Genomic DNA, 72,089 nt, shown 5'->3' on the forward strand with positions numbered 1-72,089 from the left:
AATAAAAATGAGACATTTAGATACACATACACATACACAGCTGTAAGCTTCTTGTCCCATAAATATCATCCACACCTCTACATATGCTTTTACTTATATTACGTATGTGACATGGTTGATGTAAATGTTATGAGAAAATATAAATTTGTATCTAATATATTTAATATATTTATATATTTAACTCCGATCCAACAGGTCCCAGACGCGCTCAATGGGATTGAGATCCGGGCTCTTCGCTCTTCGCTCTTCTGGGCTCTTCGCACTGACATTCCTGTCTTGCAGGAAATCACATCCAGCGAAGGTGGGTTTGTGCCCATAGGCGACGTTGTTGCCGGTGATGTCTGGTAAGGACCTGCCTTACAACAGGCCTACAAGCCCTCAGTCCAGCCTCTCTCAGCCTATTGCGGACAGTCTGAGCACTGATGGAGGGATTGTGCATTCCTGGTGTCACTTGGGCAGTTGTTGTTACCATCCTGTGCCTGGTCCGCAGGTGTGATATTCATATGTACCGATCCTGTGCAGGTGTTGTTACACGTGGTCTGCCACTGCGAGGATGATCAGCTGTCCCTTCCTGTCTCCCTGTAGCGCTGCATCTCACAGTATGGACATTACAATTTATTGCCCTGGCCACATCTGCAGTCCTCATGCCTCCCTGGAGCATGCCTAAGGCACGTTAACGCAGATGAGCAGGGAGCCTGGGCATCTTTCTTTTGGTGTGTCAGAGTCAGTAGAAAGGTCTCTTTAGTGTTTTAATAACTGTGTCCTTAATTGCCTACCGTCTGTAAGCTGTTAGTGTCTTAACGACCGTTCTACAGGTGCATGTTCATGAATTGTTTATGGTTCATTGAACAAGCATGTTAAAACCCTTTACAATAAAGATCTGTAAAGTTATTTGGATTTTAACAAAATTATCTTTAAAAAAAAACGTCCTGAAAAAGGGACTTTTCTTTTTTTGCTGAGAGTATATACAGTGAGGGAAAAAAATACTTGATCCCCTGCTGATTTTGTACGTTTGCCCACTGACAAAAAAATTATCAGTCTATAATTTTATTGGTAGGTGTATTTTAACAGTGAGAGAGAGAATAACAACAAAAAAATACAGAAAAACACATTTCAAAAAAGTTATAAATTGATTTGCATGTTAATGAGTGAAATAAGTATTTAAACCCCTATCAATCAGCAAGATTTCTGGCTCCCAGGTGTCTTTTATACAGGTAACGAGCTGAGATTAGGAGCACTCTCTTAAAGGGAGTGCTCCTAATCTCAGCTCGTTACCTGTATGAAAGACACCTGGGAGCCAGAAGCAATCAATCAATCAGATTCCAAACTCTCCACCATGGCCAAGACCAAAGAGCTGTCCAAGGATGTCAGGGACAAGACTGTAGACCTACACAAGGCTGGAATGGGCTACAAGACCATCGCCAAGCAACTTGGTGAGAAGGAGACAACAGTTGGTGTGATTATTCGCAAATGGAAGAAACACACAATAACTGTCAGTCTCCCTCGGTCTGGGGCTCCATGCAAGATTTCACCTCGTGGAGTTTCAATGATCATGAGAACGGTGAGGAATCATCCCAGAACTACACGGGAGGATCTTGTTAATGATCTCAAGGCAGCTGGGACCATAGTCACCAAGAAAACAATTAGTAAAACACTACGCTGTGAAGGACTGAAATCCTGCAGCGCCTGCAAGGTCCCCCTGCTCAAGAAAGCACATGTACAGGCCTGTCTGAAGTTTGCCAATGAACATCTGAATGATTCAGAGGAGAACTGGGTGAAAGTGTTGTGGTCAGATGAGACCAAAATCGAGCTCTTTGGCATCAACTCAACTCACGTGTTTGGAGGAGGAGGAATGACCCCAAGAACACCATCCCCACCATCAAACGTGGAGGTGGAAACCTTATGCTTTGGGGGTGTTTTTCTGCTAAGGGGACAGGACAACTGCACAACTGCACCGCATCAAAGGGACGATGGATGGGGCCATGTACCGTCAAATCTTGGGTGAGAACCTCCTTCCCTCAGCCAGGGCATTGAAAATGGTCGTGGATGGGTATTCCAGCATGACAATGACACAAAACACACAGCCAAGGCAACAAAGGAGTGGCTCAAGTAGAAGCACATTAAGGTCCTGAAGTGGTCTAGCCAGTCTCCAGACCTTAATCCCATAGAAAATCTGTGGAGGGAGCTGAAGGTTCGAGTTGCCAAATGTCAGCCTCGAAACCTTAATGACTTGGAGAGGATCTGCAAAGAGGAGTGGGACAAAATCCCTCCTGAGATGTGTGCAAACCTGGTGGCCAACTACAAGAAACGTCTGACCTCTGTGATTGCCAACAAGGGTTTTGCCACCAAGTACTAAGTCGAAGGGGTCAAATACTTATTTCACTCATTAACATGCAAATAAATTTGTTTAAGTTTTTCTGGATTTTTATGTTGTTATTCTGTCTCTCACTGTTAAAATACACCTACCATTAAAATTATAGACTGATCATTTCTTTGTCAGTGGGCAAACATACAAAATCAGCAGGGGATCAAATATTTTCCCTCACTGTATATATATATATATATATATATATATATATACACATGTATATTTACACCGATTAGCCATAACATTATGACCACCTGCCTAATATTGTGTAGGTCCCCCTTTTGCCGCCAAACAGCCCTGACCCGTCGAGGCATGGACTCCACTAGACCTCTGAAGGTGTGCTGTGGTATCTAGCACCAAGACGTTGGCAGCAGATCCTTTAAGTCCTGTAAGTTGAGAGGTGGGGCCTCCATGGATCGGACTTGTTTGTCCAGCACATCCCACAGATCCTCGATTGGATTGAGATCTGGGGAATTTGGAGGCCAAGTCAACACCTTGAACTCGTGATTCATCAGACCAGGCCACCTTGGTCCAGTTCTGATGCTCACATGCCCATTGTAGGCACTTTCGGCAGTGGACAGGGGTCAGAATCTGCATGGGCACCCTGACTGGTCTGCAGCTATGCGGACCCATACGCAACAAACTGCGACACACTGTGTGTTCTGACACCTTTCTATCAGAACCAGCATTAACTTTATCAGCAATTTGAGCTACAATAGCTCATCTGTTGGATCGGACCACACGGGCCAGCCTTCGCTCCCCACGTGCATCAGTGAGCCTTGGCCGCCCATGACCTTGTCGCCGGTTCACCACTTTTCATTCCTTGGACCACTTTTGATAGGTACTGACCACTGCAGACCGGGAACACCCCACAAGAGCTGAAGTTTTGGAGATGCTCTGACCCAGTCGTCTAGCCATCACAATTTGGCCCTTGTCAAAGTCACTCAGATCCTTACGCTTGCCCATTTTTCCTGCTTCTAACACATCAACTTTGAGGACAAAATGTTCACTTGCTGCCTAATATATCCCACCCACTGACAGGTGCCATGATAATGAGATTATCAGTGTTATTCACTTCACCTGTCAGTGGTCATAATGTTATGGCTGATCGGTGTATATAGTCACAGTCACAGACCAGCACTCTTCTCTCTGTCCTAGCACTTTCACTTTTCACCACTAGATGTCTCCAGCACACTTCCTTACCAGTCACTTCTCCAAGCTCCCTTCATTCAATCAAATCAATCAATCAACATTCCTGATTAGTATGTGCACTTGTTCAATCACCCTCTGTCCCCATTCGCCATGCACCTCCCAAACCTGGTTCCTTGCTTTCCTCTAGTCCCCTTATAAACCCCTCACTGTCTGTCACTAGTCATGAAGTTTTGTCAGTTTATCTACAATCCCGAGCAGTTTCCCCCATGCCTCAGTATAGCCTTAAATCTTTGACCTCTTGTTTGACTTCCCAACTACGACTTTGATCTTCCCGTTTGCCTGATCGTCCGACCCTCGCATGCGCCCACGACCACGTCTTTGCCTAACCTTTGATTGCCCTGTCCTGCCGATATCTGACCCACACCTGTCTTGACCATCCCACCAGCACCGCAACTGGGTTCCCCTGTTCCCATGCCTGCCGTATGTTACATATATAGGTTGGAAAAAGAGGTGTAGCTGCATTTAAAGAGCTGGCATGTGTGTGTGTGGGGGGTTTCAAAACCAGTCAGATAATCTCACTCCCAACCCTGCAGTAATGAGATTCTCATTCTCACTTTCACTGGCAGCTATAGATCAGAGAGATCCATCTATGTTGTTGTTGCTGTGCTGTTGATAGCAGTTACACAAAAAATCATAATGCATATTTTAATTTCCTCTTGCATCTCCTGCAAGAAAGACAAGCTACACTACATTGAACATTGTCTGTGATTGTGACAGCATGTGCCAGTTTCCAGTTAAGCAGTTCAGCTGCTGCACTCATGTAAAATGCTGAGAAATTCTTCAAAAAATCTGTTCTGGAAAATGTATCAAGTTTTACAGGAGGAAACTGCCAATAAAAAGTAGTACTGTGATTAACATGATATATAATATCTCTAAGATGTTTAGCTTCCTCGTTTTTAATGCATGTTTTTTCCATCACTTGTAAAAGTCAAGTTATTAAAATGGAAAACTTAATATCAGATGTTTATTCACACTCTCATTACTATTCATCATGACATAAGTAGGGTGAATTGAAATACATTTCAAAATATCAACTGGAAACTGCTTAGAGATTATTTTATACACCATATCTAGCCCTATTTATATTAAGGTAAAGCAGTTGGTGAAAGATTCTGGTAATGTATTTAATAAAATGAAATTGTACAGTAATGACATTCTTCACTTGTGGTTTTTGATACCATAAATGATTGAAGTCTTCACCCATTTATTCTTTAAATAGTGCAACTAAAATTGCATGAATTGTTAACCTTTGAATATTATCATGAATATAGATTACTAAGATCCCATGAATATAAATTAGTCTCTTTTTTATAAATGGAAAACTTTTTTTTTCCTGGTATTGTACTTATTCACTTATGTGTTTTAGCTTTTCCACACCAACTTTCTCATTACCTTCCCTTTATTTCTACAATATCGTGAGTTGATGAAAATTAATAGAAATAGGGCAAATCTATGGAAATGGAAATCTTGAGAAATCTACATATCCAAGTTTATTTATAGTGCTTGTCCATTTTGTGTGGTGCAGTCACAGAATAATAAAGAATACAATTTAGTTTTTGCAAACTGTGTAACTGACATATCCAAAAGTATTTAGTTTTATGTTTGCTTATTAATATATAGGCTATGTACTGTATATCTCTTTTCAGTAATATCAAACACACCTGTTTGTGTGTTCAGTGCTGCAAGGAGCACAGGCAATGAACTCCTGAGCAGTGGAGGTGTGTGATATGTTCTGATGAGTTGTCCTTCACCATGTTTTTAACCAATGGTGTGCATGTGTGGCCCAAAAAGCTTTACACCCCAGAGTGCCTACATCCAACAGTAAAAGGCAGTTCCATAATGCTGTTGGGCGTGTTTTCCTGGCATGGGTCATCTCATTCTATTAGAAGGCCGAGTTGATGCAGCATGATAAGTTACCATCCGGATTCATTATCTCCAGCATTTGTCCCCTGCTGGGAGGGGTATCTTCCAGGATGACCCTGCTCCAGTCAACAGGGCCCATGTTGTCAATGGGTGGTTTGAGGAGCACAAGTGTCACCAGCTAGTGGGTATTAGGGGTGACACGCTGCGCGACTACGCCACCTCTTTTGATTACGAGAGAGGACTTTGTTACACCCATTCATTCTCTCCTCAGGCTCGACGGGACCCCAAGACAGCACCACATGAACAGGTAAGATTCCACAATAATATGTATTTATAATGAAGTACCAAGACAGGGCACGGAGACTGTTCTTTGGCAGGGGACACAATGCACAGAGTAGGAGGAAAACTATTATAAAACCTATAGTAAAACTGTCTTTAATAAAATGGGCATATAAAATACTAAAATCCCTACCGAAATGCAACCTAAGAAAAATATAGTATAGATGGTATATCCTCGTGTAATCTGTATCCCCAATTTAAGTTTAGCTTTGTCAAATTTGATCATTCTATTATTTTTCATAATAAAAGTTTATTTATTTATTAGCCTAATACCAAAATAGTATTCATAATCTTGATTCTGAACTGTGATACAGGATTGTACCATTACATTAGCAGGTAACCTGCCTCTAGTAAAAATATACCTCATGATTTACTCATTTCGATAATAAAATATTAAAATACCCAAACCACACATTTAGTCATGCATGATTGTCTTTTCTTGATTTCTGCTTTGGAAAGCAATATATTTGTATTCGTATCATAGAGGACTACATAAGTATAATAGAATCAATACAATTCATTTTAATCTCCAATCTACAAAGCAAACTTTTGCACAGAACGAATAAATGGATTTATATGCAATTCATATGGCAAGAGTTGCTTTTTAAATAATTTAATTTAAAATGTATTTTATTGTAAGCCTGAAAGGCCTTTAGACTATAGAAAAATAATCATGTTTAATTTAGATTTTGAGGAACTTCAACCTGTTGGTAATTTGTGGAATAGGGGAATATAAATTAGCTTTGCTTCAAATCTAATGCAATCCTTGAGTTTCAAATAAAACATGCAAATCAGATTATTCAGTATATTCATATTGCATGATACAGATTTTCTTTAAATACCAGATTGCCCTCAATCATAGCACATTTCTGAGCAATTGATGATGAACAGCGTCTACTTCTGTTATCAAAAGCATGTTCAAATAATGCGTTAGGAGGAATTTCACAGATTATTAAAAACCAGAATGGTAAATCCTCAGTAATCAAAGGAGAGGGACAAAACATTTATTCCAACATATATGCTATAATCATTGGTCTACTGTCTTCACACATGAAGAATTAATATTGGATGGTTGTCCTTAATTTAATGTGCAGAAAATAAATTGCTCTTATTTAATTTCCCATTTTTAATTAAATGCATGGGATGATGATCTCAGTCTTACTTGTATTCCTATTTGGTTTCTTTATGATTTTTGTTTTACACTGGACAAAACATTTTCTTTGAACATTTATTCTGTTAAATGGGAGGTTGTTGATATTGCAGGACTTACAACTTACAGAAAGTTTTTCAAAAATAGTTTGATAAAACTAATTAAAGCCAATGAACGGTTGCTTTTTCTAACACTAAATGTGTCAAATAGTATTTAAATGCACACCAAACAATTATCATGACAAAACTCACTGGATCCCTTAAAGATTCTTACTGATACAAAACAAAAGCAAACCTAATTCACCATAACTGTTGTACAGCTACAGTCTTTAAATACTTTTAACACTAATGTATCAAAAAAGCTATTACATTACAAGCTATTACAGATGTTTACAGTTTGAGTGAATAATATAACGCCTCTTTCAAGAAGGTAAATAGAAATCTCAAAACTAAAATCTGGCATAAGCAGAACTGTACAAAACCAGTTTAGACATTAAGACCGTTTTATTCACCCTGTCTGACTAAGAACTAAGAACCCACCTGGAATTGGTGGCACATTGCTACACCAACTTTAATGCAACTAGACAAATAAAAAATGATAGAATAACACTCAAATCAAAATAAAAATAAATAATCACACTGTTGCCAAATTCAGTCTATATCCTCTAGTGCTACAAAAACTGGAATCAAAAAGTCCAATCAAATTATATTGGCCTCTTGTTGATGAGAGGCACTACAAACCGTGCATAGATGGTATCTCTGCTGAAAGGTGTTCACACAGACCCAGCTCCTGGACCAGCCAGGGCAGGTGTACAAATAGAATGAAGCAGGGGACAGTCAAGATGACAAGCAGCCTACTTGTTCAGTTAAGTAATCACTTTCTGGAATGGAACTCAAGTGAATATAAACACAATAAATCATCATAAAAGAAACATGAATAATAATAATAATAATAATAATAATAATAATAATAATAATATTATTATTATTATTATTATTATTATTATTATTAATATTATTATTATTATTAAGTGCACACAATAAGAACAAGAAGTTAATTAGTCAATAGTGATGAATTCATAAAAAATAAACTCTTAATAGTCCTCCATGACACTGGTACCAATTACCCAGACTAATAAGGAGAAACACATGTCACATGCTATGAAAGGAGATACATTTGTCAATTTGATAACTAAAACACTGAAACAAGTGATGGTAAAGGCTGAGAAATTGTCACCCAGGTGGGTTCACTTTTGACAACATCCGTTCAACACTGAGTAAGTCAGTGGGTTCTGGAGAATATAAGGCATTTCTGTTATGAGATTTCTGGGATGAATTTGAAGCCAAATCTTACTCCTGTCTTATAAAAGCAATAGGCTAGCCTTTTGTTATTATAAAGTACCAGTGCATGTAAACAAGGTGAAAGTCTGTCCTGAGCATACAAAGAAGACCAGGGCCTGTATGCATAAAACATCTCAGAATTAGTCCTATATGGCAAGCCGTTGTGACATTTAATCCATAATTGCTGATATCAATGATACAATTGCTGATATCAGCAATTCATGGTACGCCGTTGTGACATTTAATCCTTAACCGGATGTCAATTAATATGCAATTTTAATATCAGAAATACAATTCTTGATATCAGAAATACAATTCTTGATATCAGAAATACAATTGCTGATATCAAGAATGAACTGCCAATTGTTGATATCAACAATTGTATTTTTGATATCAGAAATTGTATTTTGGATATCAGCAATTGAATTCTGATTTCTAATTAGTATGCATTTTTGATATCAAAAATAAAACCGGATGCTAATTAGCTATATATCTTTAAATACCCAAATGTTAGCTGGGTAGTTAAAGAAATGTATTCTAAAAGAAACCTGTAATGGAAAGTAGAAGAGAGCCTCATGTTAGCCGAGTTGGTGTACGAAAAAAGGGAGATAATAAAAGGCAAATATGGTCCTTCTCTCACAAGCCAGGATAAAAGGCAATTTCCGAAGGTATCAATGCAACATTTCACTATGCTGTGAGAACACCTGAGGAAAGTGAAAAGCATTGGTACCTTATTTTGGTGAGGAGCAGGACTGAAATAGGTGCTTAAAAAATCTACCGAAAGTACTGGTAAGTAGCATATTTCCCTGAAGATGTAAGTGTATCATGGTTTATGTGGTTGGCCCATTGGAATTTATTTTTCCAGGTGGAGGTCCTGTGCCAAAGCCCATTAATGCACTGTCAGAGATGGTGCAGAGATACTGACTCCCCTAATGCCTCTATTTCTGGCATGGAGGGAGCTCAAGAGCCTGCACTGCTTAAACTCATGGAGATGCCAAAAATGTAATGTAAATGTTTTTCTTAGCCTGTGGTTATGCAATACCAAAGGTTTGCTTCCAAAATAATAGAACACAATGGCTAATAATAATAATACAAACATAGAACTAATTTTGAATTATCATTTCTCCAGACAGCCTGATCAAGAGGGAGGTGTTGTGGGCACGTCATCGGCACAGGAAAGCCCCTTGCCATGTGTGGCAGTGGCACAGGTGGAGGACGAAGATGCAGCCATACAGCGTGAAAAGACAAAACTTAAAATCAAAGTTTTATGTCTACAAGCAGAATATCACACATTGAAAATAGAAAAAATAAACAATGAACACGTCTCCTTATTCTTTATATGATATAAACCGTGTTTTGTAATTAAATATATTTAAACAGTGATTTTACCCAAAGTGAAGATTTGCAAAGTATTTTCGAAAGATTGAACATTGACTTGACGAGGGATCATCATAGTCCAGTTCACCGTCATTGTCATCATCAGTGCCTTCGTCTGGGGGCAGAGGAATATTGTGCTGCTTGCAGATATTGTGGAGAATGGCGCAAGCCATTATGATAGGACTGGCTCTGTTGTGACTGTGACTGATTTTTCCATAGAGAATGTGGAACTGTCTTTTTGACTGGCCAATGCTTCTCTCCACGATGCTCTGGGTGGTTTTGTGTGCCTTGTGTATGATTATTGTAGGTGAATACAGTAGCCTGTTTACATAGCTTATTGTGACTGTCAACATACCTTGATATCTATATCATTGTTATTTGGCGCCTCACCTATTGTAGGTCAGCTGTGCGTCCCCAAGGGGATCATTAGCAATCATTTCTGGGTGTATCCCTTATCGATGAGGAGATGACATCCAGGTGGGACAATACTTCTGTCGAATAAGAGTTTGAGACCACTCTCATTCAACACTCTTGCATCATTTATGGACCCTGGCCAGTTTTGGACAACATCAAGGATCATGTAGTCTGCGTCAAAAAACACCTGTCTATTGATGCTGTTGACATAGACTTCCTCGTTGACATTTGGAGCAATGATCCTTATGTGTGTGCTATCAATTACCCCGACAACACCCGTAAAATCTGCATTCATGCAGGTTGTCTTTGTGATATATGCCGCGCAATCAATAAACTGTCAGACAATCTCGTGTGCTGTTAATCCCATTATGTTTTCATGGAAAATACGTCTTATTGGAGGCTGTGATGGTCCCAAATCATCACTGCTACATTGCTGCATTTTCCCTGTGGCCAGACACTGCAACATTGTCACCACCTTTATCTCGGCAGACAAAGCTGCATTTCACAGAAGGTGCATTGACGCAATGTTCTCATTGCTGCCATCTCCCAACTTGTGAGGTCTCCTAAATATTGATTGAGTTAGGAGTACTTTTAATTCTGAAGAATCTTTATGAATAGCTTTTACTCCTAAGAATAAAAGTAGGAGCAAATTGACACCACTCTCAGATATTTCAGGCACTTAGGATTGATTTATCACTCTCAGATGCTTTATGAATACAGGCACAGGACTCAACATCTCAACATGCAGGTGTCCGAGAAAAAGCCAGAACCCCCTCATACACCCAACAGAGACAGATGCAGATACAGGATAGACAGCCAATCAACAATGGAACAGAGGGATTTCCATGGTAAACTACATTTTAGTTTTTTGTAAATGTATTTGCTTTAGTATTTTTTGTGCATTAAGTTAATAACAGGAATTAAGCCCCTAATACATTCACAAATTGGACAGTAGTCTGACTAACTTTGAACACATCATCTACTGGCAATAAAATACCCCTGGATGTGAGGAAATTATGACTATATTCTACAACTGATGTATTAAAAGATATAGCTTATCTATAATAGGTACTGTCTACTTATTTTACTCTTCACTTCCCCCATTTCTAAGAACTCGTGTGGACAGGGCTCTAGATTGAATAATTTGCTTACATAACAGACACATGCGTCAGCATTTAATATATGAATTAGAATAAATAAATTAATGAATAATCTCCTCTCTTCACAATTTAACATTGAAAGTATATAAAACTGTGTGTGGGGAATACTGATATTTAATGTATTTATATTTGAATATACTTGTGTGTGATTTATACATATACATATATACTGACATGCACAAGTCCACAAAGTCTTAATTTAATGTATTTATACATTAAATTATATAACAATGTTATTCTGCAAAGTTGTTTTTGTTTGTTTCTTGCAAATAATGTTGCAGTGCTGTTATGTTATGTATGTATTTTACTTCTTCAACCTCTAACAGCAGTGACTATCAAGTGACAGGGTGGTTCTCATTTTCAGTCAAAACATAGTCTTCTGGTTCACAGTAGCTGCTTAAGTGAATCTTCTGCAAATGGATCTATTTTAGTCCTAGTGATTTTGATTTTCTTGTTCATTATTCATTAGTCCACAGGAAGTGGATAAGACCACTACTGGGCTGCAGTTGACCTAATAATATTGAAGCTGAATCAGGAGATAAATTCACAGAAATTGAAAAAGCTCCCTTATCTAATCTATGCACTGTGAAAGGACAGATTGGTTGCCAGTTGTGGGTAATGGGAGAAATGCCATAAAGCTTGACACAGTTAAGTGATGTCAGAATGTCTATTTATATATATATATATATATATATATATATATATATATATATATATATATATTTTTTTTTTTTTTTTATAGTCCTGGGTGATGACGTCTATTTAAACTAACATCCTACTAGACCAATACACACATTTCAAGTGAATCCTTTTCTTGTTGTTGTGCTTCAACCAAGGGCTGGTTACACACACAGTATGCAAAGCCAGAGTGTCACTGTTCTCTGCTGATGAACATTAATGAAAACAAACGTATAATCTGCTACAGCATGCATTCCTCGAGGAACACAGGGCCCAACAGCAGCTTGTTGTTCAGCTAGTTTGATGTCCACATGGGCTTATTCTTTTCTGTTTCTTAACTAGCACTGGAACAATGCCTTTCTTTCCAGAGGTTGTTTTGAATCTCAATTGACCTTGAGACGTGTAGTTGTAGTGTTGTTGATCGCAGCTGTAGCATATGTGGCATAAATATTTCACTTTTCCGTAGCATAAATATTGCAGTTGCTTATGCTTTCCTTCCTGAAGAAACCATTCTCCTCCCTTATGTAATTAAGTTAATTTGGAGATCAATTTGACAAACATAACATATTCATACATTTGAATTTTTTTATAGAGCAGAAAAAGAACTTACAATGTTGTGTTCTTAAAACAAATAAGCCGTTATGTGATTCTTGGATTGACAGCTGCCACCAACTTTCACAATCAACTGTGATCCAGACCAGATGATACAAGCAAATATCAGGGGGAACTGGTTTTACATCTAAACCATGAGGCACTTCTTTACACAGAGGGTTGTGGGAGTCTGGAACACGTTAGCCAACCATGTAATTGAAGCAGATACTGTACGATACGGTTCCACTGTAATGTCCTGATTCAGTTTAAACCACCCCCCAGCAACCTCATTCCCTCAGCCAATCCTCCAACCCCCAGTATCAGACTGGCTTTTGGCATAATAGGTTTGGTACTCTAGGGCTGCATAAGGTGCTTGGAGGTGTGCTTGAGACAGCTGTTCAATCTTGAGTGGGGGTCTGAATGCCCACACAACATTAACATGTATCCACATAAGGTAGATGGAGAGAGAGAGAGAATTTAGAATTTAGTTATAATTGTTTATCAGATTCACAGGATAGTTTTTAAGACTGTTTGCAGTTCAGAATGTTAAATGTTACTGAAAATTCCCCATTGCAGGTCCCTTATTCATAACTTACAATTCATCCAAGACAAAACATAGATGGTAGGCAAAGACATTTGGTATAGTCCCTGGATTGCAATGTTTGGATTTACAGGATCAGTATTTCTCTCTATTCCAGAGGTTACCAGATTAATTAATAAATGTTACAACATGAATCAGTGTATTATTATTATATAGTAATAGTATCTTTTTACAGAAAAGATTAAAAAAACATCAGCATGCTTAAGCAATTGTCACCTTATTATTGCAAAACAACTTCAAATGAAGAAACACACAAACAAACACATAAATAAATAAACACCTTACGGTTAATTTTCTTTAAAATATGAAATCATCTGTAGGCTGGAGATATGTTTTTTTACTTACAAAATAAATTAAGCTTCTTCAATTTTTTGTAACATTAATTTGCATGGTGATACGATAATACCAGTATCTCAGGAACACCAGCTCACTAATCACACTCTGTAATTGCCTTTTATTACCTTGAATATTGTTTCATTGTCCCTGCATTTTAATCACATATTTTGTTACTGAGAGGTTGTGTCTTCATGCTTTGGGAAGTGGTATTTGTAAGAAAGCTCTTGACTTAATACTATTTCATATTCATGTCGGTTACTTGTGCTCATTGTTTTGCTTTGCTCAGTCATGCATTAGAGATTAAAATGGAAATATTGTCTTTTGTTGTCTGTTCCTATTAGGGATTTTGTGATGCTCCTTTCTCTGAATATCAGGTAGTAACAGAATGTAGCAAATGACTTATCATAATTCACACTTCGGGATGCACTGTATTATCAGTAGAGAATGTATTAATGTGTATTGAGCAGAAGTTGCTCAATTGCATGGTACACAAAGAGATTGCAGAGATAAAGTTGAAGATTTCTTCCCTGGTGAGATCCAGGGCTCTGTTAAGGATCATCTTTGTGATATGTTCATCTTTAGAGTTCATTCTCTATCTTGTTCAATAATGGAAGAGAGAGGGGAAAAATCACAACACGTAGCCTCAGAGGGAAATAAATAAAAAGAATATGCTTTTCTTAAGCCCTGATCTAAGTGAGTATGTGCTATAAAAAAGAATGGTCAATGAAGTGTAAATCAAAAAGTAAATCTCCTTCAACCTTCTGACAATTGCATCCAGAGAGATTTTAAGGGACTGGACAGTGGTCTGGGAGAAACTGATTGAACCCTTTAATATTTGAGTTCCCTACTTAAAGCTGCTTCCCAAGGCCACCAGACAAGTAGGTAATTGAATGTCACAAGGAAACATCTTTTAATGCAGACTTCAGTTTTACAAGCATCACACAAGTGAATGTATTTTCTCTGGGTCTACTTTTACTTTACATAAATTAACACATTTCAAGGATATTGTATTTCTTTCAGACTGAAATTCATTTATTGTAAGAACCTCTCATATATTTGTAAAGGACTACATCCTTATGGAATCTTATTAGTACCTCAGAGAAACGATAGGTTGCGTATGCAACCCCGGTTATCTGAAAAAGGAAGCACTGCCTAAGGGGGAGGGATTTCTGCACACTTCCGTAGGAACCCGATCGAAACGTCACTCTATCAAAGCTGCAATTGGCCCCTGTGCTCGTCACTCAGAACATGTCCCTTCCCATTTCCTGTTCTATAAAACATGATGTCAACGCAGGTTCGTCATCTTTTGCCTCTTCGCTGGACTCAAGAACGTAAGCTCTCTGTCCCTTCCCACTAACCTATCGTTATCTTTCAAGTCGGAAGCACTGCCCAAGGGGGAGGGGTTACTGTATAACAAAACCATCGCAAGGGAGGAGGCAGCGAGCTGATAAGGGAGTCTGCCCCTAGGTGCACCGCTAGGGGGCCTCGGCAACACAAGCCCAGACAGTAACCTCAGGGGCCCCGTAGGGCCACATCTGAGCCGTCCAGGAGCGAGGACCGTAGTCATGTTCCACCCAGAACTGTCTGCAATAAGCATATACAAAGCGGGGCTACAGAGGTTAACGCCTACTCCCTCCGCTTACAAGGGCAAGGCCAACTGATCTACTAGTGCAGCTAGGAGCGAGGCCATAATCTACTTGCACAATGTCTGGTGCCGGCAATCAAGCACTTGTGCGGCCTCCGCGCAATATCATGGCAGTGGACCCCTGACCCAATAGGAGCGGGGCCACAGACCCAATGATAAAAATACAATATAATACATAGCTGGACAGAGTAGCCGAGCTGAACAATATACAATATAAACATATCGTGTGACAGCAAGACCTTCATGCTCTCACCGCGCAGCACAAGAGCATCCAACTCAACTAAACAGTACAGAGTGGAAGAGCTCCATTGTGCTGCAATTTAGATTTTGTACAAACATAACACATAATACATATATACACATATATACATCATGGGGTGCAGGAGCTGGCTCATAGGACGCCCATGGAACACAGGAGCAGTTGACACGTGTCAAATAGCGCAGCTAACGCAGGACAACTACAGCTCTACCGTGCGAATAAATGAACTATGTACACAGCGGGGCACTGGAGAACTCAAGTGCCCTCCGCTGGAGGACAACAGCAGCGGTCCCCTGCTCTATGGCGTAATACAGACAGAGCGGGCCACAGACCTGCTGACCAATATACAGAGCGGGATACAGGCCAAATGCATGCACCACCACAACACAAGTATGATTAACGAACTATATACAGGGCGGCCTCATAAGGCAACATGCCTGTAGGCCGCATGACAAGCCCTGGGAACACATCCACAGGGCTGTCTGTACATCCAGGAGCAGCTCGCGTGGGTGCTCGACTGGAAGGCATAGTCCGGTGGAAGGGAAAGACACGGTTCGCTAGCTCCCTCAGGATGCACCTACAGGGGCAGACTGGGAGAGGAAAGGCAGGAGCCAGAGCCCGTAGGCTACTGGGGCTCGACTGCAGCCAACACCGTGTTCCCAATGGAACCGGTCCCGTCACATCCAACCTGTAGAACCGGGCAAATGTAAGCGGCGAGGCCCAAGCTGCAGCCGCGCAAATGTCTGCCAAGGAGGCACCTTGAAAAAGTGCCCATGATGTGGAAATGCCTCGATTCGAGTGGGCCACCAGGTGATCAGGCACCGGGGTCCCGGTGGACTCGTAGACCATGGTAATGGTGTCCACAATCCAATGCTAGAGGCACTGCTTTGAAAGCGCCTGGCCCTGTGTCCGCACTCCATAAGACACAAACAGTTGGTCTGAGTGCCGAATGTCCTTAGTGCGTTCCAAATAGCACCTGAGGGCCCGCACAGGGCAGAGCAGGTGAAGCCGACTCTCTTGCTTTGAAGTGAAGGGAGGAGGATGAAAAGCCATCAACTCAATATGCCTGTTTACATGGAATGGAGACAGCACTTTTGGGAGGAATGCAGGGTTAGGCCATAGCGTGACCCTGGAGCCATCTCCCGCAAAACGGACACACGATGGGTGTACGGACAGGGCGTGTAACTCACTTACGCATTTTGCAGAGGTGATAGCCAGCAAAAACAGCCTTAAGTGACACCAGCTTCAGCTCAGCTGACTTCAGTGGCTCAAATGGGGCTTGGGAAAGCGTGTCCAGCACTTTGAGGAGGGTTCGAGGAGGCTGTAGTCGTCGAGTTCCCTTTAGAAACTGCACAACCAGAAAATGAGAAGCAGGAGGCTCGCCATCAATCCGGACATGAGATGCGGAGATGGCTGCTAGATACACTTTGAGCGTGGACGGGGACTTGCCTTGGTCCAACAGCTCTTGTAGAGATTGCAATATGACCCCGATGGGGCAATTAATTGGGTCTTGACCGCCGTCTTGGCACCAGGTGCTAAACGTCCGCCAGCGGTAGGAATACTGCGACCTCGTAGAGGGAGCTCTCGCCGACTGAATAGTGGCAACTACCGCGTCCGACAGACCCCAGGCAATCAATCACTCCTGCTCAGCGGCCAGGCCCAGAGCTGCAGGAGGCCCGGATTGGGGTGCCAAAGCGCGCCCTGCACCTGGGACAACAAGTCTGCTCTCACTGGGAGCTGCCAAGGCTCTGCTAGGGTTCCTGAGCGGTCTCGGACGGAGAACCATAGTGGGCAGTGTGACGACTCTGCCAAGGCAAAGAGATCCACGTCCGCCCTGCCGAACCGGCTCCACAGTTGTTGTACCACAAGCGGGTGGAGGCGCCATTCCGAGACTGGGGGGCCTCCCTGAGAGAGGAGGTCCACCGCCGTGTTGGACAGGCCTGGGAGGTGAACTGCTCTGATGGAGCGGAACCGTGGTTGCGCCCACAGAAGCAGACGGCGTGCTAGACAGTACAGTCTGCGCAACCGGAGACCTCCTTGCCTGTTGATATAGGCAACCACCACTGTGTTGTCCATCTGAACCAGCATGTTTGTCCCGCAGGACTGGCTGGACATGAGACAGTCCAAAGAGTACTGCTTGTAACTCCAGGATGTTGATATGGAGGGCCCACACTGGCTTCGTCCACCTGCCTCGGACTCCACGTCCGTCACAGACTGTTTCCCAACCCTGCTTGGAGGCGTCTGTCGTCATGACTGCTCGGTGGTAGCCCGGCTCCAGGGGCACACCGAGGGTCAAATTGTGGGGGCTCCGCCACCAACGGAGTGCCTTCCAGCACGCCGGAGTGACTGTGACTCGGCGTGCTTGATCGCGGTGAGGGTGCATCCTGAGAGACCTGAAACACCACTGCAACGGCCTCAACTGGAGGAGGCCGAGGGGGAGGGTCTGTAATGCAGCCACTAGGACGCCCAGCAGCCTCTGGCAAAGGGACACCCTGACACGAGCTCTCAGTCGGAAGAGGGAGAGACACGTGTGTATTGAGGCAACTCTCTCTGGCGCCAGCATGGCGAGCATGGCAACTGAATCAAGGTGCAGTCCATGTGTATCCGAACCTGCTCCCTCGAGTGAGAACAAACCAGCCAGTCGTCTAGATAATTGAGGATGCGGATCCCCTGGCAATGCAAGGGTGCTAGCACGACGTCCATGCACTTGGAAAAAGTGCGTGGCGCTAGCGACAGGCCGAAGGGGAGAACAGCAAAATTGAATGCTCAGCCCTCGAAGGCGAAGCAGAGAAACTTCCTGTGCGCCTGTGCAATGGGGATGTGAAAGTAAGCATCTTTCAGATCCACCGTGGTGAACCAGTCGCCGGGCTTGATGGCCTGGGACATGGTGCGCAGGTTGAGCATCTTGAAGCGCAGCATCTTGAGGTGGCAGTTCAGGCGCCTCAGATCCAAGATGGGGCAAAAACCGTCATCTTTCTTGGGCACAAGGAAGTATGGGGAATAAAATGGTGTCGCCTGCCAGCCAGTGAGATGCTGGCAGAGATTGGCAGGTGGGCGGGGCTGTGACCTGAGCTGTGGTCCGGCCTATGACCTAGGCTGTGGCCTGGGAGCTGCGGTCGGGGGGCCTCCCTGCCGGCGAGCTGCTGCAGACGGCCTGCGTTGCTGGACCTGAGGTGCCACTGGGTACACTCAGGCCAGCTGCAGGGACTGTTCCCTCTCCTGAAGAGTGCGCGATAGCATCTCCTCCACAGAGGGGCCAAAAGTAAAGCCTGGCGAGATAGGGGCATCCATGAGGTGAGTCCTGTCTGTGCCTGGGACAGCCAAAGCTGGTGGAGCGCCACCACAATGGCTGCCAAGGATCGCCCTGTCGCCCTAGCCCCCTGGCGCATCACCATGACCAGCTGATCCGCCGCTACCACTTTCTCCAAGATAGGAGGTGGAGTGGGTGATGTGCCATGTTGCTCTGAGGGCTCCCCCAGCTGAGCCAAGTACAAAGCCAAGCGCCACGTAGGCCCGTAGGCTTAACCACACCGTGTGTGCCAGGGTTTCCAGGGACACCGGGTGACGCGGAGTCCGGGGTCCGCAGGGGCTGAGGGTAGTAGACCACCAGCCATAGCGGGATCTAAAACCAAGGCACGCACGCTCGCATGCACGGACCAGGAGGGCTAGCAGTGCTTGTTCTCAGTGAACCGAGAGAGCGAGATCTCCTACAGCCGCAGCCGCGGGCTGTAGGTCGGGTGCAAGCCGTTGGAGGAGCACCTCACGCGGGCGAGATCTCTTACGACACACTTTTTTACTGCCGCTGCTAGTGCTCCTGCTGTGGAGGAAAAAGCCCTGTGGACAAAAAACCAACACAGCAAGCAGTCGGAATATATAAGACACTATATAAACACGACTATTATCTTTAAAAGGCTCTTCTTGTGAACGAAACTGAAACTGAAAGCGCAGCCGGACCTCCGGTGCGCAGACGGGACAGAATCGGGATTAGCTATCAATAATAACTAAACACACACAAGACAGAGATGATGTGTAGCGAAAACGGTGGTGAACAACACTATGAAGTGAGCCAGCCAGCCGAAATACGCGGTTTGAAACACAGACACAGAGAGCTTACATTCCTGAGTCCAGCGAAGAGGCAAAAGAGGACAAACCTGCGCTGACATCACATTTTATAGAACAGGAAGTGGGAAGGGACCTGTGCTGAGTGACGAGTGCAGGGGCCAATGGCAGCTTTGATAGAGTGATGTTTCAATCGGGTTCCTACGGAAGTGCGCAGAAACCCCTACCCCTTGGGCAGTGCCTCTGACTTGAAAGATAACAATATTTACATTTCGTTAATACGAGATAATATTGCGTTATTTTGCAATAATACATTAAGATGAGATAATGTTGCATTATTTCTCAGTAAGTATTGCATTAATATATTATGACATTACATCATCAGCATCGCTAAATCGTATTTTTTTTTTACCCAAACTGGTTTATACTGTGCTGTGTCTTATGCATTACCATTACAGCTGAACTGCTTTTTATCTCAATTAAAGACTAGGGTCAATTGTTTGCAAACTTATATACAGCATTAATTAATCAAAATGTTGACTATTGTCCTTACAGTGAACTGTATATTTTTATTCAAACACTATTTCACTTGCAAAGCCCTGATATTTGGTTCAGCATAATAGAGTGATGGAAAGTAATAAGATATGACTGAATGTATTGGTTATGGTCTAGGCTTTTGAGGGAGCAAAAATATAAAAACTTTGCAATTTTATGCATTTTCATTATTTTAACAAATGGTATGGTATACTGCAGTGTAAGAGCTTTCGTGTAGTTTGCAAACATTTAATTTAAGGGTTTATTTACTCTTTTGGCAGTTATGCTGTCACTGAAACAAATATCGTAATTTTCATAGCAATACTGAAGGGGTAATGTACAAATAAATGCAGTGCTGGTGTTGTGTTCACTGGGAAGTTGAATATTGAATATCAAACCATTTTCAGCAGGGTTACTTACAAACATATATAGCTACATTTGTAAGTGGTACACATTTAGATTTAATCTTAAATGGATCAATACAAATATCAGGATTTGTACATTATTAATAATAATAATGATTAAACTATTAATATTATGAGAAGCTATGGGGAGAATCCATATGTGTTGCAAGTTCCCACCCCCATCAATACTTGCTCCTTGACCTACACAAAATCTTAGTGGAAACAAGCTGTTTCCTATAGATACATAAACAGATATGTTGAGTTGCAATTTGAGTGTTTAATCTGAACACCTGGATTATTTCCTTGTTATTAACATTGTATTATTGTTTATTGAACTTAAACAATACTATTTGCCATTTAATGAAAGATAGACAACCATCTTGCAATTGGATCGCAATAATTATTCAGAAATAACACAATGTTACCTCATATGAATGTGATGATTATTGTGAAATAACAGAATATTATCTCACATTAACCAGCGTTATTGTCAAGACCACCCTATCTGAGTACGAGCCAAGACAAAGTCCCTGCAGGCCCAAGTCAAGACCGAGTTGAGATAGAAACCAGCTAAAATATTACTGGAAAATGTGTGCATAGTATCATTAATAAAACAGAACTTATTATTACTTTAATTATTTATATTAATCATAGTAATGAAAAATAATGGGGTACGTACACCAAATGAACAGAGTAAGGATTTTATTACTTTAAATCCCACAAATGGAATAACCCAAGGCAAATTAACTGATTAAACTACAGAGAATCTAGATAAAATAAATGTTTAGAACAACATTCCAAACACTTTTATTTTACAGATCAGTGACCTACAAAACCACATATACAGGGAAGAAGTGCATATTATTATTATCAATATGATTACATTTCTCAGTAGATGTGCTTATCCAGGGCAACAAGCACTTGTTACAATATATCATTATCTTTACATACCAATGACCCATTTATACAGCTGGGTTTTTTATTGGAGCAATCTAGGTAAAGTACCTTGCTCAAGGATACATCAGCAGTGTCCACCAGCTGGGATTGAGCCCACAAACCTCTCACATGTCCAGAGCCCTAAACACTACTGCACACTGCTGATAATGTTTATACATTGTTGCTAATGTAGTAGGGGGAGTTCTGGGATTTTTTGGTTTGGGGTGACAGCATGGTGGCAAGAGATATTGTGGGGTAGTGGGGTGACAGAAATGGTGCATCAGAAGGACGTGATTCACTGTGTGAATGCTCTCTACCTCTTTTTCCTGCTTATTTCACTTTGTTTATTTCTATTTGGCACCAAAAACCTCTTTGAGTTGTACAGTTTTATTTGTCATCTTTCCCTCCTGCCCTCTCTCCCTCTCTCAGCTGTATCCTCTCTCTGTCTGCTCTCACTGATGGCTTGCTCATACATTGACCCTACAAAAATACCACTATATTATAACTATGGTCAACTCATAACCTGCATGCACATGCACTTCTCATTCTGAAGGTGGCTTCTGTATGGATGGTCTTGATTTAGCTCATACAATTATTTTATTTCTCTGCAAACACAAGCAGTTCCCCCACACTGACCTTATCAGCCATTTAAAATTAAATTCAGTGACTCCTTAATGAGTATTCAAATAGAACCTATTTTGAAGCATGCAAGTGGAGGCTGCATTTTTTTATCCATGCATCAATCATGATTAAAATAATACTTAAGGCAATTCAAGTGGAAGACCATTAATCTTGTGTAAATTAACGTACCTGACACGGAACACATTAAAAAACAGTTAAATGTAGAAATCCGGGGACTGAACTAATTATACATATTTTGAGAGCAACAGTATATTAATCATATACGTTACCCCAATAGATTTTCTCGAGTAAGAAGAAGGCAAAGAAAGGAGTTTCCACAATACTGCCAAATATGTCAATATTGGAATTATTTTATTTCCTGCCCTCGTTCACTTCACAGCAGTCAGTAAAGCCCCAAGGTATGCATCAGCATTAGGATGTTCAGTCTCACATGATTTCCCCCTTTAAGTACTGAACGTTTCATCATTCAAATGTAGAAGAGAATGCCTTGAAATGTCCTGCTCCAGAGAAGTCATTAAGTCTGCCTGTTTCACTGTTGCTCCAGCTGAAACTATACAGAAGATGTCAGTTTGATAGGCTTTACATCTGTCACCAATATGGCCAGGAGTACATCCATTTCACTGAGCTCATTCAGTTAATCCTCACTCCCACCTGCCTTGCCTAGTGGAAAACTAGCACACTCCTCTCTTGGAGATCTCCCCACCCTTGCCTCTACTAAGAAATCCTGCTGGCGGGACTCTTTATCCAGTCAGTTCATCATGACAATCCGTTCCCGATGCTTTGGGTCTATTTTGAGGAATTAATGATTCATAACCTAATTAATTAATCTCTGTCACCCTAACCTACTGCTGCCCTTTGCATGCTATCTCGAGTTTTGAGTGTGTATCGTTTTCTTCAATCTTGACCTTGAGATTCGTATCAGTCAGTAGGATTGTGACCTGAATTGTAATAACTTCCTGTCAGATCCTGTACTGCGTACTGCATTGTGAACTTCCCTTGCTTAGCTGGGGAATACAAGAAATATATGACAAATATGGGTGTTATGCTGGGTCACTGACACAAGATTAATTACAGTGAATTAAAACACATTATAAGTCAAGCTTCTTGGATAGTTTAACAGGACGAAACTTGAGCCTTTTCAGCCAGGACAAAAAAATTGAGATACTATGAGTTTTCCAACAGAATTTCAAATGTTGAAATCACTGAGTTTTCTGTTTTGTTCTACCCCCCCCCCCCCCCAAAGATAATAGGAAATAAGAACTCTACTTGAGCCCTGAACAAGCTAAACTAGCAGGATAGTGTGCAGATTAAAAAACACTATGGGAACAAATCATGGAAACTGGTTCACCTGTAGAGACTAAGATATACCCTTAAAATGTGGTTAGGTGAATCCGTTTCCCTCATTTCTCCCCACAGTGTTGTTTAATCAGCACAAAGGCTTTCAGCTGTTTTTCCAATTCTAAGTGTCAATCACCTCAGCATTATTCTATACTCCTGTGTGATGGAATCGCCTTTGTGTGTCATTATATTGAGCTTATAACACTTACCTGATTCACAATACAGACAGGGAAAAGGTTCAGCAGACAGGCCAAAGGAAGAGGAGTCTTTGGTAAAAGCTGCATACATGGTTTTCAAAATATTGCTGATTGTGCAGTGATTTACCCTTGCAGGTTGGTGCCACATTTGTCTTTCTGTTTGTCTGTTTGATGTGAGTTGATGCGAGAGCAGAAGGCATCCTGGTAATTTATAGGAGTGACTTTGACCCTGGGCTAGGTCATTGGGTGGGGCTTAAACTTTAATTGGAGACATAGAGAACCACTGTATACTTACCTATGAATAGTTGGTTGTTTTATTGTTCCTTGTCAGCAGAGATCCTACACTGTAAATATCAGTTGTCACTATTCTTTAATCATTTCATTTTCAAACATCAGTTAGATTATTTAAAAGGAGAAGAATAATAGCCTACTTTTTCCCTCTTCAAGCATACACACTAGTAATTTGTATTCTTGCCTACTTCTGTGTATTTGCTTTCCAACATCATTCTAGCTTGTAAACTACCCTCAGGGCCGGACCGACCATAGGCAAACTAGGCCTTAAGCCAAATTAGACAGAAATGTTTTTTGAAAAATATTTAAACAAATATATTATGTTATGAATGTAAATAAATGAATGTATCAAATATTGTATGTGTAATACAGTGCATATGTCAGAATCTGAGTTATAGCATTTATTTCACATTGTGGAGCACAGCTGTGTACATAAATACAGTTTAACAATGAAAAGAAGAAAATATCTGGAGCTCAGTATGGTAACTTCAAATGCAACTCTATAACCCACAATGGTTAAAACTAAAGTGTCAGCTACTGGGCGGTTTACCTCATACAGTATAATTGTGTTAGGATTATTTTTTTTATTTATTTAAGTATGCCACAAATTAAGGTAAAAGTTCATTCAAAGCACCACCCAATTTAAAAGGACATTGATGAAAAAGCACACATTGACATACCGTCACACAACTACTAAAAGGACACATTACTGTGGTGCTGATACACATTAGTGTCCAAAAAAATTGGGGGAAACCGATCTATTGCAGTGTAGTGCATAAATATTTCATTTCAATCAGATAGACAGGAGAAAAGAAAGAAAACATCAACAGACATGCACAGATAGATAAATATCCATAGGGAGTGCAAAGTATAGCTGCATCCAAGAGACAGTGTGTTTGACAGTCAGGAAGTCCAGAAGAGATCAATGATTGTTACAGAGAAAAAAACAGTGGTTTGCCATGTCAATGTTACATTCACACAAAAAGATATACTTCCCCAAACAGTGAAAAACAGAAAATAAAACCCAAGTTGAAACCATGCACAGATAACACGGTTTGCTTATCTTAGAAAGTAGTGTACTTTCATTCTCCTCCAAAGGATGTGCATTAAAACTGGACATTTGCAAAATCATCCACAAAGCATTTGCTTCTAAGGGCGTGAGGATTTCCCAGATGTGTATTAATGTCTATCTAAGCGCAAGTATCTCCTGATGTGGTATTTGCTTTTATTAGGTAATTTGATAGTTAATATTTGAAAGAAATTATGTAACATATTTTAGTGCAGAAGCAATCTGTAAAATAATATAACTGAAGATATAGTGATACTGAAAGTGAATTCCAAATAATTAAATTCTCCAAATGGTAAATAAAATGTCAAAATGTCGTTCCTCCACAACCACCCAATGACCCATTTCAGTTAATTTATCTCCTTTGGTTACCTTTATGTTTGGACTTTATTCTGGTTCCTGATGTCTTTTAACTAATATGCGTTTCCATTAGGCATAAAGCATACAAATGCTAGATAAGAGTGCAAGCCTAAACACTAGTAAGTATAAAACACATTTCTCTGTCAGCTGGTTATAACACAGCGCTTTGTGTACAACATGCCAATACAGAGACATAATGCTCTACAGTTCTGAAAGTGTAGGTGTTCCAGCATAACAGGTTTGTCACTTTGTGTCACTTTGTATCGCTCTGGCACTCAAATGTCAAAATGTCAATTACACCTAAATATATGTATTCTATTGATTCCCATTTACAAACTTTGTCCAGTGAGTTTACCATGTGGTTTCGGAACAGGACACTTACAAATGAATAGGCATTTGTAGAATTTACAAATTAATGTCTGAGCTTCGTGTAAAATATGTATTGGTGGCATTGACATAAAGAGTAGGATGGCCAACCATAACCCTAAAATTTTGGACAACTGGAAGTCTTTAAGCTTGTGCTTTGAGGAAGGGTGTACAGTCAGTTGCTCCAACATACATTTCTATACACCTTAGCATTTTTTTTTTTTAAGTTCTACAGTAAATCACAGAATGTGGAATTTTCTCCTTTAATAAGACCCACTCATCTTCTATCTGATCTAATACATTTTTAAAGACATTTTCTCTAAATAAATATTTAAGCGATAAATTCAAAGCAGCGATAGATTTTTGTTTGTTTGTTTTTTTATTCCATAGCAGGATTCATTACAAGAAGAATACTAATATGAGGAAAACATTAATTCTTTTTCATATTTTTTACTCCCTCCCTGCAGGCTCCTTTACTGAGCCGTGCAGCTGCGCACTTTCCCTGAACTTTCTGCATAATCTCATTATGCCAGTAAACTGGGAATAGAGAATCAATCTCTGAATAAAACAGGTTGAATTAACACAGGGAGGCAGAAAGAGAAAGAGACACATTCCATGGGAACTTGCATTAAATGTAATGATCCGTTGAGAAATAAGACATGGCAAGACAGAAATCCTGCACACGGCTTTATTAAAATGTAGATCAAATAAAACCGAGGATGACCTGGAGGCTGTTAACCTTTACTACCTCCATCAAATAACTCCTGGAACCAATTCTTTGGAGTTACAGTGCCAACCAAAGACTATACTGACACTGGTATGACTAATTTATCTAGTGTGATGTGTGGGTTCAGGTTGCTGTACAGCCTTTTTTCAGTTTTGTCTAGATACTGTTGGATGATGTAGGCTTTTTTTATGAAGGTATGTAATACATCTTGCAAAGTTAGAAAGTAGATTATGTCCTTGGGGAACTATCTTGCGAGCACACATCCTTTGAGAGCAAACCATGTATTGTAGATATGACACAATGACCAAACTCAGTGAAAATGTTTAGGACTGTTGCAGAGCTTCAACCAAAACTGAAAGAGGTACTAGAAGTAGCAAGTAGTAGTAGCACTTTTTGAACTTTTTATATTCACTGAAGACAAAAGCAACAATACAGGGAAATAAAATTGTTGTGGAGTACGCAGCGGCTATGAAAACAGATTCAGCTGAACAGAAGATGCGAGTTTCAAGAGGAGTTGAAACATGGCCGGTATCACATTTTGAATCATGGGTATTTTCCAACCTCTGATATGGTACTATGGCAAAGGTTGTGTATTATGAAAACTGCTGTTTATGTCCTGTCCCATATACATTATGAAAATGATCCCCTGGGACGGAGTACGATGATTGTGGATGTGTCACTCTTTCAGTGCTCAAAGGTGTGCCTGTACTAATGGTTCAATTCTGTGGTCTGACCCTATACACTGCGGTGCGGATGTGACTCAGAGATCAGGTAGATTGATGCCAATGGACTGCTGAGGTTTCGGTGGAGTATACGATTGTGTACAGGAGACCCATACTGTGGCATAACTCCCACGAGATGTCATTAACGTATAAATGTAGGTTGACCAGGGGACCACTTTGGCCTGTTAGGTCTGTTACTCATTTAGGCTGTGCGGTTCAGGCCATCAGAGGAATGCTTGTAACGGCGTTTTAAATGAGGGGTCTGACAGTTTGAGCTTCACTTACTGTGCATCATATAACAAAACCTCACTTTATTTAAAATATTCCCAGTTGCAAGTTACTGATAAAACTCCCACTCTGCCTTTTCATATACAGACATTTTGTGGATCAAAGCCATGCAGCACATAAAGGCACTAACAAACACTTCTGTTCTGATATATGTTCAAACAGCATATAGCTGATGGCATTAGCTTGTGTTCCCTGCTTTCTTTCCATCCCTTGTGGCGTAAACATTGAAATTATTTTGAAGTTGCTTTAATTTTACAACAAACAGATTATGCTTCTTTCCTTATAGAATGCTATATCAGGCATACTATATAGCCACCCTAATAAGCTACATTAAATCTATTAAAATATCACTAACACTAATTGAAATATAAAAGGAGGTACCTTTTAAACTCCTTGACAAAACAATGACAGCATTAGTTCATTAGGCGCTTGCCTGTGTTTTCTGTTAGTTTGTAAGAGATTAAACCCAGATGTTGGATGGTGTCCAAGCCTGACCTTTTCTTTAGCAATTCCTATCAGGATTAAATGTAAATATTCAAACAGTATTTGACCAAAGATTTAATGAGTTTCCAGGCTACTTTAGGGATGCCAGTCCACATCATTATGTTTGCTTTCAATTATTTATAACATGCCAGATGACTGTTCTTAATTATTAGAAATACAATGTGTACTCATTATAATTGTATGTCCTGGGGTAAATAGTAAACAGCATTAAAAAAGGAATGGATGACCAAAAAAGAATAATCATAATTTCATGACATTAAAAAACATCAGTTCTTGGAAACTTACCTTCCATGTGAAAATTACAGATCCATAATTGATGGAGGATTTCCATTCGGTAGATGTAATAACCCCCTGGCAAAGAGAACTTCAGTGTCATATAGCTTGCTTTTAATTTGTGGTCTTCATTTTATAGGATAAAACTCAGTCATGTAATATACTAAGCTGGCTTGCAAAATTAAAGTGCCATCTTTCTTGCATCATAAACTTATTATAGTGTTGCAAATAACATTAAGATCATTAAAAAAAATGTCAAGTTATTATTTCTGGTAAGACTTACTTGTTAATAGAGCTTTTTACTCGCATCACACACGATGTACCCAATTGCCATTTTAAATTACCTGACTATGCATTATGCACTACACAGTATACTTTTATAATATTCTGAATGAAACCAAATTGTAGGCGCTGTTAAATTTGTAATGGATATCTGTAGATAAATCATTAACTCTTCATGCTGATTTTTTTAGTTACAAATATAAATATGAAGGCAAATATATGAAGTTGAATGCAAAAAGAAACGCAACAATTCAAAGGATTCAATTCAAGTTCAAGCAGAAGTAACAGAACTGAGTACCAAACACCATCAAGTACATTATTCAAAACAAAATAAGGTGTTGAGGGTCAGTATGCAGTTAATGTTGCACATAAAAACAAGTCGCAAGTCTTAAAATACACTGACACACCATATACATCATAGAAATACCAATTAATCAAAACCCCTATAAGTGTCACTGACTATTCCTGTTTACAGTGATCAAAAATTGCATCACTGTTAAAGTTATGATTTTCACCACAAAACACATTCAGAAATCCTCATGATCCATTAATAAATTAGCTTACCAAATGTGTCCTCCTCTAAAATGTTTTTTACTGAACCCTCTCCTTTTTTAATTTGGGAAAGTGTATTCTGTATGATTGTTTTCCTTGAGACATCTGTGCCTGTCTTATCAGCCAGGATATGGCTTGCAGCATTATTTTTAATGAGAACACTGGGAGGACACAGACACAAACATCATACCACAATACAGACACACAATGATATACGTTCCCCTGACATATTAAAATAGGAATTAAAAGAATGTTTTAAACTCAAGAGCAGTTAAAACACATTGGTTTAAAGTTAAATAAGTGTTTCATCTATCATGTCAACAATTACATAAATACATTAAAATATATTTTCATAACCTTTTTTTAAATGTAAGGAATCTATTGTTTTAAATATAAGTTGTTTACTGCTTGTGTTTTAGTGCCTACATTTGGCAAGTCTCCTTATGATGTCTAGAGAAATCAAATTGCCTATGATCTAGCAAAGTCATTTCAGACCTGCGCATGCAGAATAGCAAGGTATCCTTGTGAATTCTAACACCTCCTACTGAATACTGAGTCAGTCTTGCCCGTGTCTTCAATCAATATAGTTTCCTTTAGGCTGAATCAGTTCTCAACAAGTGCTGAAAAGCTAGCATTGCATAATAAAGAACAGTTTAATTAACAATATTTATTTATGGAAAATATACCCTGGGTAATTATACTTTTCCCCTCAGCAGGACAAATGAATTGGGTTTTAATTTTTTTATGGTTTCTTTTCCTTCTCCAGGAAATTTGAGAATTTGGTGCAATTAATGATGCATCTGTAGCACAACACCCGCACATACAATGCTGTACAATACATGTATAGTAAATGTCAATGTAACACAAAATAATTATATGGTCATGGAGAAAAACAACATTTTTTTTGGTCCCTTTAGTGGATCGTTATGCTCAGACACTTGACATTGGACTGTCATCACAACTAAGGGATAACTCAATCTATTTGGGGGTCTTCAGTCCTGAGTTGACCTTCTAGGTGTAGGAATGACATCGTCCTCCACAGGGTTACCGTCAGACAAATCCTCAGCTACATCCTCTTCCATTTTCCCAGGCACATCCAATAGGTTCAATAATTTTATTTTTTCTGCCTCTGGGTTCAACACATATTGCAAAACATCCATTTAATCATCCTGGTACTAATCTAGATCATGGTAATAATCTTGGGATTCAACAGACACGAATCTCTCCCTTTCCACTTCATCTCTCCTGTCAGTCCATGAACTTTCCAGGTGGAAATCCACATTTTCCAAGGGAAGTTTTTCTACATCCTTAGCAGGGTGCCGTCTTGTGTTTGGCCAAACAGGAGTTCTCATTTCCTCCCTGAAGTCAGAAGATGGAGGAGTAAATCCACATGGTAGTAACAGCTCACGATGAAGCTAGGTCATTCCTAGTGCAGCTGTAGGTGTGCACTAAAGGTCTTACATAATGATGCCATTCTTCCTTCCTCTTGTCACTCAGAGTGCCAAGCATGTCTAACAGAGTCCTGTTGAAACGCTCCACTGGGTTACCACGGGGGTGGTAAGGTGTTATATGAGACTTAATCCCTGCAATTCCACAGAGTATTAAGTTCAGCTAAACCCATAGTGAAGAATACAATTTTCCTATAGAACTCTTGCCATGGTCTTTGCCATATGATCTTTGGTTGGTACAGCTAACACATACTTGGTGAAGTGATCCGTCATTACTAGGATATTTCTAGTGACTCTATAGTGAAATCTATGCAAACAAATTCAAGGGGCACAGACATTTTAATGTTCACCAATTTAGCAGCTTTCTGCACTCTGACCTTCCTCCTAACACACATGGGGCACTCCTTGCACTTTCTGTCCACTTCAAAAGCCATACGAGGCCAATCAAATCTAGCTCTCGTGAGGTCTAAAGTTCTGTCCATTCTGAAATGTCCTGTTTCCAAATTCCTTCCAGAACTCATACTTGATGACTTGCAGGTATTACTAACTGAAAGAATGTATCGCTGTGGTGATTTTTAACCTTACGTTATAATACTCCTACCGGCTTTCTCGGACAAACCCAAAAATGCTCTTCGCTCTCTGGAACAGGCCAAGTTCTCAATGCAGACACCGGGCTCGATTCCCTTCTCAGAAATTATATGCCACAGGTACTTCACAGAAGACTGAAAAAAAAAAGATTTTGATAAAGACACCTTCAATCCATGTTGTGCATTATGATTCAAGACTTTCATTAGTCTCTCTGCGCTTTTCTAGATGATCTCATTGTCTTCTCTGAAATTTTGGAAGAACACGATTACTTCTTCCAGGTTGAGTCCTGCTATGACTTTCTCCATGAACATTTGAAATGTAGTAGGGTCTCAAGACAGCTGGATTGTTGATGTCTTTTTCAGTGGCATGGGTCGATAATCCAACTGCTGCTCTTGAGAAATTTGGCAAGGACATTTCAGTCTCCATTAAGGTGGTCAGAGTTAAGACTGAAAACAGGATACTTGCTACAGCGGGTACAGCACTGAATAAGGGGTTGTTAAATGAAAGGTTGGAAGATTACACTGACCTTAATTCCTGCCCCTGCCGAGAAGGCCATTATCCAAGTCCTATATATCTGTGCTAAGGCTATAACTGCCCAATCGTGGCATGATTGACAATGTGTGGAGGAGGAAGGGGGCTCATGACAATGAAGGGTACTTAAGGGAGGATATGAAACTAGGTGATGAAGCAATCCGCAATATTGGAGAATGATCTCCTCTAGCTTTCCAGTCCAGCAGTTGATCGTTGACCTGATCCAATCTGCAGAATCCAGGAACCACAGAGGCAAGTCTCAGGTCGACCAGATAACAACCAGATAACCACTTCGACTTGATATCCCATGCTGCTCATTATATCCGGAATGCTGGCCTCCACAGCATTTATGTTATCCTGAATTGTGCTGTTATGGGAATTAGTCAGTATGTGGGACAGATCAAGACAATCTTCTCATTCCTGGAACTGTCAACATGGACCTGACAGGCCTTACATCAAGTTCCTTGAACTGACCGGACACAATGAGTTTTCCTATGGCAATTATCAGGGAATGCACAAAGTTGCTATGGGCATAGCCAGGGCAACCACGCCATCCATGAGAGACTATGCAAGTACATCAGTCAATGAGACGAGCGCTTCATTCAGGCTAGGAGCTCTTATTGGGGCGAAGATGGCCGGACAGCAGTCAGAGCAGCTAAAGGTAGAACTGGGTCTAAGGGATATGGAGCTTTCTGATGTGGACACTTCAATTAGGGAAGCACAGGAGAACCATGGTGACCAGTTCCAGGCGATTTAAAGATTTTTAAGTTTGGCAGGTATAAAAAGAACTTAAGATCAAATGTTAATTTATGATTATTATGGAACAGGAGGACCTTCTGCTCTTCACCAGTTTAGAATTGCTAATAGCCAGTAGAAACATAGACAATGCACTGTGTTATCGACCCGAGGTACAAACCACTGAACAATTCTGTCATATCATGGAGGAGAATAGTGTTTGAGTGACGATGAGCAACTGGTGATGCCATGGATGAGGCTGCTGCTGTCCAAGCTAGCCAAACTGAGGTTTTGGCATCTAGGTCTGGCAGTTCAACCTCTAATGAGGCATCAGTGACAGTTAAGAAAGGGACGGGTGCCACTCCAGCTCCCTGCAATGAACCTCCCGAAGCAGCCACTGAGGAAGACTTAAATTCCAAATCAGCCAAACCAAAGAAACCCAGGACCCACACCAGGAACAAGCAGAGAGGCCCCAGGAAGAAACTGCCATTATGAGCCCTATAAAGTTCAACAGAAGTCGATCTAGTGGTGAATGCCATGACATGAATGAACCGCCCAACACCTTTAAGTCATCGATTGATGTGGGGACAGGAGCGACTCCAATGAAGTTCCAAGTGGGAGCCAAAGCATGTCTTTATCGGAGGTAACCAACACAACGGCACACAATCAGGTATTTATCAGTATACCCTAGTCGCAATAATTGTCAACATAAAGGGGGTTACAATAGCATACTTAAAATTTAACCTTTTGAAATGTTAGAACAATGGATTCAAGATGGGGAAGATATAATATGCATTTGCATCAAGTTCAAATTCTGACATCTGCCTGCCAAGAAATGTCAAGTGCAGTATTTTTGAGAGATTTAATATTTTCTATTTTGTAGTATATGAATATGATCATGGGATAATAGTTTTACAGTATCCATTAATTCCTTATTAATAACCTTATTAATATCTCTTCCTGCTTGTCTGCTATCTCCGCCTGGATGCACTCACACCACTTCAAGCTCAACCTCTCCAAATCGGATCTCCTGTTTTTCCCCCACTCTTCCTCAACTTCTGCTGATCTCTCCATCTCAATCCCCTTGGAATCCACCACACTCTCTCGCCGAATCTGTCTCTTCCTCACTGACTACTCGACTCAGCTGCTCGTCCAGTCACTGGTCCTCTCCCGCCTGGACTACTGCAACTCCCTCCTGGCCGGCCTGCCTGCAATTACCACCTGCCGCTCCAGCTCATCCAGAACTCTGCGGCTCGTCTGGTATTCTCTCTGCCACGATTCGCACACGCTACTCCACTGGCTGCCAATACCGGCACGCATTCAGTTCAAGACATTGACCCTCACCTACCACTGTCTCGACCACACTGCACCAAGCTACCTTCAGTCCCTCGTCTCTCCATACATCCCCTCCAGACCACTGCGGTCTTCCAGTGCCAGAAGACTAACTCTGCCTCCTCCCCGTTCCCCTTCCTGCAGAGCCGCTCCTTCTCATCCCTGGCCCCTAAATGGTGGAACGACCTTCCCACCGAAGTCAAAACAGCAGAGTCCTTGACCTCCTTCCGGCGCTTACTCAAGACACATCTTTTCAGACTGTACTTTTTTATCCCCGTTAGATAGCACTTCACAGAGTTTTATTATGCTTCTTGTGTTTTTGATTGTTTTCCTCCTTGCTCCCTTTCCCGTAGCCCTTGACTGTGACCCTACATCTTGACAGCACTAAGCTTTTACCAACCAGGATGTAGGACCTCACTTACTGTACTTACCTGTGTAAATTGGAAGTTGTAAAATGTATTATATTTTGAATTTCTATGTTTTATGTAAATTGAATTTGTAATGATTGATGCCTTTACTTAACTGTATTCTTGCACTTTGTTTTGCACTTATGTTGTAAGTCGCCCTGGATAAGGGCATCTGCCAAGAAATTATAATAATAATAAGCACTTCAGCTAGTACAAGGTCACAGTAAGCTGGAGCCAAATCCTGTGGGCACAGGGCTCAATGCAAGGGTCACCCTGGATGGGATACTAGTCCATGACACACCAGAGGGCAATGTAAAGTAGCCAATCAACCTAAGCAGTGTGTCTTAGTGATGAGGAAGGGAACTGGAACACCCAGAGGAAACCCACATGGACACAGGTAGAATATTTCCATTCCACAGAGGCAGACACCCACAGCTGGAATTGAACCAGGGTCCCAGGAGCTGTGAGGCAACAGCACTAACCACTGCACTACTGCGCCACCATACCACTCTTGTTTTACATTATAGCAGAAAATTAATTTCACAATCTTCACCAAATAAAATGGTTTCAACTAAAGGATCTATAATTGTGTTTGCATCCACTGACCACTGGATCCACTTGATATGTTATGGTATGGGTGTTCATTAATGTTTTTCTTCTTCAAAATGGGAAATGTGATGTATCTGAGCCTTCCAGGACCTTTGTGGGTGGTATCGAACCCTTTCAAAAGTAAAATCATGGTAGAGATTCAAGAGGGCAGAATAGAGACAATTCTGTGAAATACTGTAAGAACACAGCAAGCTGTAGAAGTGAGAAGGTACACATACACTAGTGGCCCATAATATGCCATTGGTCACCATTATTCACCAAAAGTATTAAAAATAAGGACTAGGTTTGCTCATGCCCATGAATAGTGTGCCCTAAATAGCTAACTCTAGTAGTTCACAAACAAACAAAACATGAAAATACTTAAAATATCTAATATCTATTTCAGCTGCTTCCTGCTTGGCCAGGACCTTCATACACTGTGTCTGGCTGATTGCATGTTTGATTCACAATACTGCTCCCTGGCTTTCCTGCTCAGCAACTGAGTAGCTGGCTGTACCTGCATTACTTTGGCCTTCTTCGTGATAGCTGGGACAGTACAGGTTTTCATTATCTGCTTCATAGCTGAGTGACGAACTCATCTGCCGAAACATCCTCGCTATTGCAGACCTAGTTAAACACAGCCTGAGAAGGAGAAAAGAAAATGTACAAGAGGGCATGAAAGGAAAAAAGGAATATAAACAAAGAATGACAAGAACAGTGACCATGAAACAAAAACAAGTATGACAGGAAAAGGGAGAAGATAAAAATATAATGAAAAACTTAAAGCTGAAGTCTATACATTTCCCCTTTGACTGTATTAATCATACAGCCCATTTTTAGTTTTTTTTATGTCAAAGACACGTTTACCATATTTGAAGACCATAGCATTTGCTCCTTAAGCTCCCTATGAGACACTATTGCAATATCAGGGTATATTCCCTGCCTAGTCAAGTGATAATCCACCCCAGGAGAACATTAAAGGTCAAGCGATACTATGTGTAATGCAAACCTCCTGTCTGTTCTATTACTAACTTATTGCAGGCCAGTTGAGAAAAGAGGCTTTCTTTATTAAATCAGAAGTCTGCTTCCAGCTAGACTTTTCAATTATATCAGTGAAGTGTTTTTCTTGTCATTTTCTTTGTTCTATCAAGCTGAGGATGATGGTATGGCCAAAACCTGCTACCATTACTTACACTGTTCTGAATGTTTTTTTCTGTTTGTTTGTTTGTTAAGTTTGTTTGTTTTGTCTTTAGAGATATAATCGTCCTCTGGGGTACATCTACTACCTTTTAGACCAGGACTTTCCTTCTACACTTGACACTTGTGGGTGTGTACAGCATACTTTATAACCCACACAAAAATAAACAGCATACATTGGACTAGTTTACCCTCTAAGCATGTTTTTTTTTTTGTTTTGTCTCATCTTTCTCAGTTGCTTTGATTTGCTGACCCTCAGGCTCCTAATTCCAAACATCCTCTGGACATGAAGGCCCCCCATCCATCATCCCACACCTGGACTCATACAAACCTCAACCGCCCTCTGGGGACCACATCCATTGAAGCAAGAATATCACTTGTTTTACACAGCTGTGGGCATTAGTACATCAAAAAATAACATTTATTGTACTGGTTCACCTGTAAAATTCACTTTCCACAGGGTGCAGAAACGGCTTACCACCACATACATCAAACACATAGAGTTTACATCCACGCTTCCTGCGCCCCAGAAAAGTCACTGGATTCTCTGAGGCTAAATCTAGAAACTTCACAGGTATGCAGATCACATGCACTGCGTCATCTCACTTTACATACCTCACTGACTCATTATGTATACCAAGTTACCAGCTGTTAGTTCTGAAGCACAGCTTATCTTCCTAGAAATATAAATCAACCAATATTATAATCATGTCTAATCACAGCAGCAAGTCTCCCCTCGTAAGTCTCCTTTCTAAACTTGAAACCACCTGAGAGCAACAGCCAGGGCATCCAGAGGTTTTTAACAGCATGATGATTCATAAGCTATTTGAGGATGAAGAGACTTACATCAACAGCTCTTACACTTTAATTAAAGTTTTTTTTTTGTTCTCTGTTTGTTTTCATCTAAATAAAAATCATGTGACCTATAGGCCTACTAGTTTACCTCCTTTTAAATTGAGCTGTGTTTGGCTTCTCTGGTTGTGAATTAAATTAATGGTCCCTCTCCTACAGGTTTGAAAATCTTAAGGCTAGTACATATTTTACCTCACTACATGCATCCTTGTTCTGAGCCAGCCTGGCTACAGGACATCTATTTTGGATGATTGGGTTTCATATATAATAAAAGAACCCCCTCCATCTTAACTGGACTCATGCCAGCACTGTTAAAAGAAAGAGCTTTAAACACTCCACTATTTTATTTTTGAGAATCCAGCCCAATTTTCACCCTCCTTTTAATCTCCTTTAAAGGGCTAGTGAGGACAGGTTGTTGGGACAAATTGTCCCCCTCCAATACTGTATGCCTGGTTCCACAGGCATAGGGGATGCCCTCAATATTGACAGCGTCCTCCCCGCTCGAAGTGCATGTCCCAGTGACGATCAAAAATAGTTTAAATGCACCCACCGGTAAGCAGAAGTAGTAACATGCAGGCTTTTGGACCTGAGTTTGTTCCAGAACTCTATTTCATGTCTGTGTAACATGAAGGTACTGTCTTACTGTGTTACTGTGCCATAGTTTAACCCAGTACAGGGTTGGATAAGAAACAGTTTAAGCTAGCAGTTTTTGAGCTAATACATCATATGAAGCCCCTGCATGTGTCAACCTCGAGAATACTATACCATGTATGGGTACTCCGGCAGAGTTGTCAGGCAGAAAGAAGCTGACTTACACAGGACAGCATGTGATTCTTGTTATATCTGGTCCTGCTAGCATCAAAATGCTTGTACTTACTCCGTTAGATTGTTCTATGAGACTGTCTCATCATGAATGATCACCTTGCAGCTGCTCCTAATAAATTCCTTTTTACTGACCCCGCATTTCCTTCTCCGGATTATTTGACTCTTTAATTTAGCAACCATGTAAAGGTGTCATAGTATTACCTCACAATTATGGTAAGTCAGATGCTGAAATGCAGGTGTAGACTTTCATTATGCTGAGACTTGACTGTTGAAATTCATGTGGTCTGTACTTCACGAAAGCTCTCATGAAAGAGTGCAGTTGGTGCAAAATCTAAATCTCCCGGGAATATGGCACCAATTTGCAGGACTCCTCATTAGATCCCAGGTAAGTATTGTAAAGAAATGTTTGAGAAGCAATTTTTTGTTTTTCCTTTTACATCCTCCAACTTTGGAATCATAAATTGTTAATGACCTCAGTTTATCTCTATGACCATTAACATGGAGTAAATTAAGACAGATGCTTACATCCTCAGAAATGTGCAAAGTCAGGACATCTGCTTTTCACACTGGGAGCCCATAATACAAGCAGCAGAGAGGGATAATAGTAAGCTAATGTGTGGCAAGCTGAGGAAGCTGTGGCTGAATTCAAGTCCACTCATCCCTGGCAACATTTATCCCCATATGCATTGTCCAGTGGGAAATCCAGTCACAGTTGGGAACGACTGAGATTCACTTTTTAATTAGAGCATGGAAAGTTGTTTTATGTATCCTAAAGCTCACTCCGAAACTATGCTCCACTGCTGCAGGAATGCTAAAGTACTCCAACCCTTACATTGTTTGGCTCCAAAGCTCATTAGTGTTTAGTTTTTTGTTTGCTTTTTTTAAATAATAAGCAAAATTTCAAATACTAGCAACTTTGGTACTCTATTTTAACCCTGTTAAAAACATTTATTTTTTATTTTTCCATGCTTAAACATCCTAGCTCTTTGGTTTGCTTTGGTTTTTGTCCATTGGAATACTGACTTTATAGAAAATGGGATAACTGAACAGCGGAGATCAACTAATGCCGCCGGGAGGCAGATGTAGCCCTCAAACAGCGGGGCTCGTCCACGGAAGTCAGTCTACAGGAGACGGAAGAGTCTAAAGAGCGCGTTAAGGAGACATCGGAAGACCAGGGACACGGTTTGATTCAGACTTTCTTTTAACTTTTCTTATGCCACACGGAATGAAAAGACTAACACGCCGCACAGCGAGTACAACTTAATCGGATCTACAAGACAAAAACTGCTAATTATGTCTAAGTCCTGTACCCCTGTTGCATGTTTCTCTACATGTTTGTTACTCCTCCTTGATTTTCTTTTGAAAAGTAAAAACGCATGATCACTTCTCTATATTCTTACTATTCTGTGCTGTCTTAAATCTTACCTTTCTGCATTTATAATGTTTTCTTCTTGCTTTATTGCATACAACCTATTTATCTGCTACATAGCCTTTTGTTCTGCAACTGACTAACTTGATTGCCATAGCATATTTGTATTTTATTTTCTCTCAATTCTTCTTACAATCTGTCTCTTTACTCATCTGTATTGCTGATCAATATATTTGTACATGGTCATTCCTTATTCAACTGCTGTCAGTTTTTTCTTACTCTTTCTCTAATTGCCTTATTTCAAAGAAATCAGAAGTAACATGGTGCAATATTGTTGTGTTGTCAAGTGCATGGAAACGTTTTTAATTTTTTATTTTTATGGTGGTCTTGCATCTGATGGACATTTTGTGTTTTGAACTTTTGAAGGACCCAAGAAAGGACTATTGACCACTTTCTTTTCACCTGTGAATGATATGTAATTGAATTTATTTCCCATTGCCAAACATTGCAGAATACAGATGGTTGTGTATGTGCATTTATTTTGATTTTGTTTTCCATATTCATTTTGTATTTCTACATTTCATTTTGTAACCATTTTCGCTCTCTCGCTCTCTACACACAATATCTAATCTCTTCCATTGTCTGTGGCAAGAAACAGGGTACAGGACAGGAGATTCTGTTCCATGTTTCAACCTGTGTCCTGGTGACGGCCTTGAATGACTGGTTTTCACTATACTCTGATTTGGTAGGGTTATCCCACCTGGCACCCCACAATGGACTCAGAGCCATCACAGCCTCCTAAGTTGCAATTTGTGCTACTGTTTCGTAACATTGTGTATGTAACAGTTATAACAGTTATGTTCTGTGCTCTGAGCTCTTCCTATCCTTTTTGTTCACAGATGTCCGGCTGTGATTGGTTCCCATCCCTGTCATTCATGCTCTGCTGATTCCGCTTGTTCCTGTATATAAGAGCTGTCATTCCTCTGTTTTTGCACATAGGTGAATTATTTGTATAGCACACTAGGCATTAAGATAGGGGCAGTGGTCTCCCTTCTGTAGTAGTTGTGAGGATTAGACAGTTTAGTTAGCGGTGTTAGTTAAGGTCTGCCAAGTAATACATGTTAGGTAAGTAGATCCCCTTTCTAGACTAGCTTAGATAAAGATCTGTTTTGTTATAGTGTTAAGCAGACATCGGCCAAGTCATTATCTGACCTTACCATTGTATATAATGGAATATAATCCTCCTCTCCTTTTTGTAAATAAATCCCTTTGTACTTTTTACTTTAGTGGGCAGGAAAGTGGGAAGGTCAATTAAAACTGACCTATAGCTAATCTTTTGGATCATTTAAAATGGATAGAAACCAGTGAAGAAAAAATAAAAAATAAACATGAAAACCAGGAAGACAAAGAAATATACAATACGTTTGCAACTGTAGCTTCCTCTGCATACAGTTCTCTTTATTTCATTCCTTATTGTTTTCCTCATATCTCTTATAGTTTTATGGGGAGTAATAAGAATGAAAATCCATCCATCCATCAATTTTTAATAAATGTTTTATCCAGTACAGAGTCACAATGAGTCAGAACCCAGCAGACAGAGGGTGCAAGGTAGAGCACACCCTGGACGGAACTACAGTGCTTCTCAAGGCAACACACACACACACACACACACACATGGCTAGAAGACAATTTAGAGCAGCCAATCAACCTAAGCAGCATGTCTTTGGGAAGTGGGCGGAAAAAAGAGCACCCACGCAGCCACATGGAGAACTTGCAGACTCCACAGGCTGGAATCCACCTGTAAGAGTCAGTACTCAGTAGAAATCAGTAAAATGCATACACTAATGTCATTCCTTACATAAGATAACTTGCAGCTATATTGATATTTATTTCTATATAATTATATTTTGTATGTTTTGTTCATGTGTTATCCATATTTACTAATGCAATAACATCACAATTACCTTTTCTCAAAAACAAATATAATACAGTTCATTATTAATGTTTTGTGTGCATCTCATTGATATATGATGTTAAGGAAATGCATGGAGACATTTACACATTTGGTTTTGGCAGCTATCTGAACGGTTAATGTTTTAACAAGATAGATTGCAACAGCTTCAAAGCTCACTGAAAAAAATGGACTTGAGAAAGACCTGCAAATTGTTTTGTTGCGGAAGTTTGTTTGATTTGGTAAAGCAATGTGAAACCATTCCCCTTCTTCTCCCAGTGAAAGGGAACCTATGAAATTGCCAGTTTTTGAAGCAAATCTTCTTTTGATATTGGGTTATTTTGCAGGTCTTTTTTTCTTCTGATTGGGTACCAGGAAAGCTTTCGCATCAACTGTCATGGCATGTTGACTTTAATTTGGTGTATCCCTATATCTTTGTAGAAATTACTTTTTTTAATGAAAAATGCTTTGATTTGTTTTTTTACTGCAATCTCTAAATAGTTTAGAGAACAATTAAAATGTGTACTTTTCTAAAACAAAAAGTAATCCAAGATTTATCTGGATTACACACCTTCAAAGCATTATAACACATTTTTTCAGTCACAAGTTTAAGTTACAATTTAATGAAGGCTTTGTATTCAGTAAACTCAATACTCAGTAAATATCTCGAAGCAACATTGTCCTGTGTGGTGATAATGTTTGCCTGACAAAACTGACAAAACAAATTGTATCCTAAGCTCTTGAATCATATACCCATTTCACACATAATGCATCAATCTATACATGCCAGTGCACTGAGCTGGTTAAACAGCAAAATATCACACAAATCACTTGTTCTTGGCATTATCTGTATTTAAATTAACCAAATTAAGGATTTCCAAGACATGTGTACCTAAAGCTTTCATAGACTGAGACTAAAATGGATGACTGCACTGTTCTGTAGGACTTTTATTTCTTAGGTTCATGTTGAATTTACACTACACACAATGGCACTTGTTTATTAATAATGCAATTAAAAAGAAGCAAAAATACACTAATACAGCATTATGGGAACTTTTGTAAATGTCATGGCAACACACAATTCATTTGTGTGATGTTTTCAGTGGTGCGCATCAGTATTCTTGTTCTATGGCTGTCTGATTTCTCAATATCCAGATGACCTTTTCACGTTTTTGATGTGTGTATATTTTACAAGCATGATTTAAATGGACTGAACTGCTGGAGCTGTGCAATGGTGCCTAGGGCGTACCATTTTTAATGATGCTATTAATATGCACGGTAGCATCATTTTACCCTTTGTTAACAATTAGCTTTGTCTCTGCAGTTGGTGGTAAGCAAGGGACAATGTACTCTGTCTCAGTTTAGGGTTAGGAACATTTGTGTCAATTTTTTAACAGTTGAGATTAACCTTAACAAGTGTCTCTAAAACAGGAGGTGCTGTTCAAATTATCTGCTTCTAAGTTCCAGTTGTCTCTCTCCTCTTAGCACCTGTGTAGTGTAGCACTCCTGTAGAGTACTGTGAGTTTGTTAAAGAATGCCTTTTCATGCAGTTGTATAATTAATGATTTTGTATTTTTGTTACACATTGGGCCTGATTAAATCAAAAGTATTTGCGCTGTGCATTGCTCATAGAGGCATTAGCGGCATTACTGCAAATGGATTTCACCCTGCTAAACTTTTGTGGTATGAAATCTAACATGATCTGCGATGCCGTGGGAGTAGTCACATTCTAGCGGTATTAAATCAAGAAAATACTTGCAAGAAAATAACCTGTAAATGCTCCCACAGCTCTGTCTTGTTTAACACTTCAAAGTTGTCTAAAAACCTCTTACAGTTATGCCAAAATGTAAACAAACCATGTTCAGCAAATATAAAATAAATACAAGTGTTACATAGCTGTATCCACACACCTCCTTGGCCCCTTGTGTTTCCAGTGAAAATATAGAATGCTTTCAGGAACTGCAATACACAAATGTGACGTTGCACCCAACATCCATACAAATGAAATGTATTGTAATGAATTGTGGTCTGTGAAATAATGGTTCTGCACAGCCTTCTTTATTACAGTTTATTTGCCCTATAGCACCACACTTATCACTAGTCAATATTTACAAATATATAGAGCGATGTAATAATTAAATCAATGCATAGATTATTGAAAACCTATCCTTAAAACTTTGATCAAAACTGCATCAAATTAGTATAAACATTTAATATGTTAGTGAGGCGAGTGTGTTACTTTACTAGGTTGTACGGTACATAAACTAAGAATTTATGCTCACCCGAATATCTCTGCAATACCTTGATGTAAAACAACAGTCAAAGCTGTTATGTTGATATGTTTTTGACAAGAATATATAGGCTACCTAACATAAAAGGATACACAGTGGCCTGGATTAAATTTGACTAACGCAGGGCATGACTGTGGCGAACTACAAAAGTCATACTACTCGAGAGCTGCTGGAGAGGATCAATTTCCTTTGGGTCCATCTGGATGCCCCAGACAGCTGAACTCATTGTACTATAGAGCTTCTTTGTTTGTTTGTCTTGTGTGTTTGTAGGAGATGTAGGAGACAGAAGTTGGTTGGGAGGAGGCTAATCTTTAGGTAACGGGAGAGGGTAAGTGAGTGAGTGAGTTTTTTCTGGGAGTGTGTTTGTATGTGTGTAGGACAGGCTAGTGGGGTACCATTCACCAATGGGAGGAGAGAGGATTTTTTTTTTTGGTGGGTGTTCGATTTCTTAATTGCAACCTTCTAATCATGATAAATCATGCTATAAAGAAACACATAAAGGACATGCTTATATTCTGTAGTTATATAAGTTGAAACCATAATACATTTCGTTTAATAAGTATTGTTCAATTGACTTTGCATATTAATCAATGTCTAGATTTAACCTAGAGAAAGATTCCAGTTGAATTGGAGGTAGGGTCTGTGCAAAAAAATGTGACTGCCACTACACTGATTTCTATTTTCTGTGTGCCGAATTACTGTGGGGAAGTGAGGCAATTACATTATGTACTGTGTGCATTTTACAAGCAAGCGTATATGTTTACATATACTTTAATGAGACATAGCCTTCAGAGTATGACTGGACATGGCTTTTTGCTGATTGGCTGGTATGCTGCAGCATAAGCCTTAATTCTCCATATTCCAGATTAGTTTTTTAAAGCAGAGTCAGAGGCTAATTTAAAACCCATGATGTGCAGTGGTTGCATAAAGCTATCACCTCAGTCAATGTGTATAATAAAATGCACATTTTAAACGTGAATATTGTTTTATGTTTCATTTCTAATCTGAATACACGGTGAAGAGATTGTACCGTGAATATATGCGATTCAGATACACAAAATGCGAAGGGGTACATTCGAATCCTGAAACAGTTTTAACTGTCACTTTTAATGTTTACCAGAAACCCTCAAGACATTTTAGCATTCATAAATTATAATGATGGCATATTTATAGTGAATCACGCATGTATTTTTTATGAAATGTGTGTTTATCCCAGCCAATTAAATCTTTGTAGCGTATATTGTCCTACGACAAGAAACATAACCATTTATATACATACCTTTAGGATTGAATTATTGACCATGAACAATAAGAGGATGATTTTGAACACCATGAAATGTACTGTAGGGTTAGAATCAGTATTGGTATTTTTCTACTGCAGTAGTACACAATAGACAGCAAGTGATGTGATGAACTGACATGGATGTTTTTGGGTTTATTTTAGCACTCTCTTTAATCACATCAAGAGGCACTCTCTAGCATGCTTGTCTTACGGAATAAACATAAAATACCCGAAGACAAGCTCTTTAGTAGGCAAAAAAATTACAAAGAAATCCCTTCAGCCTACAGCAGCACATAGCTTACATAGTAAATGCCTTGAAATACATAATTTTTTTACAGAAACAAAACATATTTGCAAGTGTGTTCTGCTATGCTTTTATGTTCAAAGCTATACTGCAGATTACAGTTTTCAGTTTTTCCCACAGCCATATTATCCATTTTCTACGAGAATTTAAAAATAAATAAATACAAAAAAATGCTGTTTTCATACTTTTTTTCTTCCCTCACTTTGGGGGATCTGTTTCAGCATGTCTTCCTTTACCAATCCAGACCCCTCATTTAACAGATCTGTGCGTAAAGTATGCATACACTTATTTCAAAGCAAAGTGTGAGATTTACCAATTCAGACGTTTGCTTGAGATCGTGCATACATTTACGCACAGCTTTCACCATGTGTACACAGAAAACATAGTGGTAGAATAGGGAAATGCACTCGCATGCACCTCTACAAGCAGAAATGTAGAGTACAACCTTTTATAGGCTACATTAAATTATGTCAACATCACAGGTGTACTAAATTACTCTTGTACTAATTTGTACTAATTACAGAGACGGGTGGATAATGACAGGCAATGTATTTAAAATATATTGGCAATGTGTCATTCAAAGCAGGCAACAGCATATCTCACATAACTTGAAGAGTTGGCACATGACACGTTATGTAGGGAGTGTGTTTTCAGGGATCTTGAAGATTTTTTTTTAAGGAGAGAACAGAGTGGCTTCTTAGTATGTAACGCTTTCCAAAGCAAATATTTTTGGGGTTGTGTTGTGATTTGGCATCTACATTGGAAAGAGACACGAATCGCAGGAATGCCATTCCTGTACATATTCAAGTCCTCTCCACCCTGGGATTTTTAGCCACCGGCATATTTCAAAGAGAGATGGGAGCATTTCTCAAACATCATTGAGCAGGATCATGCCAGCGGTGTTGGAATCCATCATTTCTCTTAGCCCGATCTACATCCAATTTCCATACACACTAGCTCAGGGTTTCCCAGCATAATTGGAGCAATAGACTGCATGCACATCACAATAGAGGCACCATCTAAAAATTAATAGGATTAATTAATTGTTAGGTTAAAATTAATTAACATTTTCGTTAATAGGAAAGGATTCACTCTATTAACATACAGGTGATCTGTGATGTACATTTGACCCTACTCAATGTTGTTCCCCGGTGACAGGGTGGCATGCATGACTCCTTCATCCTACAGAACAGGTCAGTGGGCATTCGTCTACACTACAGGGAGCAGCTGTTGATGACGGGTGGCTTATTGGTGAGTTTTTCTTGTGTTGAATGCTACTACTAAGGTAAAATTTTAAAAGCTGATTTACCCTCTGCACCTCTGCAGGTGACAGGGGATATCCACTGAAAACATGGCTTATGACTCTGTTAACAAATCAGGTGACCCAGCAGGAAATGCGTTACAGCCAAGCCCATGCGTGCTTGAGATCCACTGTATGCAAATGATCACAAGCATGCACACGCATGTGCGTAAGACAATTCTAAAATTCACTCGTACAACAGAACTTAGAACTTTTTCCACAGAATGTTGATAAATGAGGGCCCAGGAACTCACAAATGGCTCAGGATTGACCATCTTGAGAGGTGGTCCTACCAAGCTAATAAAAAGAAGTGTTGAAATGGTCTGAACTTTCAGAGAGGATCGCAAAGGGGTCATGATTATGTTCATGTTTGAAAAGCCACGTTCACAATTGCCTGATGTTATCGGTATGAAATTTACACTGTGGAAGAACAATCATCTTCAATCAGGTTGGAACGTTCATTGCAATACCTTTATTACACATAATGTTGTGAACAGCAGTGAATCAAGAACATCCCAAAGCTGCTCTGCTTCCATGTTAAAAGTCAGATTTGCCGATTATGCATCCTTGTGCTCTCTGAAGCCACACACTAATATTCTCTCATCTAGTGTCAAATTACAGCATATAGCCTGGACTTCACATTGTCCGTCTTCAATGCATGATCATTTTTTCAATCATGAAACCCCAAAAACAAATTATCATCAAATAAGATCTTATTATGCACAAGATTCCCTTGAGCTTTCTGATTACAACAGAAAGCTGCACTTGTTTACATTGTCAAAAACTTGTTGCATAATTACTTATAGCAAAGCTGAATTTTGTGTTGTTTGTACTGCGGAACAGTCGCAGTCTCGAGTCAAGGTTTTGTAAGCTGGTTAGCCTTTCTTGCAGGGTCCATCAAGCTACTGTGCTTGCAAAATTATCCTCTCAAATTACTCTTTATTCTAAAAATCTCATAAAGCCATCCCCAAGGCAACTACCAGATACAGGCCTTCTGGGAAAATTTTGTGTTGGACTTTTTTATTAAAACATGTTGTTGCACATTCAATTTTCATGATTGCATTCTCTTTAAAAGTATAATACAACAAGCCATTCAACTCGAATAATAGAAGACTTTTGTAAGGACAGCAGTACTGTAGTCCATCTTTGTCTCCGGGCACAAGCATGTTTTTTTTGGTAAAAGATGGGCAATTGTAATCCTCGAGGGCTGTGTCTGCAAGTTTTATACATACCTAATTAATTAACATAATTAAGACCTGATGGTGAAAAGGAAATAAATAAGACCTTTGTGACCAGAATTGCCTAACCTTGGTTTTAACCTATAATACATATTTAATAAAGTGTGAGGAGAGCAACACAAGAGCAGTTTTAGTCCTGTAAATTGTTTTTGACATATATTCTCTTTCTTTCAGATAATGTTCTCCTTAGATCATTGTAATGCACTTGTAGATGCAAAGTATCTAAATTAATGGTCGTAATGCTGTACTATTAGCCAAGCATGAGGACAATTAACACAAATTAAATAAAAGTACTGCAATAATGAGGTTGAATGAATGGTAATATAAGGCAACAAATGATTAGAATTCTTTGTTTAAAGTCATATTATGTCTATCCATCAAACAATTTGCCCATTGATCAATGTAAACACATGTCAATTCATCATAAGATATTATGTATGGATGCTCCCTATGGACTGAAATGTATTAATGAATAATTATACCAATGCCTGGATTGTATGTTCTAAGGAGAATTGTATCTTTTTCAGACTGTAGAGGAGAGTAGACAGTAAGTCTTCACAATTTAAAATTGAATAACTGCTGTAAGCAACACAATTATACAATGGAATAACAGTTGAAAGCATTACAAAGAAACAAGTTGATATGACTAGAAATCACAAGCAGGCAAAACCACCTGATTGAGGGGGAACAAAATTGAACCTGCTGAAACGAAGAAGTTAACATTCTAATTCTTTGAAGTCTTTTTTTGTATGCAAGAAATACATCATTGCAATATATCCACCTGGTGAATGCATGTGTACATAATATATATTATTGAATTCTGCAGAGTTCCAGACTTTGTTGAGTTTCTGCCCACTCCCAACACCAAGCCTGTCATAGCATAGTATAGTCTCTTGGCAGCATGTATTCACTTTATATGCAGCAGGGACCACAAGAATAAGAGAGGTGAGTGATCTGATCGCCAAGGATTGTCAGCATCTCTCAGTTGTGGAAGATGAAAGCGCCATACATCTTGCTACATCACTGAATCCTAAGTACACTCTCCCCTGCAGGAAAACATGCTAGGTTAGTAGTCAGTAGGATGTCCTCAGACACACAGTAGCGGTAGAGTTGGAGAAAGAGCCATGTATCTCGGACTATATACCTGGACATTCAATTATATGTTATTTAATGAGTGAGCATTAAATTTACCTTCTTGACAGATCTAAATTTTAAAACAGTGCTTATGTTCCACTATGTCGTACAAGCACTACAAAATATTGTGGGTGTCTGGGATATCCATGTGAACATGATATCCTTGATAACTGATAAAGCCACAACCGGATTGCAGCAGTCGTTAAAATGAACATCCAACATCTGACCTGTTTCCCCATCCCACACACACACACACTCAACTTGATTGTGAAGAGAACATTAAAAAATACACCTGACCTAGACCTTGTCTGAGACAAGGTCAGGAAGATAGGGAGGTACTTCCAATCAAGCACCACAACAAAATAAGCCAACGTTCAGCTACAGCTCCATAAACCTGATCAAGCTACTGCAGCAGCTGGAATAGCACATACATTGCTTTGCCTTGCCATTTTACACATAGAGTTTTCTTCACCTCAGCTGAATATGATCCTGCTAGTCAGGCCTCCTTATTTTAGAACAATTGCATTCAGCAATAGCAGAATTGTTATCAGGAAAGTGTGCTAGCATTAAATATAACCTCATTAACAAGGTGTGGAATCGTTAGTTACTCTACTGCAGAAACATTAACACATCTCCCATCTAACATCCAAAGGAGAACTGGAAAGTTCTGCAAAGATAGCTTCACTTTGAAGAGGGTTACTGAAATCTTTAGGCCCCCTGCAATGCTGATCAAGCACACCACTTCATCTTCAGAAAGTTGCCAGAATCTTTGGGAATGCTTTGATTACATATTTCCCACCCCCCATCTAAATTTACACGCATTTCTTTCTAAAGTAGGACATGTTCTGTTAAAAGATAGAATTTGTGCCTGGCAACATTAAGTAGGAAAGTAAATTCACTTCTGATTTTCATTGTGAGCTCATTGATTCATTGATTCATGAGACAGAAGACAAAACAAAACGCTACACAGACAGACTTGGACTCCACACTGGTCCTTGTGACTCTCTTATTCTCAAAGCAAGAAGGCGCTCCAGGGGGGATAATTGACAATTGCCTGATTCGCCAACCATACGTGAGCAAGCAATTTGCTACATTCTCATGCTGGTCAATCATTCAATCAAGCCTCCTTTAATAGGAACACCTGAGTCTTTTAAAATTACTTTTCAAGACAGGATACCCCAAACTACCATGATATTTATTTATCTGTTTATGTATTAAAGAAGTATAGCCTTTAGATACAGTGTCTTTTGTTTTACTTTCAATTATAGGTTTATGGGAGAGGAATAACAAAACAAAGAAAATATGGGGAAAAGCAACATTTTGAGTTGTTTTTTATATATATATATATATATATATTATTATTATTATTATTATTATTTTTTTTTTTTTTAAAGAGGCAATTGGGACTAATGGGGTAGATCAAGAATAAATAGGAAATCAGTGACTTAATGGTTAAGTCTATGCCTAAAAACCATTTCCTATGTTTGAACAACCTTCGTAGGTTATAAATATATCCAGTTGCTATATACTTACTTTGTACAATTTACTTTACTAAATTGACTTATTCCAGAGATCACAACGACCATCCGGGACCCCGTCACAGTGTGAAAAATAACAGCAAACTTATGTTCTTTTGTATTTAGTTATTTTCTTCATAAAATAGAAGAAATGCTTTGGTAATTTCTGGGGCAAGTGAAAAGGAGAATTAAAGAACAGATTGTTAAAGCATTATGCAGCTGCTACAACCACTGGTGTTCAGATATTAAAATAAAAAGAAGCTGAATTTCAATTGGTCAAATAGGAGCAAATCTCTTTATCAAAGGTGATGTTTATAGTTTTCTGTTTAAGAGAGAGAGAGAGAGAGAGAGAGAGAGAGAGAGAGAGAGAATCTAAATGTGGCCTTTGTTTCACTGTAATTGTCAGGGTCTCGGGGGAGGACTGCAGGACAAGGGAGTTAGGACCCAAGTGCAGTGTTTGTCAAGGTGGCAGATCAGGGCTAGGCAAGGACGTGGTCGAGGTCACAGGCAATGGTCGTGGGATCAGGCAGACAGTCAGGCAAAGGCGAGACGGAGTCGTAAACAAGAAGACAGGCAATGGTCGACAAGGAGGGAGGAGACAAGCCTTAGAATTGCAGACAGATCTGACAAGACTTCGCCCCGAGTGAGGGTTTAAGAGGAACAAGGACTGGGAAGGCAGGTGCAGGGCCAATGGAAACAGAGGTATGTAACAGGCGTGCACATGGGAGACCGGAATGTTAATAGAGTGATTGACAGATTAGAAAAGAACAATGAGGTGAAAGGAAAGACAGGGAGATAGCGGCCTCTAGTGGAGAGAGAGGGTGCATCCTGGGGAACCGTGACAGTACCCCCCCTCCACGCTCAGCATAGCCGAAATGTGTCGGACATGGCCGGGACGGCCATAGGACAAGGACTGGGTCGGGAGGTCTGGGAGGCGGCCGCCACAGGACGGGGACAGAGTCTGGAGGTCGGGGAGGCTGCCACAGGACGGGAGCGGGGTCCGGTGGCCGGCCACAGGATTAGGACAGGGTCCAGAGGTCTGGAAGAAAACCACAGGACAGAGGCAGGGTCCGAATCAGGCAGAGGATGTGCTGAACACTCTGGAGGTGGCGCAGAGGAAGGCAAAACCACTGGAGGTGGCGCCACTAGAGGCACAGTCACAGGGGGCGTGCACCAAGGGAGCCTCAGAAGCCTTAGGAGGCGGAACCATGGAAGCCTCGGGAGCCGTGGAAGCTTCAGGAGTCTCAGGAGGCGGTGCCTGGGAAGTCATGAAAGGCAAAGTCTGGGAAGGCCCAGGAGGCAGGGCCTGGGAAGCCTCCGAAGTCTCGGAAGGTGGAGCCGTGGAAGGCATGGAAGCCTTGGGAGGCAGCGCCGTAGAAACCTCTGGGGGCGGCGCCATCAATGCAGGCTGCTGGGCGACAGCGGCGACCGCTGGACACTCAGGAGGGGGGGGCGGAGGGCGCAGCTGGCATCGGGACCTCTGGTTCGGCGGCAGGTGCTGCCGGGATCAGGACCTCTGGCTGGACGGCCAAGGTCTCCTCTACAACTCCTACTGTAAAGCCCGAGCCACACAAACGCAGCGCCACGTCAATGTACATGACCAGGGTCCAGTCACATTTACCTGCCAGCAGCAAGAAGGCTATGGGCTCACTCAGCCCCCGACGAAAAAGATCCTTGAGGCAAACCTCGTTAAAGTCCACCTCTGCAGCCAGAGCGCAAAAAGTCCTCCACGGGACGGTTTCCCTGGCATAGTCCGAAGAGGCAAACTGCTGGGTCCATGGTGGGGGCGTAGTCTTCGGTCAGGGTCTCAGGGGAGGACTGCAGGCCAAGGGAGTTAGGACCCAGGTACAGTGTTTGTGGAGGTGTAAGATCAGGGCTAGGCAAGGACGTGGTCAAGGTCACAGGCAATGGTCATGGGAGATCAGGCAGGCAAAGGCAAGACGGCGTCGTAAATGAGCAGCCATAGTCAACAAGGCTTAGAATCACAGACAGATCTGACCAGACTTCACCCCAGGTGAGCGCAGTGAGGGGTTTAAGGAGAGGAACAAGGACTGGGAAGGCAGGTGCAGGGCCAATGGAAACAGAGGTAGAGTGAACAAGTGGACATGGGAGACTGGAATGTTAATAGAGTGATTGACAGATTAGAAGAGAACAATGAGGGGAAAGGAAAGACAGGGAGATAGCGGCCTCTAGTGGAGAGAGAGGGTGCGTACCGGGGAACCGTGACAGTAATGTTGTAATTGGCAATTATTAAACTGTTAAAGCCTTATGCAGCAAATGGTGGAAAGGGAGAGACATGATAACCTATTATTTTATTTAATGGGCTGGAAACATATACCAAAGAGAGGTGGAAAGCAAGAAGCTGGCATTTGTATTTGTTATGTGCTCTGTATTAATGTGAATAATTCACCCCAAAATGTTTGAAACCAGAACATGTCTGTAATAGTGATTCCAGTGCAGCCTGATAAATGTCTTCTGTGGTTATTTGCTATATGTGAAATTGATAACAATAAGTGTCTGTATCAGAATGCAAGCTAGTTTCATTCATTGTTATTCAGGAAGTAAACCAACATACATCTATATATTAATCATGGGAGCTTTAATATGGAAGTGAAGCCTGTAGAGGGTCGTGGTGTGTTTGGGTTATTGGATTGTATTAATGCATTTAGTCTTTTTATATTTGTTTGCTTTCCTTTCAGTTCATCTAGTTTTCAAATGCATTGTCAAATGCTAATTGTTTAATGATTTATAGAGTTTATCATATTAAACATCTAAGTGGAGTTTTCACCATTGCTGCCCCTCACAATTATTCCCATTAAAATGCAATTGGAATAGATTAACCCTTAATTTGATAATTATCTGCACTGCAGGAGAAAGGCAGTTCATGTACTGTGAATAGAGAAAGGGACGACACATTATATTCCACATGGTGTTGTTGTTGTTATTTGGCCATGAAGATATTGAATTATTTAGACCATCTCTGTTCTCTGTTTATATATTCTCTTTACAATTCTGATTTTAGAATAACTGTTTCCCAGTGCTGTGGTGAAACAGTTACTATCCTTTCCAGTTTGCATTCTTGTTTATTCATGAAGTTATTAGTTTCTGCAAATTGGTTTTAAAACAATACATGAAAAAAAACATTGTTATTATGTTATTTTTATTAGCATTGCATCTGAATTCCTGGCAATGTAACAAGACATATACAAATAGAACATGATGATCTACTATATTATACTTAAAATAACTGCAAAATGCATCTCAATTCAGGGACACATCAGTTAAATCAATTCAATTAACTTTCAAAAATTTGTGCTATAACCTATATAAGTGGTGTTCTTATAGTATATGTAATTAAATGGCATTATAAGATGTTTTATAGCTGCAAATAAATGGCATGGCAGCTTATGATAATAGATTCATTTTGGCATGTCAGTTGTATGATGTACCTGATATAGAGTATGTTATTGAATATATGATGTGTTATAGCAAAATAAAAATACATTTGTTTATAATATTATTTATAATGTAATGTTATATAACCATTTATAGCATACTTAATAACATGTTAATATATTGTTTATAGTCATTTGTAATGGATACCTAAAGTGTTACCTGTATTTTATTCAGATTCCCTCTATGCTTCTTGATCAATACGTAAGAACTTAAAAAGACACAGTGAACATTTAAATCTTAAAGCGTAAGTAGTGCCATTCCTAAATTTGGTTTTATGCATCTTTATGTGTTGTTATAATGTGTAAGGAAGATACATGCCACTCTTCCAGATTGATTCTATCCTAAAGCAACTTTAAAAAATGTAAAACTTATCAAATAATGCCAGAAGTAACTAGATGGATTTAAAAGAATAAATGCAGCTTTATCTTCAGAGATGTAAAGCAGCCAAATAACAAATCTATCTAACAAGGTAATCAGCAACGTGTCTAGCCAACATGGTGAGTTATATTGAAGAAACTGAACCTTTTCACCCTGGAACAGAGGAGACTACGTGGGGACTTGATTCAAGTCTTCAAAATCATGAAAGGCATCGACCACATCAAACCAGAGGAGCTTTTCCAGATCAGCAGGGACACACGCACCCGGGGACACAAATGGAAATTGGGTTTCAAGGCATTCAAGACAGAAAACAGGAGACACTTCTTCACACAGAGAGTTGTCACAATGTCAACAAACTCCCCAGCGATGTGGTTGAAGCTGAAAATTTGGGAACATTTAAAAATAGACTGGATAGGATCCTTGGATCACTTAGTTATTAATGGACAGCAAACGAGCACAATGGGTCGAATGGCCTCCTCTCGTTTGTAAACTTTCTTATGTTCTTATATTATTTATGAACAACTCTTTTTGACCCTGCCTAAAAACAACTGCAGAACTCTCTCCAGTGTCAAACTTCAAAATTATGATAAAGAACTTGAAAATTGAGTGGGCCATTGTAGGCCTTAGTGAAATTAGGAGAAATAATACAACATTTTTGTTTTATTATTAGTTTACAGATGGTCTCACAAGTGGTGTTGGATTCATTATACACAAGAAAAACATCATATAATGTGACAACACTTGTGACAGAGGCAGCAAGAATAGTTATTCAACTAACAAAGAGATATCAACTTCAGAATGTCCACGCTTATGCATCTACATCAAGACACTCAGATGAGGAAGGATTGTTATGAAGAAACTGCTACATGACAAAGGATGGGCACACTTTAAAATCATCATGGGAGACTTCAGTGCAAGAATCAGAAAACAACAACTTGACAAGTCCTCAGTAGCTAAATATGGATATGGAGACAGGAATGAAATAGGTGAATTTGCAGAAAACACAAAACTTTTTATCACAAATTCTCTCTTCAAGGAAAAAACATGGAGAAAATGGACTTCGAGACGTCCCAATTGGGGAAACAGTGACATTGACTATGTCTTAACAAACAGGAAACATAATAGAGGCGTCACAAGGTGAGGAGCAGTGCTGCTTTCATTATATTGATTTAGGTAATTATTATTTTCATTTTTGTGTTTTTTCAACTTAAAATGCATATCATATGTAACATTTTGTCATTGAGAATTGATGGTTTATTTATTTGATAAGCATTCATTCAATTAATTCAAAAGCGCAATACTTATATATATATAAAAAACAATGAAAGAAAATCCCCCCAAAAAAGACAAAGACAGCCCAGTCCCCTTAAAGCAGTCCATCCATAAATACAGGTAAAAATGCAAACCACTGTGCAGAGGTACGGTACTACAAATGCCAAGAAATTACTTTCCTGGCCTGTCCTTCTCTTCACCAGGCATGTAGCCTGTATTCCTGCCATGGCCCCAGCACTAAGTATTTACTGTTCTCCTGTTACCTGGGAGTAAACCCTATTTAAATTCAGGGCTGGCCAATGGGGGATTAAATGCAATTACAGCTAAGAGGGAGTTGGAAGAGGAAATCTGGTTTGCAGAGAGGTGTGAAAACACAGGGCTTAATAGAGGCACTGTCAACAAAAGCAGAAAAATAAAAACCTGCAGATGAACATATAATTAAGTCAAAAAAATGTGTGTAATCAAACACTTGTGAACACAATATAAATATAATCCATAAACACTTTAAATAATGTAATATTACATTGAATAAAAAACAAGATAACAAATCAAACAAGTGAAAATGAAATAACAGACAATATCAAATCATGGCCAAATCCTTCTATGATACTTGTACAGTGATGGGGCTGTCTAGTCTCACAATAAAAAAGGAAATAACAAAACAAAATCAAAGGAAAACTCCTCTGCTGACATATTATATACTTGTTCCAGGTGAATATTTGAATTTATTGATGCATTAACTATAGTGTCCATCACTCTGTTAATCTAAGTGCTAATGCACATAATTTGAAGTAATACAATTACTTATTGAGATGCTTAAGATACCTCAATAGGATGATTGTTAATGATTGCTCAATAAGTGGCTTAAAGAGGAGGTATATTTGCCTTTTGGGGTTGGAGGAGTGAAATACAGGTTACAAAATCATGCCTTTAAAATCTATTCATGATTTAGCTTGCTACAAATTAATATATCTAAGTATCAGGGAAAAAAGAGTGAGTTCTAACATGGATTTTTACTCTGCACATTAAATTCCACAGTATATGAAAAGGTCTTATTATTTTAATGAGAGATGTTTCGACTCCAGTGATGTAATTAGGTGTTCCAGTGCCACTACATCAAGACAATTGTTCTGGCACACCCGGAACAGATTCCAATCAAGGCTAAATTGCATCAAATCAAATCAAATCAATCTTAGACGTGTGTGCTCAGAAAACACACAAGAAAAACAGAAAAGCACAGTAAAATTGTAATCCTGATCTTAATTATAATTTCTACGTATGACCTCTGCTCCTTGTTTCACTGCTGTGCATCAAGTAGTCCTACCATGGGAATGATTTTAGAATACCTGAATCAAGTCCTCTCCTAATCGTCTAAATCCAGGAGTAAAGAGATTAAGTACCTTTAACTTGTCCTTGTATAACTGCAGGGTGAAGGTGCTCTGATACCTTGGGATTCTAGAGAGGCAAGGATGATGTCCATGTCCCAAAAACAAAAGCAAGGGAGAGGTGGAAGGGAAATATGCAGAACTCCTATAGCCCCCCCCCAGAAGGAGAAGCATAGATACTTGCTGAGATTCTGTGGGAGAAAAGTGCTGGGTTTACCAGGTGCCTATTATAGCAACAGGTGTCATTTAGGTCTGCAGCATTTCTCAGAGATGTTCAATATATGTATATCTTAGTCTTAAACATGTAGTAGTGTGTGTGCCAGAGCACTAAGCAGTGGACATATGTGGAATCATATTTGTAATACTTTCTAATGCTATAAAACTGAAACTTCATGTCTATGCTTCAGTCTAATTCTGCTTATTATGTGTCCCAGCATGCTGGGACATCTTCAAGCAGGTCTTAAAGGTCACTGATTCTCTGTGCAAGATGTTCCTGAATCAGTAGTTGTGTGGTGACTTTTATTTTGACTTTAATCATGGTTAAAAATAGGAATAAATCTGTTCCAAGAGTTAACAAATGGCTACGTTTCAACAACATCATCAGCAAGAACACAAAATTGATGTACACATAATGCATGCTGTAATGTTTGTAGGAAATGTTATGACACATTAACATCTTTATACATTTTGAATCAGTGGAGACAGAACCTACTTTTATATTGTTTTTTGTAATAATGTAAAGGATGTTAAACACTGATGAGCTAAATTCTTAGTATACTTTTTCCTATGAAAGATGTGATCCAGGTGTTAGATGGTAAATTTGGACCTGGTGTCAATTGTTCCTTATACATATCAATTGAAGGATTAATGGCATAATTCACCTCCAAAATATATATCATACCACAGCAATGAGGATTACCTGTTAATTCTGAACAAGTCAATTGACTACAAAAGTGATATCAATGGGTGGACACTGATTGAAAACTATTCTGTAAATGTTTTTTAGTTGTTGTTTTTTCTATTTGGTTACCCTGCTGTACATACAATATGAAAACACTACAGCTGTATTAGAGCCAGTTAGGTATAGTCCCAAAGTATAAATGTATCTAGTTTTTTTTAATAAATACATTTCACCCAATCAATATATATAATTATATGGCTGTAGATCTATAATCTGTCATTTTCTTCGGTAATTGCTGTAATTACAATGATATCCTCTGTGTGAAAGAATATCAATACATATCCTTGCACTATTATCCCCATGAATTACAAATTACGAAAAAGCCCAAAGTGTGTTATTTTCTTGTCTGTTGAAGTTAATATTTTATTTTATTTTATATCTGGTTGCAAAAGCATCCTGTTCGTAATTCATGAAGGTATAAAAATAGGATGTTGATATGAAACCCTGTATTGAATAATTTATTCTGTTTAAATATAATATATTGTTAATCTATTCTTGGTATGAGAATAGTATAAATGATGATTGTAATCTTGCAAGGGGGAAAATAAAAAAATGGTTTAATTGTTGCTGTTGGGATTGAATATAGAATCCATTGATTACATTATTCTGTTATGTAACTGGCTGCTGCAGAATAACTCCTGCCCTAACTGGTGAGTGGCATTGCTGGGATTCAGTCTTGGAATTGACTAATTATAGGTAGGGGTGCTTGTTTCCAACCTGCTCTGCTTCCTATAATGAGTGAGACAGACTTTCATTTAAGGCAATGTCTGTGTTTATGTATGAGTTTCAGCCATGCTTTCAATGACCAATTTAAATTAGGTAGGCTGAATTACAACCATAGTGTTACATAGACATGTTTTTACCATTTGTATGGCATTTCTACTTTATTATCTATCTATTCAAACTCTATTGTTGTCCTACAGGTTCCTTTTCATTACAATGTTGCTTGAAGAGGAGTGATTGCAATAGCCTGACAAAGCCATGAGAATCAAAGCTGCATGAAATTCATGGACACAAAAGGAAATCAAAGAAAAATTGTCATCATATAATCCATATTTTCAACTATAATTATTGTGGATGTAGGTGCTGTTCAAAGTGTAGGGTTTAGCTAATTATTATAACATAAATAGGTGAAAAAACCCTCAGGCTCTGACTTTGTAATCATTAATTACCAGATTATGTAAACCAGGGAAGAGCCTGACTAATCAACAATGGCAGGCTTTCCTCTGAGTAGTAACACCAATGAGGAACGACCCCATTGATTCAGATCACAGTCCATGAATTTGAACTGTCGAATTACCATGTACAAGGAAGCTGTGAAGACAGGTTCACACACACGAAAATCCAACTTCCTCAGCTTCTATCTTCACTCTTCCTCCATGCGATGCATATATACCTCCAAGAAAAGACTTGGGAAACTGGAATCATCTTAATCCAAAAAATAAGACAGCTACTAGCATCAAGTTACAGAGAATAGATAAATAATGTGTACAAAGTTACTATTGGACAAAGAACTTTAATTGCAACACATTTGTCAGTTTATTCTGATCGAAGGACATCTCACATTTTGAAAGCTTGAGACACTTTCACCACCCTACAAATAAACAGAAGACCTCTGGAGATTCTTGTGTAGATCTACCTTCTGTAAACCTTGGAACTGCAACACTTATCTTCTTGGCAAGATAATAACATTAAATATTCATCATTTTATGAACTCAAACAATAAGCTTAAACTAACTGTATCTTATTATTCCCATTTATTTAATGCTTGAGTTTAATTAGAATGAATGTACATGTTCACGGTGTCATTTTAATTAATGACCACTGTGCACTGAAAGATATTCACCCTTCCTCTGGTAGCTATCTTGAATCTACATTTAACAGGAGTTAAAGGAAAGGTCCCACAAGTTCTACAACCACAGTTTAATGCATGTTTATATGTTGCTATTGTATAATAGTAAGATACACACCACTCTTCTATATCAAATCCATCATATAAGCATTTTTTTATTTTATTTTAAACTTACCAAATAATAAAAAGATTCAGAAACATTAACTGAGTTCTCAAAAACGTATGATGAGAGTTGAATATTCTAATAATCTGAATATGTTCCAGTATTCATTCCAACAGTTGGAAAACTAGCTGCGAATTATCAGGTTGATCAGGCAAGTTGAACTCAGGATGAAGTCTCCTGTTTACCAACGACAGAGAAGCTGGGATGCTGGGTTCTTCTCCTGCAGAATTCAGAAGTCTCTTTTCTGTTTCTTTCATGTAACTTGGAACGAACTAGCTATTTCTTTACACAGAAGGGGAACTTCAAAAGGTGCATATAACAACGTTTTCAAACACTGACACTGGTTTTAAGGTGTCCAACCCATGGAGTCTGATTGGACAGTTTGCATGGTGGATGGTGGAATCTCCCATGTTGTCTTCTTCCTCACTGTCGAGAAGCCTACTGCACAATGTTTCGGTTTAGCATTACCTTGTCATGCGATTTATGACACCTTTCCACACCTTGGTTCTGGATAGTGACAATTTGACTGCCAAATGCTAAGGTGACAGAATTATGTTAGAAAGTGGGGCAGTGTAATCTCTTCTGGCAGCAGGTCCTGAGCTGGCAACCTCCTTTACACCTCTGCTCACCAGGGAGAATCATTTAGTGCTTTCTGACAGAGTTATCACCGATCTCACTACAGAGAGCTAGAGAAATGTCAGCATCCCCAAGCAGCTACAGTAGATTAGATTCAAATAAAATTGTTACTAAACTTGTGATATCTACTACTTTGTCACTACAAAAGCATATCAGAAATGTTTCCCCTCAGAGTCTGAGCCCTACTAAGAGCAGTATGGCACATTGGTAAGAACTTGTTTATGTAACACTACTGTTCAACTTCACCAATTTAAATGTGTCACTTAAAGCACAACATTTGGCATGATTGAAACTTGCATGTAAATGCAGCTAATGTATTCCAATAAATTAAAGAATTATTGTTTTGTTTAGTCAGCAGACAAGACATGTAAAAGTTTGTTGTGCAAGGTTGAAATAAATGTCAAACACTTCCATACACTTAATACAGGACCTGTCTTAAGCCCCAGACAAGGGTGGTTTTCTAAATAAGCAACTCGTCTATTTTATTAGCTTGTGTATTCATATTGGCATTGCTATTGTTATTTCTCTCTGAGGGAAACCAAATATCATACAATATAGCAGCAACTTACTAATATTCATTTCTGGATAGTCAATACATTAATTTCACTCAAAATATTTTGTTTCTCAAGAGACTAAGGGAGTTAATATGCAATATTACTAAATCTTATGTATTTCTTGGGGAATAGCCACCACCTGTATATCTACACTATAACATCTGGCATCCTCTGATTTTCAAGGATGAACATTTTCTGATATATCAATTCAATTTGCCATGCAATATAACTCATTCATAGAGTCCTCACCTGTATCTCTGATGGGATGCCAAATATCATAGCATCCCCAGGGAGGGAACATTTCTTGACACTTCAGATGGGACTAAAAAAGTTTTTGTTTTATTACTTCTGGGGGTTTGACTAATTATGTGTTTTTCATTTGGAATATTGTATTCAATATTTAAGGCGTACTTATTTTTTCCCCCCGCGATTTAAAACATATGCCTCCAAAAAGTCATATATTTATATTTACACATATTAAACAAGTGTGAGTAAATACATAGAATCCCTGCAAGAGCATAGAGTAATTGCAATCATTTTATTTTAACTGTAATCAATATTGCAAATATTTTATTATGAATCTTTAGTCCCTGGACCGAAGAGTTACATCAATTTCAGGAGCTCTTGTGACGTTTTACTGATATTAACTGCATATTTTTCTTATTTTTGTGTTTTGTCTTTTAGTCCTTGTGTTTGCTAATAATGGTAGAACACTAGGTTAACAAAAAAAGAGTATCTGATAAGAATAGGCAAGTAAAGCTGGCAGCACATAAATGGTCACTTGGGTTTCTTAGGCATTGTTTTCAATTTGACAAAGTTGCTGTATTGCCATCCATATACACAAAAGAGAAGTCTCTTGTTTCCTTCACACATTCTTTTACTTTTTTCTTAGGGAAAAAAACCATCAAGATTGTTTCTGTACCTTGTCATTTTGTTACTGTGTCTCATTACTTGTTTGCAAGGACTCATGCATTATATAAAAGCATGGAAGTCATAAGTCTTTATCTTAGCAAAGAGCTCTCAAGAGTCTTCAAGGGATTTATGTGTTTAATTTGTTACTTAGTTATTTTAAAGCTACAGTTTCCAAAATGATGAACTATTGGGATGGTTCATATTTTTAGTATTACCTAAAAACAAAAAGGGAAGATAATTACTGTTCTATACCAATCATATACTAATCCTAAAAACACTTAGAAACTTGATCGAGAATTTGAGGAAATTTCAAAACTACACCAGAAATTGATATTCCTGAATCCTGTATAATATTCTAAAGGATCCATTAGGATTCTAAAACAGCTTATCGATTTTCGATAATATCCAGTAGGATCCTGATCCTGAAGTCTCTGTTGTAGGATCCTATAGGCTTTTGGATGTACAGGCAAGCACAACCATGTCAGTTTATGGAGAACTCAAAGGCACTTGATTTACATTGGTGGGATCTGTTAAATGTTACTGTACAATGTCCTATACTAACTTAGAGGGTCTTGTAGAAGAGTGTGTAAGATCTTTCACCTTTTCCTACCAGATATTGTACAAGATGCTACAGGAACCCCTATAGGATCCAGTAAGATCCTTTAAGATCTGGTGGGATCCTACAAGATCTTATACAATAATAATAGTATAAATCATGTAAGGATACAGTAGCATCCTGTGAGCAATCCTACAAGATCATATAGGATCCTATAAGATCATGGAGAATTTTGTGATGTGCTTTAATACGCTGAATTGGCATGGTGGACTATCAATAAAGGTCTGTTATTTTCTTCTCTTAACCCTCTATCTAGTGGGCATTACACATACATCATCTAAGTATGTGCTCACAAGAAAAAATGCTTATTTTTTTCACATTGCATCATAGGTAACACTAACTGAGCTCTCCACTAATAATGCTGTGGCCACACAGGTGTCTGGTGTGTTACATGGGTCATTTACATACTGCTCTAAGAGGAATTCTGGTCACAACTGGTTATGACATAGTCCAAATTTGAAGAAGCACTGATTTGGGCTCAACCTGCTTTTTATCAATAGAAACACTATAGTAAAGAAGGTGTAATTGATAGATTAATGTAAATCTTCACTCCCATTTGAAACATTGACCACTATTGTGCAGTACAGTTTATACTGTTTTAATTGATACATGTAATGTCATTAATCAAATACTTATATTTGCTTTCTACTTGATTTCACAAAGAATTCCTCAGTTGCTTCATCAAAAAGGTGCATTGAGAGGGGCTTGACATATGAATAAAATCATTTTGCATAATAAGGCACAATTTGCATACTATATCACTGCTGCATTTTTAATTTTGCACAAATTACATCAGCTTCGCAGCTCTTAACTCAGAACCTGAGTTTATTTCATGCATTTTAGAGTGTAGTTTGTAAACTAAATAAGTCTTAATTTTATATTAATGTTTTTTTTTTTTTTTATAAAATAAACAGATCTTCCTCCAGCAATTACTCAAAAGATCATTGTACATCAATATATTGTCCGGTTTGGTCTTTTCTAATATGCACTCAGTACTGCATATATCAATACCTCCTTACATCCATTCTGAAACTGCTACCACTTGATTATTCCTAAATACCTACCTGGACATGAATTGGCGACTTTCTCTTTGATGTGTCTCCATTTTCAGTGTCTTTTAATTCTACCTAAAGGGATTAAATCCCCTGATTTGAGTATTTATTTACATTTCTTTCAGTCCTGGCATTATCTTGGTTGTCACTTCCTTTTGTAACAAGTATGTTCTTGTCACAAAATATCAAATCTAAATCTACAGAATGATAGAATTATAGAACTTGTCTCTTGTTGTGAATGAGCATTCTGTAGGATCTGTATAATAACAATCTGAAAGAGGATCTTGGATTAATAAACTACTGAAAATGCAATACCCCCACCTGTAACTATGTATTATAACAAAAAGCACAACCTGTAGAATCTTACAACACATTGTACATGGCATATATTCTTTTCTGTAACATCGTTGATAGATTTTAAAATTGGACTCTGATCTATAGATTTTATTTTGCCTTTTGAATGTCAATAAGCCTAATATATAACATGGTAAAATTACATGGTGTGATAAGGTTTTCCTCTAGAGAAATCTATCAAAGCAGACAATGGAATGCAGCATACAGGTTTTGCTCAAGTTGCTATCATCATTTTGTATAATATACCACACACCTCATGGGAAAAAAAATAATCAAATGAGAGTTTGGGTAAATCAGGGTTGGCATATATTGCCAAGTAGTGTAAATGTGAAAAAACAAACACAAACCAAAACTCTATATCCAGGTCGTTACAATGTAGTAAACAATTGTCTCTGTGTAATTCATCTTCTGTTCTTGTGCTTTCTTTTTGCTCTGCAATGCGATTAATCTCCCTCACACACCAAGCATTTATTATACAGAAACAAGCTTTGGTTTATATTCCCTAAGAGCAATCTGTTCCTGACAAACATTCTGAAAAAGCATCCTGACTTCGTTGTACAGTGGCCTTTCATCACACAGGAGCAGCTATTTTCAGTATCGTAATGCCCACGAGCGTTGGTTCATCCATCAGCCCTGTCTCCAGCTACATTCATCTGTTGTGATCTGCAATTATCAGGTGCTACTGCACTACACAACACGTGGATTAAAGCCTGCAGTCATTTGGCAAATTAAGTGCTATGGATAAGCCAGTTGATGAAAACTGCCTTCTTTTAATGTGTCATGTAGTTTTGTGAATCTCCAGACAGAGAATAGATATTTGCTCTAAACACTGAATAATATTACGTGCAGGCATATGTGACTCATTTAAAATGTATGAAAAACTAAATATTATTAATTATATATATATATACACTGTAAAAAAATCTTAACAAGTTTAATGTTCTTATTTTAGGCATATAATTCTTATTACCTTAGTGTTAAAATATTTTAACTTACTAAGCATGTTGTCTGTAAGAATAACTTGCTTGATTTAAGAAAATAAATATTTTTCACTACAAGAAAGAAAATGAAATGGAAAATGATTTTGGCATGAGATAAGTCATCTTGTTTTAAGAATTGTATATAATGATGTACTGAAAAAAATATATAATTTTATGTTAAGGGTTTTATAAAAACAAATGTCACTCCTTAGAAAGTACTTAAATTCTCCAAACAACAGAGGTTGAAAGCTGGTTAAAATCAATATGACCAAATGTACAGCAAGTTACATATTCCAAAATAAATTCATATTACAAAAACAAACAAAATACAACATTGGCAAGACAGCATCCTGATCCATTTTTTTTTTCAATCAATATTAATTTAAAACAAATGTCACTTTTTAAATGTTGCTGTGCAAATAAACTTGAGAAAAATGCCACTTCCTGTTCTATAAAATGTGACGTCTGCGCAGGTTCGTCCTCTTTTGCCGGGAGCCAGGACTCCCATGTGACCTTGCAACCCTTGGGCAGTGCTTCCTTTTTCAGATAACCAGGGTTGCATTCACAGCCTATCGTTATCTTTCAAGTCGGAAGCACTGCCCAAGGGGGAGGGGTTACTGTATAACAAAACCATCACAAGGGAGGAGGCAGCGAGCTGATAAGGGAGCCTGCCCCGAGGTATACCGCTAGGGGCCTCAGCAACCCAACTCCAGACAATAACCTCAGGGGCCCCATAGGGCTGCACCTGGGCCACCCAGAAGCGAGGACCGTAGTCACACTCTTACCGGGAACTGCCTAGAATCAGCATATACAAAGCAGGGCCCCTCCGCAAACAATAGCAAGGCCGGCTGCTCTACTAGTGTAGCCTGGAGCGAGGCCGTATCTACTTGCACACTATCTGGCACAGGCAATCAAGCAACCTGTGCGGCCTCCGCGCATTATCATGGCAGTGGACCCCTGATCCCATAGGAACTGGGCCACAGACCAAATGAAAAACACAAAATAATACATAGCTGGCTAGTCAAAAAAGTAGCCAAGCTGAACAACAGTATATAATATGTACATATCGTGCGACGGCAAGACCTTCATGCTGTCAGCGTGCAGCACAGGAGCATCTAACTCAACTGAATAGTACAGAGTGGAAGAACTCCACTGTGCTGACAATTTAGATTTCGTACAAATGCACTATATACACTCATGATGCCTGCTGATTAGACCAGCTAACGCAGGCAACATGAGCTCTACTGTGCTGACAAATGAACTATGTACACAGCGGAACATGAGAGCCCGCTCAAGTACTTACTGCTGAGGACAGCAGCAGCGGTCTCTTGCTCTATGGCACACAGCCAGAGCGGGCCACAGACCTGCTGACCAAGGAACTATGTACACAGTGAGGCAGCAAAATTCGAGCACCATCAGCTGGAAACAGCGGCAGTGAGCTCCATTCCACACATATTCAGAACAGAGCCACAGTCCTGCTGTTTAACACATATTATATACGGACCGGGGTACAGGCCAGACGCATGTACCACCACAACACAATGTATAATGAATGAACTACACTGCTCAAAACAATTAAGGGAACACTTAAATCACACATCGGATCTCAATGAACAAAATATATTGAAGATCAAAATCTTTACTGTACGTTGTGTAATTCATTGAGAACAAAATGATGTAACAACGGTCAATGGAAACCAAAATCACCAACCGACTGAGGGCTGGATTCAAACTCACAGCCAAAAATCTAAGTAAATAATTGAAATCAAAGGCTGTTCCAACTTGCGTGAATTTCATCATGACAACTCAACTCATAATGTAACTCAGTAGTGTGTGTGGCCCCCACGTGCCTGTATGCACTCCCGACAACGTCTGGGCATGCTCACGATGAGACGGCGGATGGTGTCCTGGGGGATCTCCTCCCAGACCTGGATCAGGGCATCAGTGAGCTCCTGGACAGTCTGTGGCGCTACTTGGCGACATCGGATGCACCGATACATAACGTCCCAAAGGTTCTCTATTGGATTCAGGTCTGGGGAACATGAGGGCCAGTCAATGGCATCAATGCCTTCGTCATCCAGGAACTGCCTACACACTCTGGTTCGCCACGGCATCTCCAGACTCAATCACGACTGTCACATGTGCTCAGTATGAACCTGCTCTCATCTGTGAAGAGAACAGGGCGCTAATGGTGGACCTGCCAATTCTGGTGTTCCCCTGGCGAATGCCAATCAAGCTGCACGGTGCTGGGCTGTGAGCACAGGTCCCACTAGAAGATGTCGGGCCCTCATGCCACCCTCGTGGAGTCTGTTTCTGACAGTTTGGTGCACACCAGTAGTCCACTCGAGTTCATTTTGTAGGGCTCTGGCAGTACTCTTCCTGTTCCTCCTCACACAAAGGAGCAGATACCGGTCCTGCTGCTGGGTTGATGCCCTTCTATGGCCCTGTCCAGCTCTCCTCGTGTAATGGCCCATCTCTTGGTATCTCCTCCATGCTCTTGAGACTGTACTGGGAGACACAGCAAACCTTCTTGCGACAGCATGTATGGATGTGTCATCCTGGAGGAGCTGGACTACCAGTGCAACCTGAATGGGCTGCAGGTACCTCCTCATGCTACCAGTAGTGACAAGGACATTAGCGAAATGCAAAACTAGTGAAGAATCAGTCCGGAAGGATAAGGAGAGAGTAATTGTCTGTGGCCACCACCTGCAAAACCATTCCCTTTTTGGGGGTTGTCTTGCTGTTGCCTCTCCTGTTGTCACTTTCATTTGCACCAAAACAGGTGACATTGATTCACAATTGCTTAGGCTTCCTAACTGGGCAGATTGATATCCCTGAAGTTTAATTGACTTGGTGTTCACTTAATTTTTTTGAGCAGTGTATATACAGGGCGGCCTTGTAAGGCAACGTAACTGTAGGCTGCATGACAGACCCTGGGAACACATCGACAGGCTGGCAGTAAGTCCAGGAGCAGCTCACATGGGTGCTTGACTGGAAGGCATAGTCCATTAGAAGGGAAGACACAGTTCAAATATCTCCATCAGGATGCACTTAACAGAGCCGGTCCCATCTATTGGGAATCCGGGGTTGGCTGCAGTTGAGCCCCAGTAGCCTATGGGCTCTGGCTCCTGCCTTTCCTCTCCCAGTCTGCCCCCCAATGGAAGGGACCAGTCCCATCACGTCCAACCTGTAGAACCGGACAAATGTAAGCGGCGAGGCCCAAGCTGCAGCAACACAAATGTCTGCCTTGAAAAATGGCCCAAGATGTGGCAACGCCTCGAGTTGAGTGGGCCACCAGGTGTTCAGGCACCAGGGTCCCAATGGACTCGTGGGCAATGGTAATGGTGTCTACAATCCAATGTGAGAGGCGCTGCTTTGAATGTGCCTGGCCCTGTGTCCTCGCTCCATAAGACACAAACAGTTGGTCTGAGAGTCGAATGTCCTTTCATTCCAAATAGCACCTGAGGGCCCGCACAGGTCAGAGCAGGTGAAGCCGACTCTCTTGCTCTGTAGCGAAGGGAGGAGGATGAAAAGCCATCAACTCAAAAGGCCTGTTGACCTGAAATGGAGACAGCACTTTCGGGGGAACGCAGGGTTAGGCTGTAGCGTGACCCTGGAGCCATCTCCTGCAAAACGGCACATGATGGGTGTACGGACAGGACATGTAACTCGCTCACGCATTTTGCAGAGGTGATTGTCAGCAAAAACGCAGTCTTAAGTGACACCATCTTCAGCTCAGCTGAGTTCAGTGGCTCAAATGGGGCTTGGAAAAGTGCGTCCAGCAGTACATCAAGATTCCATGTGGGCAGTGAAGGGGTGCGAGGAGGCTGCAGTCGTCAAGCTCCCTTTAGAAACTGCACAGCCAGGAAATTAGACCCAGGGGGCTCACCAGCAATCCGGACATGACATGTAATTGTAATATGACACCAATGGGGCAATTAATTGGGTCTTGACCACCATCTTGGCATCAGGTGCTAAACGTCCGCCAGCGGTAGGAATACTGTAACTATGGTCCGGTGTGCTCAATCACGGCGAGGGTGCATCCTGAGAGACCTGAACCACCACTGCAACGGCCTCAACTGGAGGAGGCCAAGGGGGAGGGTCTGTGATGCAGCCGCTAGGAGGCCCAGCAGCCTCTGGCAAAGGGACACCCTGACATGAGCTCTCAGTCGGAAGAGGGAGAGACACATGCGTATGGAGGCAGCTCTCTCTGGTGCCATCATGGCGAGCATGGCAAAGGAATCGAGGCGCAGTCCGAGGAACTGTGCCTGCTGAGTTGGCATCAGGCGGCTCTTCTCCTGATTGACCCAGAGGCCCAATTCGGAGAGGCGGCCTAAAATCAGGTTTGTGTGTTTCTGAACCTGCTCCCTCGAGTGAGAACAAACCAGTCAGTCGTCTAGATAATTGAGGACGTGGACACCCTGGCAATGCAAGAGGGCTAACATGACGTCCATGCACTTGGAAAAAGTGCGTGGGGCTACCTACAGGCCGAAGGAGAGAACAGCAAACATGAATGCTTGAAGAGCTCGGGTAGTGGAGGAGGTGGGGTCGGGCCAGATCCCTCCTACCATGAGTTGTAGTGGGCTGCCGGGGACAAGGGCGGCGAGACTGGGGGGGTGCCTGCTTGCCAGTGAGATGCTGGCAGAGATCTGCAGGTGGGCAGGGCTTTGCTATGGCCTTTGGCATGGGAGCCGCGGTCGGGGGGCCTCCCTGCCGGCCTGCGCTGCTGGGTCTGGGGTTGGAACGGGGTAAACCTGGCAAAACGCCCCAAGAACAAGCAGGAACTAAAGACAGCTGCAGTGCAGGCCTGGCAGAGCAGACATCTAGTGATGTCTATGGGTTCCAGACTTCAGGCAGTCATTGACTGCAAAGGATTTGCAACCAAGTATTGAAACTCACAATTTAATTTATGATTATGTTAGTTTGTCCAATTACTTTTGAGCCCCTAAAACTGGGGGGGCCACATATAAAAATGGGTGTAATTCCTACACCATTCACCCAATTTGGATGTAACTACCCTCAAATTAAAGATTAACGTCTACACTTAAAGAACATATTGGTTGTTTTCTTTCAAATCCACCGTGGTGGCATACAGAGCCAAAATGATGACAATTATGTCACTGTCCAAATATTTATGGACACAACTGTTTTTATGTTTGAATGTTGTGACATTACATATATTTAAAATTATATCTGAATAATTCTGTATGCAGTGAAATTCGCTCTAGCATTCCTTCAATAAAATGGTATCATCGACTACATGACTACTGTGAATTTAAACGCCTGCGAAGCGCATTGAAACTTGGCAGTGAAGAATCCCCTTTTAATTGCTCTCAGAAAAATCAGACTGTAGAGTAGATTGAATCAAACAGAGTCTTTATTCAAGCTGCTTGGAGAAAAGTAATACACACAGACACGCAGGTCTCTGTCCTTACTTCCCTAAAACCATAGAGCTTACATGATGTTATATACATACTGCGATATCCTGGACAGGGTGAGTTTGAACCAATAAGGGGGAGACAACTCCTTATCTTATGATATCCTCACTATCTTCCTGATTAAGCTTAAACACAATGTTTTCTATTTTATGCCCAAATATGGAGACATATGTAGCCATTTCGTTATTTATATTTCACACGTATCTAACGCATGTCTAGATAGGCAAAGGGGGGTTGTGTGCCCACTTCCCCATCTACTTGTGGTTTTACTAGAACGTACGTTCTGTACTAAATTTGTATTGTGTGTCTGCAGAGAGATGCATCTGATACAGACCGGTAGAAGCTGGTCTCATTATGTGCTCTTTGGTAACCTCATGTACGGGTGAGGTATTTGGGGCCTCTTCAGCAGTTACTGAAGAACATTAAGAGAGGATGGTGAGTAGCTATAAACATTTATTTCAGTCAACTATTGTATTTAGATATAAATATTTTGGTATAAGATGCTTGAGACGATACATTTTAAGTACAATAGACTTGCCCTTTGAACGGTCAAAGCTACACTCTAGAACTACTGTTAGCTCTACATGGTCACAGCAACGTGCTTGTTAAACTCCATATCCTACATGGAAAACACATTTTCTTGTCTTTCAGATTTGTTTTACCCAAAGCTAAGCTCATCATGGATACTTTGAAAAGACTCCATGAAGCAGCTTTTGCTTCTCTGCAAGGTAAGAATTAGGCCTATAGCTTTATATATCCACTCTTGCTTTAGGTTGCTAGCTATAGCTTGCATATCCCAAAACAGAAGTGACATCTTGATTTCCTCCCCCCCAACAGAAGCCAACGTATGTGAAAGTATGCTACGAAGCCTTTCACAAGATTATCTCAGGGATCTTTTTCCAGGTGCCCAAAATTGTATTAGAAGAAGAAATATATGGAATCTGATTCACCCTTGTGTATATATGTTTTCACAACTTTTGAAAGCAACAAACAATCTGAATTGTGAAGGCATGGCAGTTACTTTACATATATTGTAAAAGAGAAACAATATACACTAATCAAAATTGACAATGAGTTCCTTTGTCAGTATTTATGTTGCATTTTTATGATCACATTCAGAATATGCTTGTAATTTACAAAATGAATCTTCCGTGTAAATTCTAGAAGTGCCTATGTCTTGTCATTTTGTATGATATGACAATAGAAGCAACATGGTGCACAATGCACCTGCACAATTTCCAAATGTGATATCAAAAGATGGGGGGGTTGTTGCTAGACGATCTAGAAAAATTGCTGCACTGCACTACCGTTGAAATGGATTAATTAAGGGTGGACACTTTCCAAGCTGTGCTTTATTAGTAACCAAAAAGTGATGTTTAGATTGGCACTCATACATTTACATACACACAGGGGTATACTGTGGATATTGTACATTTTAATTTATGATTATTATTATTATTTTATTTTTGTTTGTTTTCAGGACATGGCATCAACCTCAGAAGTCCACCTGCTTTCAGTTGTTAATGACAGCCTCTCAAGTGAAACATTTGAAGAGAACAAGGACACCACTCCAGACAAAATCATGAAACTACCTAGCCCAGAATATGTAATTTATACAGATAGTGACTTAGAGCGATGTAGGAAAGAGTTCTTTGATATGAAGCGCATTGGGAAAGAAGGAAACTGTACACTGTCCAAAGAACTTTGCTGCAGATTACTGAGGAACACCATAACCAATACGATTTCAATATTGAGGGCAACAGCAGAAGATGACGTGAGATTACTTCAATGGCAAAGCGCCTGGGACCTCAGGGACCTCAATGATGGATAGCCAACAAGCCCAAGCAAGGCACTAAGACACTCCAGGAATTCTTAAAAAGGCCCAATCCCAACAAAGAAGTCGTAACCCAGCTCCTTGACTTAGAATTTGCAGGAAGAAGGGCGTTTATTGACTCTGATGCTCCGAAGGACTCTAAATGGCCTACCAAAATAATAGATGCATAGCCCTGCTTCAATGATTTGGATCATGTAAGTTAATACTTTTGAAAAGCCTTCATTGAATACCAACACATTCTAACATGCTTCCCATTTATACATTATGGGGTCAATTGATTCTTATTCAAAGGAGGATATGTTTCTGATTTTTGCAAAAGAATTTCATATTCTGAGTTTTCTCATTTACTTGATGAACTGCGCAGAATCTTTGCCAGAGATAACCCAAACTACAATGCTGACATGAAGAGAAGATGGTTTGCTTTCTAGGATCAGATATTTTACTTTGGTATAATGAAGAAGGTGCTCAAGCCACCAATAACCT

This window comes from Amia ocellicauda, chromosome 2, assembly GCF_036373705.1.
Source record: "Amia ocellicauda isolate fAmiCal2 chromosome 2, fAmiCal2.hap1, whole genome shotgun sequence".
Lineage (NCBI taxonomy): Eukaryota > Metazoa > Chordata > Actinopteri > Amiiformes > Amiidae > Amia > Amia ocellicauda.